Raw genomic sequence first — 72,089 nt, forward strand, 5'->3', positions numbered from 1 at the left:
CCAATGGCATCGGGTCTCGTCATCCTGTTCGTGACGCCAAAATTGGGTCGCCCTCACACACCCAGGGCAGCGGGGTACTCGGTACCGGGCCGGTGCCAGGCGGGAATGTGTCACAGCAGCGGTGACCCGGTCCGTGGCCCTGGGAGCCCAATATCAATGACGGTGATGTAGTTAATGGTAGAATAGTTTGTGACGCCACCCGTGGTGTTTGGCAAGTTAGGTGTTGAGCCAACGCTGCATGCAGATCCGCTGGGACTGATGGTGTGGTGCAGCAGAGATGGTATAGCTCCCCACAGGTGGAGCTGTAGTCCCAGGGCAGTGTAGGTGCAATGGATGAGGAGAGGTGTGGCGCCCCTGAGGCTTCAGTAGCCACAGAGGTACTTCACCTTCTCCTAAGGTGTAGTGCCCCACCATCCAGGTAAGGTGGGAACTCCTGACCATGCTCCACACCTGCATTCCATACACAGGATAGTTCAGTGGGGCCACCTAACAGCTTCAGGCTGGGGGTTAGCAGAGCACCCCTCGTGGAACCCTGCTTCGTAACACGAGATGTGCTGGGAGGTGGGTGGAGTGAGATGATACAAAAGAGAGGGAAGGTGTAGGATTTTGGGTCAGTCAGACGAGGGTCTGGGAGAGAGAGAGAGCAAGCTGACAGCAGGTCAGCCTGAGAGGAGCTCAAGGCAGAGGAAGGCAGTCAGTCAGGAGAGGCTGAGGAATGGTCTTAGTGGAACGAGCTCCCTAAGGAAGAGAAGGAGAAAGAGACGTAGACTGAAGACTACAGATTCCATAAGAGAGATAGAACAGAGCGGAACGAAGGAGAATAGAAGGACGGTGGGAAGCTGGTTGAAGAAAGATAGAGAACCCTTCCAGTCCAGAGAGCGCAAAGGCCGGGGCCCGGTCCCCAAGGTTGATTGGATCTTTAAGTCCGGCAACATACACCGGACGAGTAGTGAGCCGCTAACGCCTTGCTCCCATCATAGACCTGGGACACAACAGCAACTTAATAGAGAGCCGGGATGCAGAGTGGAGTCCCCGTAGCAGTCTACAGCTGTCTGTCATACAAGTAAAGACTAGAAACACCTAGAGAGAGGCATTCCAGGGTAACTAAGTAATGGAGTGCTTCGCACCTAAAGGCGCATTGGAGGAGTCGTTCAGTAAGGTACATGTTGGCGGAGTGTGGAAGGGAGACTACTATCCTGCCTGGAGGTTGGCTGGAGCCCTGACCTGAAGAACACAGTACGGAGGCAGGCGGTTGAGTGAACTGCAAACAGTGAGTAAAGCTTTGAAACCGCATACTCTGGTGTCCTCCAGTTATTCCCGCACCGCTACACCTGGGTAACAACATCTATACCATTCTGCGCCTCTCCTCATCCATTGCACCTACACTGCCCTGGGACTACAGCTCCACCTGTGGGGAGCTACACCATCTTTGCTGCACCACACCATCAGTCCCAGCGGATCTGCATTCAGCGTTGGCTCAACACCTTACTTGCCAAACACCACAGGTGGCGTCACGAACTATTCTAATAAACTTTAACACCATTAACAACATCACCGCCACTGATATTGGGCTCCCAGGGCCACGGACCGGGTCACCGCTGCTGTGACACATGCCCGCCTGACACCGGCCCGGTACCGAGTACCCCGCTGCCCTGGGTGTGCAAGGGCGACCCACCAGCATTGCCCCTCCTAGTTAGCAGTGTCTTGGCAGCGGCTCTGTCTTTGCCGCGCTGCAGTTGCAGCTCTTCGTGCGTTCGCAGTTGAGACGCTCTACACCCGATCCTTGTCGGTAGGTCTGGACGGAGTAAGTACCGCCATCTAGTGCTACTCCTGTGACCAGATACCGCAGGTGCAGCTCTGTAGTTCTGTGTCCATTACAGACTCTATACACTCACTGGCCACTTTATTAGGTACACCATGCTAGTAAGGGGTTGGACCCCCTTTTGCCTTCAGAACTGCCTCAATTCTTCGTGGCAGAGATTCAACAAGGTGCTGGAAGCATTCCTCAGAGATTTTGGACCATATTGACATGATGGCATCACACAGTTGGCGCAGATTTGTCGGCTGCACATCCCTGATGCGAATCTCCCGTTCCACCTCATCCCAAAGATGCTCTATTGGATTGAGATCTGGTGACTGAGGAGGCCATTTGAGTACAGTGAACTCATTGTCATGTTCAAGAAACCAATCTGAGATGATTCGAGCTTTATGACATGGCGCATTATCCTGCTGAAAGTAGCCATCAGATGTTGGGTACATTGTGGTCATAAAGGGATGGACATGGTCAGCAACAATACTCAGGTAGGCTGTGGCGTTGCAACGATGCTCAATTGGTACCAAGGGGCCCAAAGAGTGCCAAGAAAAAATTCCCCACACCATGACACCACCACCACCAGCCTGAACCGTTGATACAAGGCAGGATGGATCCATGCTTTCATGTTGTTTACGCCAAATTCTGACCCTACCATCCGAATGTCGCAGCAGAAATCGAGACTCATCAGACCAGGCAACGTTTTTCCAATCTTCTACTGTCCAATTTCGATGAGCTTGTGCAAATTGTAGCCTCAGTTTCCTGTTCTTAGCTGAGAGGAGTGGTACCCAGTGTGGTCTTCTGCTGCTGTAGCCCATCTGCCTCAAAGTTCGACGCACTGTGCGTTCAGAGATGCTCTTCTGCCTACCTTGGTTGTAACGGGTGGCAATTTGAGTCACTGTTGCCTTTCTATCAGCTCAAACCAGTCTGCCCATTCTCCTCTGACCTCTGGCATCAACATGGCATTTCCGGCCACAGAACTGCCGCTCACTGGTTTTTTTTTCTTTTTCGGACCATTCTCTGTAAACCCTAGAGATGGTTGTGCGTGAAAATCCCAGTAGATCAGCAGTTTCTGAAATACTCAGACCAGCCCTTCTGGCACCAACAATCATGCCACGTTCAAAGGCACTCAAATCACCTTTCTTCCCCATACTGATGCTCGGTTTGAACTGCAGGAGATTGTCTTGACCATGTCTACATGCCTAAATGCACTGAGTTGCCGCCATGTGATTGGCTGATTAGAAATTAAGTCTTAACACACAGTTGGACAGGTGTACCTAATAAAGTGGCCAGTGAGTGTATATGTATATGGGTGGGCACCACGGAAAATATGACATTAATATGATAACTGGGTGCAACACTGTGCCAAGTAGATCAAATGAAAAAAAGGGAGAAAAGAGACACAGGATAACATGCACGCAACAGCAGAATGTCCATGCGAAAAAAGGCTTTTATTGACATAAAATAGCCAGAGAGATCCAAGTGTACAATACAAACAATTAAAAACCACAAATGAAACAAAAGTGGGCAGGTGGAGAACACATGCAGTATACAAAGGAAGAAATGTTTATATAAATAAGTGTTTCAAAAAAATGCATTCACAACAATGCCCTCTATCACCATATAATATGCATAAATTGTTTAGTATAAACATATGGACAATTTGCAGCAATAAAGTCCGATCAGTCTAATAGTCACTTGTAGGTATGTAAACAATCCAAATGATTACCATGCAAGTCCATAGATGAGGGAAGGCAATTGCTGGATCACATGAAAATTACCTAAGCATACTCACACTGCCCACAGAACCCAACGCGTGTCGCTGCTAACCTGCAGCTTCGTCATGCTGCTGTACAGGCTCTAACTGATGCGGTAGGCCGTATGTCCGTATCCACCCTCGCACCGACAGTCACCCGCCTCCCATTACCCCATAAGTTTTCCGGGGATGGCGCTTCCTGTAGGGGTTTCATCAGCCAGTGCTCAATACACCTGGAGTTGCTGGCCGCGCAATTCCCTACGGAACGGGCCAAGGTGGCATTTGTTATTTCCCTACTGTCGGGCAAGGCCTTGGAATGGGCTACACCTTTGTGGGAGCGCGGTGATCCTGATATTCGGACCGCAGGTCACCTGTTAATGGACATCAAGCAGGTTTACCTCGGTCCACGGGTCACGCATGATACGTCTCTGCAGTTACTTGCACTTACTCAGGGGTCACTCGCGGTTAGCCAGTATGCTGTCCGTTTTCGGACACTGGCGTCCGAGCTGGAATGATCTGATAAGGCCCTTATCAGCGTTTTTTGGCGAGGGTTAGCGGAGCACGTCAAGGATGCTCTCTCTACTAGAGAGATCCCAACTAACCAGGAGGAGCTAATTTCTGTCTCCACATGTATTGACCTCCATTTTTCGGAGCGCGGTATGGAGCGTGCTCACTCCAAGCGGAGAGACAGTTCGGCTCCCAAAGTTTTTGAGCCTCTTGAGCTGCCTGAGCCAGAGGTTCTACCCCCAGAGCCCATGGAGGTGTCTTGCACCAGTTTTGATACAGCTCAGGCTCAAGTGTCCATTTGCGGTTGTCATCATGTGTGTGCTGCTTCTCAGGAAATCAGCTCCCCGCAATGGTCGGACTCTGAGCCGGTTGACGAGACCTTTGTCCCTCCTCATCTTAGGGCTCAGGTACTCGCCTGGGCACACGCATACAATGCGCACAACCATCGGGGCTATATGCAAACCACGAAGCTATTGGCCGGAGCGTATTGGTGGCCCCACAGGGCTCGGGACATCAAAAAATGTATTCAGGCCTGCACCTCATGTGCTCAGGGTAGCCTTCCTAGTCGGAGAGTGGTGACGACCGCCGACTCACGGCGGCGCTCTGTAGCTTCAGCCGCTCCCGCTGTCTCCCAGGTGTCCCTTCTGAAACCTGGCGACCTGGCCTCCACTGACGCCTTCCATGTGTCCCGGTTTACTGTATCACCTACCAGGACACCAAGCTCGCCTTTGGGCTAGTTTGAGCCCTATGCCACTGTAGGGCACGGGCTGATGGTCCGGAAGGCTCAGTGAGGAGGGGCCCTATGAGGGGGGGTAATGTTAGGAGTCAGATTTCTGCCTCTTCTATGCTGAAATCTAGATCCTCACATTCTGCAGTCTTCTGCTCTTCAGCTGCTGCTGAGGAGATTGCAGAGGAGATTGCCCTGCGGCAACTTTCCCCAGAGGCTAAGTCCTTTATTCCTGCATCTGAGCATGCTCATGGGACGAGTCAGGTGTGCAGGTCCTCAGTCGGATCCCATTGGCTCCTCTTGGAGACCTGGAGATTTCCGGAAGGTCCCGTTTGCTATAAAAAGCGCGCTTGGCTATTCCGCCATGCGCTAGTATAGTCATACTTGCTGCTGTATGTTTGTTGATGGATGCATGGACTGGTGAATGACTCATTTGGAACCCCCATTCCTTGGATATTACGTCTGTGTGAGTGTTTGAGTTATTGCCAGTATCAGCGCCAGCGCTATTGCTCCATTGCCTCAACAGCTAACGCCAGCATTGCGCCTGCTAGTTAGCAGTGTCTTTGCAGCGGCTCTGTCTTTGCCGCGTTGCAGTTTCAGCTCTTCGTGCGTTCGCGGTTGCGATGCTCTACACCCGATCCTTGTCGGTAGGTCTAGACGGAGTAAGTACCGCCATCTAGTGCTACTCCTGTGACCAGATACCGCGGGTGCAGCGCTGTAGTTTTGTGTCCATAACAGACTCAGCGTTTTTGTGTTTATTATTGTTTCTAGGACTCTGTGAGTTTAACAGAGTCTGTGCAGTGCACATCGGGTGCAGTTAACCCTGTGTACACTACCGCCAGATTGCTCTGCCGTCACCTAGCAGCAGTTATTACATCCTCTGCACGGTGGACCCCGAGTGGCGAAGGCACTTTATTTATATTTTTATTTAGTGCCCTCCGCCACTCCTAACAGTGAGACCGGCACGTGAAAAGATAGCGGCAGTACAGGCCTGGCCTACCCAGAAGACAGCAGTGAAGTAAGTTTAAGTCTTTCTGGGACTGACTGGGTACTACCGGAGGTTTGTGAAGAATTTCACCCCTATCGCTAACCCACTGCTGGAGCTACTAAACAGAGTGCCCGACACTACTGAAACATGCACACCCACGTTCCTTGGTTGTGATGAGGAAGAACCACTTGGATCCCTCCCAGATTTAGAAAGACCGCCACCCGCCAGTCCAGGGAAGTGCGTAGGTCTGAAACTCCAGAATCGTCCGATCCAGTGAACTCAGACGTGCTTCCATCTTCTACTACTCAACCTGACTCCACCACTCAACCTGCCTCTACCACTCAACCTGAACTACGACGTACTGAACGGACAACAGCTGGAGTACCTCACACTCAATATAATCAATACCAGTTTATTTGGCAGCGTATTGTTTGAGAAATGGAAGAGTGTGAAAGCTTGATGAAGGAACTCTCACCCATGGAATGACGAGTTAAAGGAGGGAGGAGTGTAAGGAGAAAGACTGGGCTGTGGGTACCTGCGCTGAGCCGGGTCCAGAACTGTCAGGGCTGCGTCCTATGTTTCCCAGCGGAAAAAAAAGGGGACTGGACAAATCCCATGACCTGGGGAGAGGGGGCGTGTGCACAGGAAACTCAGAGCAGAAGGAGTAGTTAGTTGCTGGCCGCCAGAGAGAGCGCAGCAGGATGAACAGCGCTCTCCGCACCCAGCGCAGCAGTGCCGAGCCGGGCAGCGTCGTTATAGCTGGTCTGGGACTAAGGAGAGCGCCATGCACCCAGATAAACTTCGGGCAGTATTCATACTGAGGAGTGTGTGTCAGCTGCAGGACTCTGGGGCGCGCCTTCCCCAGCGGACCAGTGTGCATCAGCTCACGTGCGCTACTGAGACTGCTACTTCTTTGTCCGTCACTGAGCAGGCTCATGGACTAGGGGTTCAGTGGGTAAAATCGAAGACCACCCACTGCCGCCAGAAAACGGATTGCTATTCTTTAACCCCATCAGAGGACTCTACAGCGGCCGTTGCCGGCACTACTTCCCCCATCGGACTGTGGCTTAAGGAGCATCAGCAGGAGCCACGATAAGTGTTATTTGAATACAGGACTGTTGCTTCAATTCTACCTGTTCCTTTAACTCTTATTCATTGTTTATTAACTCCCTGCGAGATCAACCCTTAATTTGACTGTTACATTAAATAATTTTGTTATACCGTACTGCTCTGCAATCCCTGCGTATTGCATCTCAGCATGTGCTTACACATACAACACACGAACAGCACAGCACATGTACAGCAGGCTCACACAGCATATGTACTGCACGTGTACCTGCACACTCACAGTATACGCACAGCATACATACAGCACATGTAGAGCACACGCACAGCATACGTACAGCACACTCACAGCATACGTACAGCACACTCACAGCATATGTACAGCACACATACCTGCACACTCACAGCATACATACAGCACATGTAAAGCACACGTACAGAACAGGTACAGCACATTCACAGCAGACGTACAGCACATTCATAGTACACGTACAGCACTCTCACGGCACACGTACAGCGCACGGATGGCATACGTACAGCATACGTAAAGTACAACACACGTACGGCACACGGATAGCACATATACAGGATACAGATGGCACACTATAAAGCATACCTAAAATGGGTATACTGACGGGGTTGGTGTCCTGGGTAATATACCTGTTGGCCATGATTTGTGTATTATTTTTTCCACATGCTACTATATTTTCTTTTTTAGGTGCACAGTAATGGTGCTATGAATTGAGGTGGTTGTTTTGTCCCCACTATTTAGCACTGAGCACTTTAATAATAAGATAGCTTCAGCATCCTCCTCGCTTGTATTCAGCATTGAACTGGTTAATTCCAACACCATTCAGCACTACTTTATTCCAGCACACCATTCCGGGACGTTTGATACCTGCTGCCTTGTGGCGCACTCTAAATGTTGTTAGTTTAATGTTACCTCCTATTGATCACACTCTCATCAGTTTTTCTATTTGTTGTCCTCTGTAATGACATCTAATTTTTTAATGATTTTACTGTAACTATTTGATCCTGTGGCATAACCAGAGTCTGGTGGGCCCCAGTGCAAAATTTGGACCAGAGCCCCAGCTGCTTGTTGGTCAGATGCATGGGCCCTTGTAGCTTTCTAGATCCTATAAAAACATATGTGGTCGTCCCTCACCTCCATGTAATAATGTGAAGTTACTGTAATAATGTGACCCATCATGGCCCACTTCCTGGTAAAATGTCCCACATCCTGGCCCCTTCCTGTATTAATGTACTCCTTCCTAGGCCCCGCACTGGTATAAAGCGCCCCCATGCTGGCCTCTTCCAGTAATAATGCCCCCCTTCCTATGCCCCACCATAGTATAATATCTCCCATCCTGGGCCCCTTCCTGGTAAAATGTCGCACTTCTCGGCCCCTTTTAGTAATAATGCCCCCTTTCCTAGGCCCCACCCTGGTATAATGTCCTTCATTCTGTGCTCCTTCCTGGTAAAATGCCCCACATCCTGGTCCCTTTCAGTAATAATGTCTCCGTTCCTAGGTCCCGCCCTGTCATAATGTCCCCCATCCTGTGCTCCTTCTTGGTAAAATGTCCCATATCCCGGCCCCTTCCAGTAATAATATAAGTTGCTATTTGTTTACGAGCATTTTGGCCGACCTGAAGAGCCCCTTTAAAAATAAAGTCGACCAACTTCTACAACAAAACTTCTTATACTCCTCTCCCACACCTGAGCTGTTTAGGCAATGTTGGCGCCGGGTCTCCCATGAGATTATTATGCCATGTGAACCCTGCAACCGATCAACGTCCACTGCTGCGCTCTCACTTTTTCTGCTAGCGGAAACTGCTTGTCATGGGTTTACCGCGATGAAGAACAACCAGAAGTCCGCAGTGTCTGATTTCTCCTACTTCTGCACTGATTAGAGGCACTTCACCTTCTTATTAAACAGTGTAAAAAAAAATTTGGGCAGTGCAGGGGTTAATCTGTTCTGGTGAGAGCTCCTGGAGTGTAAAGGCTCTCAACAGTGCACTGTTAGCGGCTCCCATCTTCTATACAATCTGTGTCTTAGCTAGCACTCATTGTCAGAGCAAGCTTATGCTGCATGGTTAGGGGGTTGTTGTTGGTTATTACTGGAGAAGGCATTTGGTGGATTTATCTGTGACTGTTGCTAGGTTTCGAGTGTGTGATAATTCCCTTCCTTCTCCTACTTTAGTTTTACCCCTCCTCCACTCCCAGGTGTATACCTCTGTTGATTGTGTGAGTATATTTGTATGATTGGTATTTTCCTTTATCCCTGTTCGTATTACCTTGTTAGTCTGGTTGGTGTACTACGGTACACTACTACTCCCCTCTTCCCTGGGTAGAGGAAGAGTACAGACAGGTCAGATTCAGGTGCTAAGGCAAGGTACGTGGCCCCAGCGTCTTCACCATCAGAAGTAATCCAGGTAACAGAGTGAGCGCCCCTAGTGTTAAGGACAGGGAAGGAGCCCCTGGTCCCGAGACTCCTGACAACTGAGTTGTGACACCGCTGATCGGCTGCAGGGCTCACATGGTATAACAATGTCACGTGCAATCTGGCGCCAGTGCAGGAGGTGAGCATCCTTCATTGTTATCTTACAAGTGGGACTACATCATTTAAAAGAGGGGTTGTCCAGGTAGTGAAAAAGCCCTTTAACCATAATTGATGTTGAAACTATCCCTTTAATAAGTAATGTTGAGACTCTTGTGCCATTTTCATTCCTTCTGATAGATTTTCCCTAAGGCTACTTTCACACATCAGTTTTTTGCCGTCAGGCAGGATCCGGCTATTTTTAGAAAAAACGGATCTGGCATAAATTTTGGAGAACTGTAGAAACGGATCCGTTTTTTTGCTGGATCCGTCTAGCAGGTTATATCTGTTCCTGGGGGCTGACCAATTGGATCTGAGCATGCGCAGACTTAAAAAACCGGATCCGGTGGCTGGATCCGTCTTTTTCTGGATCCGGCGCATTCCGGCGCCCATAGACTTTCATTGTAGCAAAAAGCTGGAAGCGCCGGATCCGGCGCTTCCGGCTTTTTCGCCGGAGACAAAAAACGTTACAGTAGCCGTTTTTTCCAGACGCCGGAATGAGACAAGTAGCCGGATCCGGCAAAAAACGGATGAAACGCAATGCCATCCGGCACGATCCGGCGCTAATGCAAGTCAATGGGGAAAAACTGGATCCGGCATTGCATTTTGCCGGATCCGGTTTTACAAAAAAAAGCCGGATCGCGCCTGAAGGCAAAAAACTGATGTGTGAAAGAGGCCTTATACAGACCGGATTTCGCAAGGTTCTTATAGAAGGATAAAAATACCTATCCAATAGCTTTGTATACACAGCGCCACCGTGTGGCCACCTGACTCCATGACGCTATAGCTTTCTCTAAACGCTCTAGCGCCACCTAGCGTAAGCAACTGTTTATTGCAAGTAACCCGACACTAAAGTGACTTCGAACACAAAACCCACTAGGACAGCCTTGTAATAAATAATACGGAGAAGACAAAAAGGTATAAATAAGAGACTACATAAAGGCCTAAACGGGGGCACGGGTCCTCCTTGTAAACAAAACAAATAAAGTTTTCGAGGTTCAAAATGAAGAAAAAAAAATGAAATGATAATTCAGTTGTCACGGCGACGGTCAGCTGATCCGCGCCTCACGTGACTGGAGTGTTTGCTGCTTGAGGGAATGATGAGGAGCTGACAGAGCGGAGGAGCAGGAAGCGCGTGAGGAGGACGCTGCGGGTGTCACTGCCGAGACCGCGGCCCCTGAGCATGTAAGTACTGGGGAGCGTGGTGTCAGCAGCCGGTACGGCGGCCGGAGAGGGTCAGTGTGGTGTTACTAGGGTAATATGGGCAGTACGGCGGCCGGAGAGGGTCAGTGTGGTGTTACTAGGGTAATATGGGCAGTACGGCGGCCGGAGAGGGTCAGTGTGGTGTTACTAGGGTAATATGGGCAGTACGGCGGCCGGAGAGGGTCAGTGTGGTGTTACTAGGGTAATATGGGCAGTACGGCGGCCGGAGAGGGTCAGTGTGGTGTTACTAGGGTAATATGGGCAGTACGGCGGCCGGAGAGGGTCAGTGTGGTGTTACTAGGGTAATATGGGCAGTAAGACGGCCGGAGAGGGTCAGTGTGGTGTTACTAGGGTAATATGGGCAGTACGGCGGCCGGAGAGGGTCAGTGTGGTGTTACTAGGGTAATATGGGCAGTACGGCGGCCGGAGAGGGTCAGTGTGGTGTTACTAGGGTAATATGGGCAGTACGGCGGCCGGAGAGGGTCAGTGTGGTGTTACTAGGGTAATATGGGCAGTACGGCGGCCGGAGAGGGTCAGTGTGGTGTTACTAGGGTAATATGGGCAGTACGGCGGCCGGAGAGGGTCAGTGTGGTGTTACTAGGGTAATATGGGCAGTACGGCGGCCGGAGAGGGTCAGTGTGGTGTTACTAGGGTAATATGGTCAGTACGGCGGCCGGAGAGGGTCAGTGTGGTGTTACTAGGGTAATATGGGCAGTACGGCGGCCGGAGAGGGTCAGTGTGGTGTTACTAGGGTAATATGGGCAGTACGGCGGCCGGAGAGGGTCAGTGTGGTGTTACTAGGGTAATATGGTCAGTACGGCGGCCGGAGAGGGTCAGTGTGGTGTTACTAGGGTAATATGGGCAGTACGGCGGCCGGAGAGGGTCAGTGTGGTGTTACTAGGGTACTATGAGCAGTACGGCGGCCGTAGAGGGTCAGTGTGGTGTTACTAGGGTAATATGGGCAGTACGGCGGCCGGAGAGGGTCAGTGTGGTGTTACTAGGGTAATACGGGCAGTACGGCGGCCGGAGAGGGTCAGTGTGGTGTTACTAGGGTAATATGGGCAGTACAGCGGCCGGAGAGGGTCAGTGTGGTGTTACTATGGTAATATGGGGAGTACGATGGCCGGAGAGGGTCAGTGTGGTGTTACTAGGGTAATATGGGCAGTACGGCGGCCGGAGAGGGTCAGTGTGGTGTTACTAGGGTAATATGGGCAGTACGGCGGCCGGAGAGGGTCAGTGTGGTGTTACTAGGGTAATATGGGCAGTACGGCGGCCGGAGAGGGTCAGTGTGGTGTTACTAGGGTACTATGGGCAGTACGGCGGCCGGAGAGGGTCAGTGTGGTGTTACTAGGGTAATATGGGCAGTACGGCGGCCGGAGAGGGTCAGTGTGGTGTTACTAGGGTACTATGAGCAGTACGGCGGCCGTAGAGGGTCAGTGTGGTGTTACTAGGGTAATATGGGCAGTACGGCGGCCGGAGAGGGTCAGTGTGGTGTTGCTAGGGTAATACGGGCAGTACGGCGGCCGGAGAGGGTCAGTGTGGTGTTACTAGGGTAATATGGGCAGTACAGCGGCCGGAGAGGGTCAGTGTGGTGTTACTATGGTAATATGGGGAGTACGACGGCCGGAGAGGGTCAGTGTGGTGTTACTAGGGCAATACGGTCAGTACGGCGGCCGGAGAGGGTCAGTGTGGTGTTACTAGGGTAATACGGGCAGTACGGCGGCCGGAAAGGGTCAATGTGGTGTTACTAGGGTAATATGGGCAGTACGACGGCCGGAGAGGGTCAGTGTGGTGTTACTAGGGTAATATGGGCAGTACGGCGGCCGGAGCGGGTCAGTGTGGTGTTACTAGGGTAATATGGGCAGTAAGACGGCCGGAGAGGGTCAGTGTGGTGTTACTAGGGTAATATGGGCAGTACGGCGTCCGGAGCGGGTCAGTGTGGTGTTACTAGGGCAATATGGGCAGTAAGACGGCCGGAGAGGGTCAGTGTGGTGTTACTAGGGTAATATGGGCAGTAAGACGGCCGGAGAGGGTCAGTGTGGTGTTACTAGGGTAATATGGGCAGTACGGCGGCCGGAGAGGGTCAGTGTGATGTTACTAGGGTAATATGGGCAGTACGGCGGCCGGAGAGGGTCAGTGTGGTGTTACTAGGGTAATATGGGCAGTAAGACGGCCGGAGAGGGTCAGTGTGGTGTTACTAGGGTAATATGGGCAGTAAGACGGCCGGAGAGGGTCAGTGTGGTGTTACTAGGGTGATATGGTCAGTACAGCGGCCGGAGAGGGTCAGTGTGGTGTTACTAGGGTAATATGGGCAGTACGGCGTCCGGAGAGGGTCAGTGTGGTGTTACTGGGGTAATACGGTCAGTACGGCGGCCGGAGAGGGTCAGTGTGGTATTGGCAGGGCAGTACGGAGTCCGGAGAGGGTCAGTGTGGTGTTACTAGGGTAATGCGGTCAGTACGGCAGCCGCAGCGGGTCAGTGTGGTATTGGCAGGGCAGTACAGAGTCCGGAGAGGGTCAGTGTGGTGTTTGCAGGGCAGTACGGCAGCCGGAGAGGGTCTCTATTGTGTTTTATGTCAGGGAAGGTGCAGCTTCTGTGAGGAGGATTCCTGGGGGTCTTCCTGTCTTCCAAGGGGCACTTGGTGCATTCAGCAGGTCTCAGGACCCACCCTACAGTGTCATGTAATAATATAGCATTTAATTATATTTTCTCCTTATTTTCCAGGGCGCCTACTATTTTCCTGTCGCCAGCTTTGAAATTCCAAGTCTTTCTATCCCGTCCTGGTTCAGCCACGGCAATTACCACACAAAAATTGTGGTCGGCCACAGAGACCAGGAGATCGGCTGGGCCCAGCTCACTTTTTCTCTGGCCGGTTCTTATCTCTGATGGATTTTGGGGACAGTTTATCTCGAAGTGATTACGTGACACCTTTTCTGGCACCTTATACATGCAGCAATGGGATGTGCCGAGCCATACAAACCGCGTTTTTCTACTGCTAGATGTTTTTAACGTCTCTTAAGACTTTTAGGTAAAAAATGATCGTGATGTTTTATCACTTTAAGAGTTTTTAATATGCAACAAGTGAGGATCTGGATCCTTCTGTGGGAAAAAATCTGTTAAAAAGGGGATTAAACACAGCAATAAATAGACTAATACAGAGGAGAGGTAAGAATAAATCACAAATCCTGTCGTTTTTAGATTATACAGGTAATGGTGCACTCTAGGGATTCTGGCCAGCTTCAAAACAGCACTTACAAGCTCAATGGAAAAGAGCTTGTAAGCACTGCACAAGTTCTGCTGTCTAGCTGTGGTTGGTCGGTCTTGAAGGCAACAAGCTGTAAACAAAATAAAAGCAGTAATATCTCACAAATGGCGGAAAATTTGAATGAATTGTCAACTGCAGAATTGCTTGTTTTTGCAAGCAGTATCTCGCAAATATCTGTTTATGAAGATGGGGAATTAACCCTTTAAGGAACCTCTTTAATTAGTCTTTAAAGGGTTTGTCCATTTTGGGGGACTATTTTTTTTTCTCAAATGCATGCATTTTGAGCTCAAAAAACATTTTTTACAAGTGGTGTAATTAAAATGTTTGCGTCGTTTGGCTTTTACAGGCTCTTTGTGTCCATCACAGTGAACTTTGGTGTGATCCGTAGACCGAAATCAGCTGAGAAAAAGACAGAAAAGAGTTGCAAACAAACGCTTGTAACTTATCAGAGTGAGCTCACTGACAGATTCTCAGTGAACTCATTCTGCAGTCAGTAATAGACAGTGCTATAGGAGGCAAAAGGTGTAAACATTTTTTATGAAATCTATCTGTAAGAATGATCTTTAGCTTCAATTACACTTATTTAATGGGTATCTGTCACTGGGTTTTTTCAAATTTATCTGAAAGCCACATGATGTAGGGGCAGAGACCCTGATTCAAGCTATGTAGCACTTACTAAGCTGTTTGGTGCAGTTCTGATTAAAAGTTGTTTTCTATGCTGCAGATCTAGCAGTTCTCTGAATGCTGAGCTCTGTATAACCCCGCCCAGATTGGCAGATTTGTGTGTACACTGGGCGTAGGCAGAAAGCTGCCAATTAGTGGTGGGGGCGGGGTTGGACTACCTAGCAGCAGGTTTACTAGTCCTCTAGTGATGATAATCTCCTGCTGCTAAAACAGTAATTTTATCGAAGCTACAGCAAGCAGCCCAGTAAGTGACACATCACTGGAATCAGGGTCTCTATGTCTGTGTCTTTTATTATTTCATGCTCCCCGCCACCCCGAGCAATCTTTTTAAGACAACTTGTAAGAAACTTGGAATTGTTTGACGCCTCACTGGACCTTGACCAATTTGGCCGCGTAAAAAGTGGCAGAGTGACTGTGTGTGTCCTGCTTAACGTCTGCAGCTGATTTCCTGCTCTGAAGCATTGTCTCTAGAAGACTTACATGTGCCTTGGCTGCATAAGATGTAAATAGATTTTTGATTTTAGGAATACTAATAACTAATGATGTCACATGATAATGAAAAACTTTAATAACATTTCCTGACGTGACTCATGAAGCCTAAACCCAAATGTCTCACATCGTTCTGTGATATATTAGGGCAAAACTTCAGTTTTTAAAAAGCTTTTTCATGCCCTTAAAGGGGTTTTCAGGTTTTGGAAAAAAAGGAACTGAGCTTTACTCACCCATCCCAGGTCCAGCGCTGAGCCTCTGGTGTCTGTTTTTGTTTGCAGCTCTGCAGTTATTAGCCACAGGGAGTATAGTCGGAGGCTCCATGCTGCACCCAGGGAGGTTGAGAAGAGAACAGGTTCTTTTTTTTTTTTAACAAACTGAAGTTGAGGAAGAGGGGTTTCTAACTCTGGAGACCCCTTTTATTAGTGGTGATATTTTCTTAGAATAGGTCATGACGAGTATAAGCTCTGTGTCTCCAGCAGGGGTGTGTATAGAAATCATGGCAGAATCCTAATTGGGCACCTCTCCCATCACCCCCCCAAAAAAAGTTAAATATTCAGCAGGATCACAGAAGAGCATAGCTCACAACTCTGCACCCATTACAAAGTAATAGTTCTCCTTTTGAAGCCCCTTATATACCACTTTCACCCCTATGCAGCCCTCTATACAGTATAATGCCTCTTGATACAGTATAATAGCCCCCACACAGCCCTCCATACAGTATGATTACCCTTATAATGCAATTGTGGGCCCCCACACTGTATCAAGCCCCATCACGCAGTATACTTGCCCCAACACAACCCTCCAGTTTAATGGCCCCATATAGCCCTCCAAACAGTGCAATGACCCCCCCACATAATATGATCATCCCAATGTACTCACTGATTAAAAAAACACAGCCTTACTACCTATGGAGATGGCAGTGACAGCTTATTACTGCACTGCTACGCAGTCAGGAGGCTGCATTTTCCTTGTAACTGAGGCTAATATACCAGTCCCAGTTATAAGGGAAATAAGATGCAAATAAAAAAACCCGAAATATTGAAATGCCTCTGTGAGGAGACAGCCTGGGCAAGGGCAAAAATGTAAGGATACATTATGGGGGGTATATGTGGAAATAGTATGGGGGATGTGTGAGGAGACAGTGTGGATAAGGGGTTGATGAATATGTGGGGACATAGTATGGGCATGTGAATGGTGAATGTTTGAGGAGACAGTATGGCAGGGCGGAATGTGTGAAGAGACAGTATGGGGAGGGGGAAATGTATGAGGACAAAGGTTTGGGAGGGGCAATGTTTTAGAAGAGAATGGGTAATGCGGGAGAGAAATGTGTGGAGACAGTATGAGCAGTGGAGGAATGTATGAAGAGACAGTATGGATGAAGAGGATGTGCAAAGAAACAGTATGGGCAAGGGATGGCAACTTTGTGAGGAGACAATATGGGCAGGCATGGTGAATGTGTGAGAACACAGTATGGGGAGGGGGAAAGTGTGTGAGGAGACAGTATGAGGATGTGTGAGGAGATAGTATGGGAGGATTGTTGGGAAAAAACAGTATGGGGAGGAATGGAATGTGTGTGAAGACAGTATGGGCAGATGGGGTGGGTATGTGTGAGGAGACAGTATGGCGAGGGGAATGTGTAAGGTGTTAATAGGGGGAATGTGAGAAGAGAGTATGGGGAGAGAAAAGGGGACAAAATACAGAGACTAGGTAGTGTGGGGGCAGTATTGAGATGATACAGCATGAAAGACAGTGAGAGTGCACAGGATAGAGGTGTCAATATGCAGATGGGGAGTGTGAGGAGGCAAATGAGTAGGGCAGATATTTTTATGCAGGAGCATTATAATTCTTATCTTTAAAGGCACCATGTCAGAATGTGCTGAAGTACACCGGAGAAGATTGGAGTCTGCAGAGATGAGCTGTAGTTGTGAAAAGTCATCGTGGCATTTGGAAAAGATGAAGAAGAAAAGAAAGAGAACTACTTCAATCAGAAACATGTCACCTATTGTAAAGCCAATTCCGTTGCCTCTTCCCGTCCTTCCAGTAGGGACGCCAACATATTCATCGCCCCGGCTGCTCGGTAGTGGCTGCTTTCCCTGCTGTGGCTTCCTGCTTCACTGGGCCTGCGCACGTCATGCAGGTCTCCCGGCGGTGTGCCTAGTACACACTCGCTCCGTTTCTTAAAGGAGCAGCGCTTTGGAAATGTCCCCAACCAATAATTGGGAGGTATCCGGTATTTAAGGCACCCTCCCCAGTAGGGAGGTGACTGAGCAACCCCTGTAGTTTCCCTATTTAGTGTGTGTGCAGCTAGTATGTTGCCAGGTCACTGCCCTTCAGTTCTATATTGTATGAACCTGAATCCCGTGTTGTCTGAACCAGATCATGTTCCTGAAACCTGTGTTGTCTGAACAAGCACTAGTGTTCATCCCGGCTAGTGTTCCAGATTCCGTACCGTCTGTACCAGCTCAGATACCTGTATCCGAATCCTGTCAGTGACTCCATGTCCATGACTGCTATTCAGACCCTTGGGGTCATCAGCTGCAGTAGCGGGGACCGCCCAAGAGTGGTACCTGGCAGAGCAAGCCTAACATCACCGTAAGGAGCTCTATCAAAAAACAGGTAGCTGCTTTACCACTCCCCTCCTGGGTAAGCCCGGCTTGTGGCAAAGTGTCTCCACGATCAATGTGTGTGAGTTTGCTCAGGACCCTGCTGATCCCAATGCCTCCTCACACTCAGAATTGTATTAAAAGATGTCCCGCCAACGAGATCAGCAGGATAAAATTCTGTCCTATTCGCGGACAGTCAATACCCGTTTGGAAGCCCTGACGTCTGCTGTATCATCCACTCCAGATCAAGTTGCAGCAACTGCGGCCATGACTACTCAGCCAGCAACTCGTCTATCTGCTCCGCCACATTACGGCGGGGATCCTAAGCAGTGCCGTCGGTTCCTAAATCTGTGCACGCTGCACTATGAACTATTGGACCATCAGTTTCCCTCGGATTGGGCTAAAGTGGGAATCTTAATGTCCCACCTTGAAGGAGAGGCCCTAACGTGTCTCAACCCCTTGACGGGGAGAGGGGATTGTGTGACCTTGGGTCTGCAAGCCTTTCTGATGGTCTCCCATAAGGTTTTCGATGAGTTGGGTTGTATGTCTTCTGCTGCATTTTGACTTCTCAGACTACATCATGGAAGTCTGTCTAAACCAGTATGGCGTCCGGTTCCGCACCGTCTTCCAAACTTTGCGGAAACAATGAAGCTTTGGCAGAGGATTTGTCCGGAAGGATTACGCACGAGTTGGCTGGTTGAGACATCCCTGCTACTCTAGATGACCTAATTTCCATGGCAATTTGATCTAAAGCCATTAGACTGACCTGGATGAAAGTGAATTTTGCCTGAGACCACGGCAGAAAGGTGATAACCTGATATTTGGATTGAGATGAACACTTTATTAGACATTTAATGTAGCGGATACGATACAGTACCTTCAGAATGTGTTTATTATGAGACTGTAGAACCAGTCATTGAAAAATATTCAAACTATAAGGATAAATTTTATTTTATGTATAAATCTGTTGATCACAAAGAACTAATGACGTCACCGAACCTCCATACACATTGAGACCTAGACGTCTCATCCTTGGTTTCTTACTCGGGTTGTAGTTGTTGGTGGGAGGACAGTAACCCTTGTGGTTACGGACGTGCCCCCCTGTAAATTTTGAGCTGTACAGGTATAAGTGCCATCATCCACAGAACGAGATTCATCAATATACAAAATACTTTGAAACTCCTGCATTAACGTTCCTCCACGTCTTGTCTGTGACGTGTTCTCCCGGACATAAGGAGGTCGGCCAATCTGTAGAAAGAGAGAGCCGTGAACCTGTGATGGTCATTTTATGACTATGGCTTTAAAGATCTAATCATGATTACATTACTACAGTTTCCAACATGTCCAGGTCACTTATCTCAGGGTTCCCCAACTCCAGTCCTCAAGGCCCACCAACAGATCATGTTTTCAGGATTTCCTTAGTATTTCTCAGGTGATAATTGCTTCACCTGTGCAATACAAAGGAAATCCTGAAAACATGATCTGTTGGTGGGCCTGGAGGACTGGAGTTGGGGAACCCTGACTTATCTTTTACCTTTTGCCCAGGATATTCCCAGGTGAACTCCACACTGATTTCCGGTTCGCCTAAAACGGTACAGGTGACAATAAAATTCTCTCCTGCTCGTACTGACTTCACTGATGCTTCAATGGTGGGTTTGGGTGGGGCTGATGGGTCTGCAAAAAAATACATAACGTTTTGAAGTTGAAATCATATATTTCGAGTGACAGTTTTTACTTCATAACCCAACAACCAGCTTTCTTGGTGCAACTGAGGATTATTGAACACATTAGAAGATGACATTTAGGCTCTATTGTAACCAACCCCAAACCTCCTTACTGGCTCTCAAAGTTCCTGTGGTTGTGGTCACTTGTCCCGCAGTGACGGTCTTCGGTCAGTAAATGTGGCCTCAAACTGTCCTGGGACCCTGACTATCCATGTCCTGAGGGTACTCTTTAAGGTAGAGAAGCCTGAGTCTCCGACCTTACTGTTCTCCTGTTAACCCTGATCTATTCCGTCCCCAACCCATGAGGCCTAGGACAGAAATGTAAGGAAACAAGAAGCAAATACAAAACAGGGATAATATAAAGCAACAAATATACAAACACTAAAAGCTAAAGCGGAATATAGGGAAGGATATGAATGTACCAACCAAATGGGAACAGGACAATGAGGACAGCATATACCCAAAAACAGCACGCAACATTCTCCAGTAGCAACAATGGTCTCCTATTCAGCAAAGTGTCTCCAAGGAGCTAGGAAGCAAAGCTTTCACTGGCAAGGCAGGGAGGGTCAGACCAGGTTTTATAGGGAGAGATAATGTCCAGATCAGAAGCAGCTGAAAATTTAGCTGCAAGTTTCTGACCAGCATAGAAAGGGTTGTTAAACTCTTCAACACCAAAGGAAACCAAATCTATTTAATATGGGACACAAACACACGCGGTTCTCTAAGCACTTTGGGGCTGGAACTATTGGGACTGTTACCACTGTTGCTGGGGGACAATTTATCTGAGTGGGGAGGACCTTTGCACTGGACGGTAGGGGGCGTGGGGTAGATAAAAAGGACGGAGCGCAGGAACAGGATAGATTTGGCGGGAAGGCAGCACGAGTACAAGGAGAAGGTTGACTCCCTCCCCATTGCTTCAACTGCGAATGCCTCCTACGCTATTTTCCTCCAGACTGACTTACCATCGGTGCCCGTCCTGACTGAGCTACCCCTAGACGTTCTCATACCGGTCCGGTCCTTATCGATCGCAGTGAAAGATAATTTACTCGCTCTGATCATAGCGAGCCTGCTAGAGGTTCGCATGCTGCCGTGGCCTGCGAGCCTGTATGCTGCTCGTGTTCTACGACATCCCAGAAGAACCAGCAAAAGAGATGTCTGGGCAAAACAGTCACTGAAAAAGACCTGGGTGTATGGGTGGACGACAAACTCACATTTAGTGGCCAGAGTCAAGCAGCTGCTGCAAAGGCAAATAAAATAATGGGATGCATTAAAAGAGGCATAGATGCTCATGAGGAGAACATCATTTTACCTCTATATAAGTCACTAGTGCGACCACACTTAGAATACTGTGTACAGTTCTGGTCTCCGGTGTATAAGAAAGACAGCTGAACTGGAGCGGGTGCAGAGAAGAGCGACCAAGGTTATTAGGGAACTAGGGGGTCTGCAATACCAAGACAGGTTATTACACTTGGGGTTATTTAGTTTGGAGAATCGAAGGCTTAGGGGTGATCTTATTACAATGTATAAATATATGTGGGGACAATACAAAGACCTTTCTAATGATCTTTTTACTCTTAGACCTGTGACGGGGACAAGGGGGCATCCTCTACGTCTGGAGGAAAGAAGGTTTAAGCATACTCACAGACGCGGATTCTTTACTGTAAGAGCAGTGAGACTATGGAACTCTCTGCCATATGATGTTGTAATGAGTGATTCACTACTAAAATTTAAGAAGGGACTGGATGCCTTTCTTGAAAAGTATAATATTACAGGGTATATACACTAGTCTCCTTAATATTGCGTTGATCCAGGGAGCTAGTCTGATTGCCGTATGTGGAGTCGGGAAGGAATTTTTTTCCCCAATGTGAAGCTTACTGTTGCCACATGGGTTTTTTTTGCCTTCCTCTGGATCAACATGTTAGGGCAAGTTAGGATAGGATATGGGTTGAACTAGATGGACTTAAAGTCTCCCTTCAACCTTAATTACTATGTTACTATGTCTCTACCTACCAACGCACCCAAGCCAAGCAAGCCCGGATACATCGGCACGGTCGGGAGACAGTGGATTTCATTCCTTCACAACAGAGCCAGATACATTGTCCATGATCTACGACACCGGCGGGAGATATTCCAGCATCACCCCAACAAGAACTTGAAGCGATAAGTTACCTCTTTTGTATATTCCCTCTTCCCCCCAAATATTTTGTTTTTGTGCAAATTCTGTTGTTGCGCTCAGTGTTTCATTGTTGATTTCATCTCCCTGTGCGGAGTATCCCTTGTACCTTAATAACCTGTTCAAAGTAAACTTTGTTAACCCCTTCTCTGCATCCTGCTCTTCACTGCATCCAACGAACTTCACTTCCGGTACCTTTATAACATCACTGTAGGCATTCCTTATGGCACCTTTTTAATGTAATATTCTCCGTGAAAATGGAGATATAGCATTGAATTCAGATGCATACATAATAAATCCTCAAAGCAAGTTGTGTGCATGATGCTTAGTTTTGGGACTGTATGAACATTTTTGTAGAGAAAACAAAAGCTGTACTGTTCTTATCCAAATTAATAAGTCTGTGAAAAATGGACTGCAAACGGATACCATCCATGTGTCATCAAAGTGCTGAAGTTTAGAATTAATTTTTTTCTTGCATATGAGACAAACGGGTGTCATAATAAATGGACACACAGATGAAAAATGGCTGAAAATCTGATCCAGCACACAATTGAAAACGGTCCATTTTTTACCATGTGCACAAAAAAAAACCCCTTGACATCTTAATAAGGCCTTAGAGGGGCTGTACACAATGGTAGAAACATGGCTCATATGCCCTACCAAACACAACCGGTGGGCATTTTTTGGGAAGGAAGCAGCCATCTCTTCCTAATCCTGTGTGGCACAACAACCAGTTTTTGGTAAAGTGTGGTACATAAAAGCAAAAGTAAATGTCACTCTTACGGAAAAATATTTATGATCCATAACATTGTTGGATGCCTCTTGGAATCGTTAAAGATCATGTCTGGTTCAATCTAAACTTTATGAAGAAGAATTTCTAGAACTTCCTTGAAGATGTTGCATGGTGGTAGAATATCATATATGCTGATATACGGGAAGATTTGGGCATTTTGTTATTACATTCCCACTCATTCAGATGTCCGTGATTTCTCTCATACTCAAAAACAGGTTTGAGTTTCATCAATGTTTCTTATGAGATTGTCACCAGAGTTTGGTCAGTGCCAGGTTTTACCATCATAGTTTGGTGAGAATTTCATAAGTTCATTGCTTTATACTACTAGTGATGAGCGTAGGTGCTGGGATAAGGTGCTATCCAAGTGTGCTAACAATCTTCGGCGTGCTCAAATAGTATGTTCGAGTCCCCGCAGTTGCATGCCTCGTAGCTGTTCGACAGCAGCAACACATGTAGGGATTGTCTGTTTGTTAGGTAATCCCTACATGTGTTGCGGCTGTCGAACAGCTACGAGACATGCAACTGTGGGGACTCGAACATATTTTTCGAGCACGCTGAAGACACTCGGTTAGCACATCACTATTTATTACATGTGGTGAACTATTTTTTATTGACGGTAAGGCACGTTTGCGAGTCATGTATGTGTTCTAGCTATGTTTTCAGTGGTCTACAAAAAATGACCGGCTCGGGAAAATTACGGACAGCACACAGATGGCATCAGTGTGAAATCCGTCTGCCGTCAATGATTAACAGTGCACTGAATCGGAGACACTTTGTAATTTATCTATAAAACACTGATGATAATTGAATAAAAAACACTGATGACTCTCGGAATTTTTGTCTGAGACTGATTGAGGCCTAAAGGACAATGAATTGTTGTGGGGCTGTTAGATTTGATCTTTCTATGTAAGTGGAGTATGGTAACGGCACTTACAGTGCACATATATCAGCATGTACTTGGTCGACATCTGTCGAAGGTTTCCAAGCTCAGCAATGCAGAACAGAGATCCCGCCAAAGATGGTTGTGGCTGGTATATGACAATTCCCTTCTTCTGGTCATAAGCAATCTTCACCCCATCTACGGGGATCTGCTCTGGTGGAAACTCCCTATGGAGAGTCACTTTGGCAAGTGGGTTGGTAACTTGGCATGGAAGTAATGCTGGCTGTCGTGTTCGAAGCTGGACAACCACATAATAGTCTTCTGTTGGCACAAAAAGTTCCTGAGGATCTGCAGGATAAGGTTTAGAGAAAATGAGGTAAGTCTAAGGGTTAATCTATGAGTGAGCATCTAAAAGCAGACAACGAACCATCAGTTATCTATAGGTGAGTTATGGTCTGCGTTTTTACACCAGTGCTCGTGTATAACAGCGCACCTGCCACAAACACAAAGGTCTTGCCGGTTTTCTCTTCTCCATCATGGCAGCCATGTCCACTGCACTGGTAACCACCACAGCCGAATTCCCCTGTATCGGCTGATGAGGCATTAATCAGGATGAGCTGGCTGTAACGTCCAAAGTGTTTTATCCTAGGATGAAATAGACAAAATGATCTGTTTGATTAAAAAATAAATATCTCTATATGGGGAAGCAAGTGACCTGCACATAGGTGACTTTCTTTGATTGATAGCTCGACAAAACAGTAGAACTTTGCAGCCCATGTATATGATTAATAAGCATATTAAGATGATAAACTGCAGCAAAAAAAACATTGGGGGTTACTCAGACTTTCCATTCATACACATCTGCAAGGTCTCCCTAGTTTGGCCCTTGACCAGCCAATGTCTAGGCACATCCAAAATTTGGTGGCACTCCTTGCAGTGGTTTTGAGCCTTGGATTAGGACCAAGCCTTGGATTAGGGATGTTTGCCCATTCTAAATAAATTAGTAGCAATGGGTTCTCATCAATTTATTTTGCGTGCTGGACTAAGCCAAAAATCCATTTTAATGGGGAAGATTGTTCTTTAGTGAGCAATATGAAATTATGGCCGAACTAGGACAGACATACCATTGACGTGATCTGCACCGAAAAAGGGGCCCATCTTCCATCTCCAAAGCTGTAAGCAGCCTCTGTTACAGAGTCATAGACGGGTGCATTGTGATGAGTTATTGGACTACAAAGACCCCATACACAGGGCACAGGCGCCCTCTTTTCACAGTGTTTGCCCCTAGTCCAAACAGTCCCCTATACTTCCTACTGTAATCTGACTACTACGAAAGTGCAGCACACAGGAGAGGTTGAAATAAGACTGAGACAAAATAGGTAAGCCTCTGGACATGGACTAATCCCTATGTACTCTATACCACTGGAGATATTGCTATAACCTCCTTCACCACCCTTGACATCGGGGTGCATTACCATTAACCCGTTTGCTATCCTTGATCACCAGGAATGTTTTTATTAAAGGGAGTCTGTCTCCTCCAAAATAGATATTAAACAAGCTATCCTATAAAACCCCTTTAAAAATTATACCAGCATTGTACTTGATACTGATTCAGTTCCTGAGAAAAAAACCTTTAATTTGTAAGCAAATGAGGGTGGCTTCAGTGCACCCTTGGCGTGACCCAAAGCTTGATGCACCATTACGTCTTCTCATTTTGCATGTTGGGAGCTTCCCCAACTTTTGATTAACGTGCTCACTCCACAGAGCAAGTGCTACCTAAAGTCAGCCAGAGTGGGCACACATTTGTAAGGGGTCACAGAAACTGTTTAAGGCCTAAACACGTTCCGGTTCTGAATGTCTTACTTTGTAAATAATGTTATGTACTTAATACTGCTATATGTATATCATTGTTCAGTGAAAGCGTAATAATTTAGTTAGCCCACTAGAGGGGGGCATTTTAGCACATCTAGATTAGGATAGGTAACAGTTAACTTAGGAGGGGCCAACTGTGGGTAAGCCAGCAAGTTCCTGGCATTTTAGTCAGTAGGGCCAGGGACCCCAGACAGTCCAGTAGAGCTTTAGGGCCCAGACAACACAGTGGACCACATAACGTTCAAGCTAGTAGCCCTGTCGTCTAGGGCTTGGGAACCGAAGGACACAGCAGCAGAGGAATGCAGCAGCACCAAGATGTGGCAGCTTACTACGTGGGCAGATGCCCTTATGTCTGGGGCAAAATGGACAGGGGAACTCCTGAAGGAAGTTAAGCTGCACAGAAGGAACGCTGCGGTACTGGACGAGTCGGTACGACCTGGGAGCATTCTAGAAGAAGTGGGGAAAAGCACAGGAATAGACAAGAATGTGTACTGTGATGTTCCCTGTGATGTTACTATAACTGAGCTGGACGTACAGCGAATGGATTCAAGTAAAATTGTTTATTACAAGTTGAAACTGGACTCTGTCACTCTTTGTATGGAACCGACAGGAGTGAACCCACAGCAGATCAGAGAGGACCCTGATGGTTCAAAAGGTGTTAAAGAAGGTACGCTGCAAAGGTTACATTGTATGCATGTGGCGAGAGATCAAGGTGTGATTGAGCAATCTACGTCAGCCATGACTACGGCCCAGGCTCCTCTCACACATGCACACTAACAATGCTTGTGCCCTGCCATGCAAGCATACATCGGCGGGCACTTTCTCTTCCCTGGCTCCTCTGATGACCCAGTTCAAAACACCTGGAAGAGTAGTGACTTTGTCTTGGAAGCAGCGATTTGTCTTGGAACGAATCACTGTTAACCAGAAGTGAGGAGTAACCCCCAACATTCAAATCAAGGGGTGTAATGGCGCATCAAGCTCTTGGCCACACCAAAGGTGCATCGAATCCCTCACATTTGCATGCAAATTAAATGTTACTTTCTCAGGCACTGAACCAAGTGCAGAATGATTTCTATAGGGACTAAATCCCCTATATCCCTGTATAGCTCATTTGAAATCCATTTTGGGCATGACATGCTCTTTTTAAAGGAGTTGTCTCCAATAAGCAGCCACCAGGGCAATCAGTTGATGACTCTATGTTCCACTACTGGCACCCTTGGCAAATAACTGATTTTTCGAGGACAATTAATGACATCCCGTATATAGTATTTCATGGAAGTTGTTAGGAAACCAAATCTTACACTTCAAGGATGGCTTTGGCTCTCCAAAACGGCAGATCTCCGATCCTACTTATAAAGGAAGTCCTCAAGGAGGACCTTCAGCATCACATCCATATATTTCCTATTTGAACGTATGGACTGAGGCTGTCTTCAAGAGACAATAACCACCTTACGGATCCGTACTGCAATTCCTAATGCTTTTATCTGAAAAGTATGGTCGTAAAGGCCACTGTCAAGCAAAACTTGCCAAGAGCCAATGACTGACATGTCATGCCACCGCTCCTTGTTAATCTATGACTTGTGTAACCTTCACTACTTACTTTAATCTTCCTTCATCATCCTCCTGCAAGTAATGAGGATAGTTCCAGCGGACAGAAGTGCCCTTACAGCGGAGATCCAAGTTCTGACCGGCTTTTATTGTCACTGTGTCACTAATTGGTTGAAACTTTCCTTTCTCCACAACTTGAGACAGAATGGACCCTGCTGTTTGGCCCTGGGAAGACGAGGAAGCAGGTTTAGTCTTGGGCAGACGTTTGATGAGGTCCTGCTTGGGCTTCTTTGTCGTAGATTTGGTTGATGCCCCAAGGGCCGCTTTCTTCGTCATTTTGTGGCTTGCAACCTTCTCCTGTTTTTGCTTGACATCACATTCAGCTAGGAAGAAATGCATGATTAAATTCGATAGCTAATGGTACATAATACAAAGTGTGTATGGTCTTAAGGGTGTTTCTGGGTTTTTGGGTGTGATCTTAGGCAGACTGGTGGAAGGTTTTGTACTTTTCTGTCTCATATTGTATCCAAAGCAGTAAAAATATATAAAGAAATTTTTGTGTCCCCGGAGATGATCCATTTTCCTCTTTCTCCCCTTCAGGCAGGAGTCCTCCCCTGATCTAATGTGCTTGGAAGCTTCCCAACTCTCCTCCCAACATATGATAAGAAAAAAGTTCTCATATTGGAAAAGCAACTGCTTTGGGCTTACTTCCCAATCACCATTCAAAACAGGTGCGCACAGGGGCTGGCTGGCAATTTTCTGCCTTGGGGGCAATCACAAGGCAGTGTCCCTCGAATTGTGGTGGCCCATCTCTGCCCTGCTTGTCTCTGACCGCTGCAGTATAGCAGCAGAGATAACAAGCTTAAGGCCAGAGCAACACTTGCGAGTGCAATGCGAGAAACTTGCATCAATACCCTGCACTGCCACTGGCACTCGAGACCGGAGTGCGCTGCTGCATGTATTTCTATGCAGCTGAACACTCCGGTCCAAGTGCCGGCGGCAGTGACACGTATTGAGGCGAGAGACTTGCGTGAGTTTCTCGCATTGCACTTGCAAGTGTGACCCTACATAGTATGGGAACAGAACAGAGCTTGCTGCATAGCTATGGTAGCAGAACCAAGCTTACTGCCTACATAGATACTGTAACAGAAGCAAGCTGACCACATAGACACAAGAACGGAACCAAGACTACTACGTAGATAAGGGAACTGAAAGGAACTTGCTACGGTGATAAGGGAGCAGAACTGAGCTTACTACAGAGATAAGGGAGCAGAACTGAGCTTACTACAGAGATAAGGGAGCAGAACCGAGCTTACTACAGACATATGGGAGCAGAACCGAGCTTACTACAGAGATAAGGGAACAGAACCGAGCTTACTACAGAGATATGGGAGCAGAACCGAGCTTACTACAGAGCTATGGGAGCAGTACCGAACTTACTACAGACATATGGGAGCAGAACCGAGCTTACTACAGAGATAAGGGAGCAGAACCGAGCTTACTACAGAGATATGGGAGCAGAACTGAGCTTACTACAGAGATATGGGAGCAGAACCGAGCTTACTACAGAGATATGGGAGCAGAACTGAGCTTACTACAGAGATAAGGAAGCAGAACAGAGTTTACTACAGAGATATGGTAGCAGAACCGAGCTTACTCCAGAGATATGGGAGCTCAACCGAGCTTACTACAGAGATAAGGGAGCAGAACAGAGCTTACTACAGAGATAAGGGAGCAGAACTGAGCTTACTACAGAGATAAGGGAGCAGAACTGAGCTTACTACAGAGATAAGGGAGCAGAAGAGAGCTTACTACAGAGATAAAGGAGCAGAACTGAGCTTACTACAGAGATAAGGGAGCAGAACTGAGCTTACTACAGAGATAAGGGAGCAGAAGAGAGCTTACTACAGAGATAAGGGAGCAGAACTGAGCTTACTACAGAGATAAGGGAGCAGAAGAGAGCTTACTACAGAGATAAGGGAGCAGAACTGAGCTTACTACAGAGATAAGGGAGCAGAACTGAGCTTACTACAGAGATAAGGGAGCAGAAGAGAGCTTACTACAGAGATAAGGGAGCAGAACTGAGCTTACTACAGAGATAAGGGAGCAGAACTGAGCTTACTACAGAGATAAGGGAGCAGAACAGAACTTACTAAGTTTACTACATAGATACGGGAACAATACCAAGCTTACAGCATACATTACATATGGTATCAGAATCTAGATCACTACATTGATACAGTACCAGAATCAAGCCTACTGCTTAGATATGGTACTATAACAGAGCTTACCTACAAACATACAACTCCAGAAACACAGACATGTAAACACACACTACGGCAGGGGCCTTGCTAGGGTCCTATAAGATCATGGGTCCAAGCCCCAAAGTGCATGTTTCCCCATATGACCCCCCTATAGCCATTTAAAATAGCATCTGTACATATTTAATTACAGTATACCACTGATGCTAGCCAACAACACACAATGCAAAGACCAATCTTATCAAAATGACTACTATAAAAGACCAAAATACGGCTGCACAATGTCCACCACCATCACCACTACACAGCGAATACATAATAATATGACCATTACCTCTACATAACAAGACACTCTATACAAAGACCAGCGATACCACCATACACCTTCTACTACATAATGACTGAAACACATTAAGCTGTTACTAAATAAAAAAATAAAAACACTACTAAAAAGAGCAATATTACCACCTTACAGTAACCGTATATTGGTAGATACCAGTCCCGCAGAACATACACGTGATTACAGTACAGTTATATATAGTAACTTACACATGACGTTCTTTCTGATTCAGGTCGTTCACTTTTCCAGTCTTTTCCATCTGGCCCAGACCTCCATTACCACTTCTCCAGCCACAGATTGTCAGCACAGATTACAAAAAAAACACATTTCCAGCGACGTCACCATCTGTTTCCAACCTACAAAAACTCCCCAGTCTGCGTGCACTTGCGGTGTGGAACACTGACCCCAATATTTAAAAAATGGTGCCATTATTAGGATTACTCTCTCCCCAAAAAATGAAAGTGTCCCATAGAAAGTATTAGCGCCCCTACTGTGCAAAGGTCTGTATTCTATATAATATCCCAAGTGCCTCCCTCCAACAACAAATACCCTTGAGTGTCCACTTAAAGTTAATAATGCCCCCCCAACAAAAATAAATAAATAATGGAAACTGTGTGCCCCTATCAAAACTAATATTGTCCCCATTTATAACAAAAAATGTCCTCTGAGAGCCCACCCAGCTCTGTATATACAGAATGATGGTTCTACAGCCCCCAATACACAATATGATGGTCCCCAAAGCCCTTTATTAGGCTGGTTTCACATTAGCGTTTTTTGGCGCAGCGCATCGTGCGCGTCCATACGCATGCGTCATGCGCACCTATGTTTAACAAGGCGTGTGCATGGTCTACCATTTGCACGCATTCGTATGCGTTTTCGTGCTCATGCACCTAGGCGCACCAGACGCAACCTGTTGCATTTTTGGGTCCGTCCAACGGCATAAAAAAAAACACTTGCGCACGGAATGCGACAAAAATAACGCATTACAGTCTATGGGAAAGCAGGCGTGCAAAAACACGCCTGAGTTACAAAGCGCATGCATTTTAAGAGTTAACATGGCTAGAAACTGGTTAAAACGCATGCGCCTAAAAACCGCAAACGCATGCAAAACGCATGATGCGTTTTTTTGCATGCGTTTCTATTGCGCATGAAGTTCTGCGCTAAAAAAAAAGCTAATGTGAAAGTAACCTTATACATTGAGGACCCCAGAGCTCCCTATACAGTGGGTACGGAAAGTATTCAGACCCTTTTAAATTTTTCACTCTTTGTTTCATTGCAGCCATTTGGTACATTTAAAAAAGTTCATTTTTTTTCATTAATGTACACTCTGCACCCCATCTTGACTGAAAAAAAACAGAAATGTTGAAATTTTTGCAAATTTATTAAAAAAGAAAAACTGAAATATCACATGGTCATAACTATTCAGACCCTTTGCTCAGACACACATTTAAGTCACATGCTGTCCATTTCCTTGTGATCCTCCTTGAGGTGGTTCTACTCCTTCATTGGAGTCCTGCTGTGTTTAATTAAACTGATAGGACTTGATTTGTAAAGGCGCACACTTGTCTATATAAGACCTCACAGTGCATGTCACACCAAATGAGAATCATGAGATCAAAGGGACTTGCCAAGGAGCTCAGAGACAGAATTGTGGCAAGGCACAGATCTGGACAAGGTTACAAAAGAATTTCTGCAGTGCTCAAGGTTCCTAACAGCACAGTGGCCTCCATAATCCTTAAATGGAAGAAGATTGGGACCACCAGAAATCTTCCTAGACCTGGTCATCCAGCCAAACTGAGCAATCGTGGGAGAAGAGCCTTGGTTGGAGAGGTAAAGAAGAACCCCAAGATCCCTGTGGCTGAGCTCCAGAGATGCAGTAAGGTTAGATGGGAGAAAGTCTAAGCACACAGCTAGAATAACACAGGAGTGGCTTCAGAACAACTCTGTGACTATTCTTGACTGGCCCAGCCAGAGCCCTGACCTAAACCCAATTGAGCATCCCTGGAGAGACCTGTAAATGGCTGTCCACCAACGTTCACCATCCAACCTGACGGAACTGGAGAGGATCTGCAAGGAAGAATGGCAGAAGATCCCCAAATCCAGGTGTGAAAACCTTGTTGCATCATTCCCAAGAAGACTCATGGCTGTACTAGCTCAAAAGGTGCTTCTACTCAATACTGAGCAAAGGGTCTGAATACTTATGACCATGTGATATACTGTATCAGTTTTTCTTTTTTAATAAATTTGCAAAAATTTCTACATTTCTGTTTTTTTTTTCAGTCAAGATGGGGTGCATAGTGTATATTATAATGAGAAAAAAATGTACTTTTTTGAATTTACCAAATGGCTGCAATGAAACAAAGAGTGAAAAATGTAAAGGTCTGAATACTTTCCGTACCCACTGTATATTTAGTAAAATTTCTACATAGCCCCTATATACAATATGATGTCCCCACTTCCTCCTATATATAGTATGATAGTCATCACTGCCCCCTATATATAGTATAATGGTCCCCACTGTCCCCTATATATATATACTGTATATACTGTATACTTTATACTCAAGTATAAGCCGATCTGAGTATAAGCCGAGGAACCTAATTCTGCCACGAAAAACTGGGTAAGCTTATTGACTCAAGTATAAGCCAGGTACGCATTATCCCCTCATCCCTGTCCTGGTATGTGTGGCTCCCCCGTCCCTCTCCTGGTATGCATGGCTCCCCCCTCCCTGTCATTGTATGCATGGCTCCCTCGTCCGGACCCTGTATGCATGGCTCCTTATCTCCTATCTCTGTTTGCATGCTTATTATTAAAAAGAAACTCAAACATCCTACTTACCATCCAGCGAGCCCTGGCAGCATCTCATTCCGGCACCAGCAGCTCTTCCTGCCGAGCGATCACATGGCCCCGCTCATTAGGGTAATGAATATGTACTCCACGCGTATGGGAGTGGAGAGCAGTGCATATTCATTACCCTAATGAGTGGGGCCACGTGGTTGCTCGGCAGGAAGAGCTGCTGGTGCCAGCACCCAGGGCGCGCAGGTAGGTGAGTATGATGTGTGCTGGAAGCTGGCGGCTGAGGCTGGTGCTGTGCGCCATTACAGCAGCGGCACAGGCTTTAGCCACAGCCGCCGGCTCCTACCCCAGTGACCCGTCACTCCCCCTCCCCTGCCGGCTTTCTGGGACAATTGACTCGTGTATAAGCCGAGGAGGGCATTTTCAGCACAAAAAAAAGTGCTGAAAAACTCGGCCTCTACACGATTATATATGGTGTGTGTATATGATATATTATGATGGCCACACTTCCCCATATATATAGTATGATGGTAATCAACAAGTTCTCCAAATACCAAATGGCATTTCCCAAAAATGCATACAAACTAAGAGAGCAGTAATTAATCTACTGACTAAATGAAGTGAACCATGAATATATTAAAATTTAACATTTATTAGTAAAATTTTTAAAAATTTTTTTGAAAAGTTACATTTCCAAACTACATAAAAACATACCCCAACAGAGGGGGATACTAAGAATTTACAGAGCAAGAAATAGAGAATCAGTATAGGAAATGTAGCACAACCTCAAGGAAAAAAGGAAATAATATATAACTATATAAATATGCATACACCTATTACAGCAAGCCATAAATAATAATAAACATCCAGAATACGGGGTAAAATGCCAAAAAGGTTAAAGTGCTCAAAGTATCAGTATTGACGGCCTCCCCATCAATGAGTGTCCATAAACATGGCCTAATATGGCCGCGGTGGGTCACATATAGGATAAAGAGATAGTGTTACTTTCTCCCAAATCCCTTGCGGAGTAGTGCGGGTGGTCTAACAGGTGTCCCCCGGCCCCACAGTCAGTTCATATAAAAAATAATGAGGTTTATACTGACCTCATCCAGATTCCCGACACCGCAGGGCAGCGACTAGGGAATGATGTCACCTGAAGGGGCGGAGCCTTCTTAGCCCAGCCGGCTAGATCGGAGTGGCTAAAATGAGAATCACAAAAAAATCAACTCCGGCCCTGCACAGCTGCTGGGGGAGCGGCCAGTGGGCATTTCCCTCCCTGCCACCCGGCCCAGCCCGCCCCTGCCTGTCCATATATTGTGCAGTATTCAGGGATGGCGTCAGCACCCGGCGCACCCAGGGAAGTGCCATCAGGGACACTGGCGTGCTATGTGGTCCAGTCCCAGCGCCTGTGAGCGGGCCGCTCTGCTTGCTCAGGACTCCGGTACTTGCAATACTTACCTTGTGTAATACTGATGGTAATATCGATAGAAGTTGGAAAATATATTACTAAGGAAAGGATTATAGGATTGAAAAAAGAAAGGTACAGAATTAATCTGACTTGGGAATAAGAAAAACAAGGTGACAGATTCACATAAAAAAGTCTGGTTAATGCTGATTAAGCTAACAGGTCTAACATTAACCTTCACGGATGCATGTGGTGGATCACTGAGGCCGTCACATCATCAGACTACCCCTCACCTCCAATATATTACTGTACCTATACTGTATATATAGTCCCTAACATGAGAAACTTTTACCTTAGGGAGATTTTTCTACTCATCACAAGAGAATGGACCGGTCCCTGCTGAACGTCACTTACAGAGGACACGGAAGACAAAGCGACGCGCAGCGATGGACCTGGGACAGGTGAATATCGCTTATACTTACCCCCTCCTGGCGCCGTCTCTGCAGCCCCTGCTTCTCCGGCAGCTCTTCCTTCCTTCAGCAGTCACGTGGTACAGCTCATTAAAGTTATGAATATGCGCATATTCATGACTTTAATGAGCGGTACCACATGACCGCTGAAGGAAGGCGGGAGAGAAGCAGGGGGGCTGCAGAGACGCGCCGGGGGGGTAAATATGATCTGACGGCGGCAGTGGGTGTCCCGCTGGTGATACTGCGCAATGGCCTGTTACAATCAGCGGGTGCCATATTGGAATACCCATCACTTGGGTATTCCAATATGGTGGTCAACGTATTTCCTGTGCGACGCTGTGGATTGTGGGATAGCGGCACAATTGCCGGAAGCTGTGACAGCCGATTGCCAATTATATTTTAGATGGACGTGCTCTGCTCTAGGAAATGCCCCAGACATTATCCAGCAGGGGCTGGTATAATGCCTCCTTCAGGGTCTGTCTCCCAACACCAAGCAGTGATGGATATCTGCTCTGTCCTAAGAGAAAGGGGTCATCTAATAACTGATGCCAATGAGAGCAGAGCGACTCCATTGATTCCTTTCTGCAGGATGTGATTTTCCTCCTCAGAGCGGTGTACGGACACATACACTTACTATTGAGCCCTTACACATCTCTATGCACACGGCTTATGCCGGAGCTGCGCACTTCACAGTGGTCTTCTGACCGATAGGTGTTGGAATCAGGACCTGTGTCCCACTGATTGGAAGCAGATACTGCCCCTATAATAATAAAAATGTCTGTAAATGATTGGCTCCTTGTAAATATTATTACTTTTTAGAGTGGAGAGGATAGATATCTGTATAGTCTCTATCAACAGCTATGGCACCAACACCGAGACCTAAGGAAAATGATGATTTTATTTCACAGCCCATAGGGGATCTGAAGATTCAGTCTCCTAATCACTTAGGTCAGGACTTTTCAGCCATTGGGGATCACTTTTTCTTACAGGAACTTTTATGTTTTCTCTCTAAACCTTCCCCTCTTGGGCTTATCAGGAATTCGCACTTCTAGGTGGGGTTAAAATAAAAGCCACCGCACTTTTTGCCTAGCGGGTTCCATAACATGCTCATTGAGGGGTGTGGGGTGGCATTTCTGCTTTGTACTTACATTAATTAAATAATTCTCTGGTCTTCATAGGAATAGAACCCACGACCTCTATCATTGCAGGAGACAAAGCGATGAGCAACAGCCTCTGCTGACAACACTAGGAGGATGGTTAATATTTGAAGCTGCATTGCAGACTCTGAACCCTCAGACAAATACTACTTATACCTAGAGAAACATCTGTACATAGCAGTGTATTTATATGTCCCTGGATTCTAGAAAGAAAAAAAAAATTCCTATATAATTACTAGAAAATAATGAAAAACAATTACAATCATGTCATTTTCACGTCGCTTCTTTTAAATATAAACCTCACAAATCAGCAAGTAACATGGACATACGTATTTGTGTCCCTGTAACAATCCGCACAACACAGCGATCACACTATTTATGGAGATCGATAAGCGGCGTCAAAAATGGCGTAATTGATTTTTTTCTCTGTTAAAAAAAATGATTAAAATGTAATGCTGAGGCTGTGCTCACACACAGTGTAAATGCTGGGTTATTAGCATTGCTTTTTTCTATATGATTTTTGCAGGTTTCTGCACAATAAGACGCAATAACCATCTTTTCTGAATATTGCATGTTTGCTGAGTTTCTTTTATATCTTCTTACTCATATTTGATGCATTTTTGTTGCAGATCTGAAGTCGCGTTTTTAAAGCTTTTTTAATGTTACGGAAAAGCTTTGATTCTGTAATTATAATTAAAATTAAAAATGCAACTGCCCTTTTTTTTTTTTTACATGCGTTTTTTTCAGCTCCACATAGAAGCCTTTAGAGAAAAAAAGCACAAAAACCGCACCGTTCAGCAGCATCTGTAGATGCACTGAGGGTGGAGTTTTCATGAAATCACATTCACTTTGCTTGAACATTTCGGCCTCGTTCACATGTAGCGTAAATGCTTCAGATTTTCTCTGCTGCTTCTTTTGCACAGAAATTCTGCTTTGTTTAATTGTCCAAGCAAAGTGGATGTGATTTCATGAAAATTCCGCCGTCAGTGCATCTGTTCTGTCTCCGACATAATCAATGACTCGTAACTGCCTGTTCTGATAACATATAATCATTGCTGTATGTTTAGAATGCTCAGTTTTCCATACAGGAAAGATGTATATCTTTGTACCGTGTTAGCCAGTAGATAGAAAAATATTCAGGATTGAGAGTATCAATGGTTGATACCTTTTAATGGCTAACTTAAAAGATGGTAACACATTGCAAGCTTTCGAGACTACTCAGGTCTCTTCATCAGGCTAGACTAATACAAAATCTGAAGTGTCACATATTTATGCACAATACAGCACAGTTTTCCATACAGTTTAATGTTTATTGTTCTCTTAGCTCCATCTAGTGGCCAAAAGATATAACTGCAGTGTTATCTTAGTTTCATTTTCGTTCCTGTATTTTCCCTCCAATCCACAATGTATTCTGGGTAAATTTGCAAGGGATTATGGTCTAGTCCAGCCCCATTTCCCTGTCTAGTCCTCCATTTCCAATCTGTTTGCGTACTGGAAACACCTCATCCATCTTCTCGCCCAGTGTTAGCATCGCTGGTAAGTGACACGCTCCCTTTATAAATTCCTGTCTCTCTTACTGGCCAGCTTAGATAGTTTCCTTGTTCAGCTGTTAGTTCAGTCATGTACATTATGTATATATGTATTTTCTATGTACCCGACACTGATTGTCTTCATGTATTTCTGTTCCTAGTTTCAACTCATCTATATACCTACGTTCAATAAACCACACAGATTCAACTACAGTCTCCCTTATTGGACCTGGTATACCGGTTTAGCTGCTTGCTAAGCTATTTGAATCCTGTTCATTTAGTGAGAGCATGACAGTGAAACAGCGGCTTTCCAGCTAGTGGGAATACAGAGAGGAGCTTTCTATCTTGCAGGACGCTAATGAAACGACGGCTCTCCAGCTAGTAGAATACAGAGAGAAGAGCCCCATCCAGTTTTCAGGAACTAGTGATGCTGCAGAAATTCATCTAGGGAGATTCAAGTCACCGGCTACACAGAGACTAACACAGCTACAGCAATCTCTACACAGCCAGACAACCCTCTAAGACACCATGTCCCACAAATCACACAGGACAAAATCTGCTACATCCGTCTCCTCAAAGACTGTATCTATCAGCAGCGCAGTCGCCATTGCCCGCGCAAATGCTGAGGCCGCCAAAATACGAGCAAGGTATGCTGACATAGAGATGCAACTTAAACTAGAGAAAGCACGCATAGATAATGAGAGAGCTGATCAAGAGAGAAAGGCGCAGTTAGAGAAGGCACGAGTGGATGCTGCCTTAGAGAGCCTAGCTGCAAAAAAGGAAGCGGCTGCAGCACTCGCAGAAGCACTGGAAGCCGCACACAACCCTGAACTGCGTAGTCGCAGCAGTACGTCAAGTCTGAAGTTGCTGCTGCAAGATTTACCAAAACGCACATCTCAATATGTTAATGAACTTCCTGATCCAAACTATAACCAGGAGCACGACACATCCAGTGAAACGAGTGAGTTATCATGAGGCTCAGTTCCAGGAAAACGTGAAACAAAGCAACTCTCCTGTCTTCCTTGCCCCTCACCAGGTAACCAACGTGAATCACCTTGCTGACACACCATATGTCAGACCGAAGCAATATGACACCGGCTGGCGCCACCCTGAGGATACAGGTATGAACGCACCTCACATCACTATCAGGGTGACCCATCACCAGTATACTCTGCTGACAACCGGTTCACATCAGAACTTGCTAGGATCTTCACACGACGTGATCTAGTTGCCAGGGGACTCATGAAATTCACTGACCACGCTGAAGGTTACAGAGCTTGGAAAGCTTCCTTCCAAAATGTTACCAGAGACTTGGGGCTAAAAAACAGGGAAGAGATAGACCTCTTAGTCAAATACCTGGGAGAAGAGTCAGTCAAACACGCAGTAAAGATCAGAGACATTAATATAAACTACCCTCAAATAGGCCTTAAAGAGATCTGGAAGAGGCTAGATGAGTGTTACGGCTCTGCAGAGGTAATAGAGAGAGCCTTGTTCTAAAGAATCGATGACTTTCCTAAAATATCTAACAAAGGTCTCCCAAAACTTAGAGAGCTAGGTGACCTACTACAAGAGGTCCTGGTTGCCAAATGTGAAGGTGACCTACCAGGACTCGCATACCTCGATACAGCCAAAGGTGTTAACCCTAAAGTCCAAAAGTTGCCCTACAATCTACAGGAGAGGTGGCTCCACGTACAAATACAAACACGGTGTTTCATTCCCTCCCTTCTCCGTTTTTGTAGACTTTATACACGAACAAGTGGCAATCAGAAATGATCCCAGCTTTGACTTTACAATGTCATATGCCGCACCACCACCAGCTGCAAACCCACGCAGAACATCTGTGGCAGTGCACAAAACTAATGTTTCTTCTCCAATTTCCAATTACAGGTCTGCTGGCTGCTCTCAATCAGAGACAAAGGTACGAGAACCTGACAAGCAGTGCCCACTCCATAAGAAGCCTCATCCTCTCCTGAAATGCAGAGCCTTCAGAGGAAAATCTATGCTGGATCGCAGAAGCTTCCTGAAAGAGAACGGTATCTGCTAGAAATGCTGCTCATCTGGGTCACCCTCCCAGGGCTGCGGGGTACTCGGTACCGGGCCGGTGTCAGGGAGATGTGTCACAGCAGTGGTGACCCGGACCGTGGCCCTGGGCACCAAGTCAATGGCGGAATGTAGTTGTAGTTAATGGAATGGAATAGTTTGTGACGCCACCTGTGGTGCTCGGCAAGGGAGGTGTTAAGCCGACGCTGCAGACAGATCCTCTGGGACAGATGGTAGGATGCAGCAGTGATGGTATAGCCCTCCACAGGCAGGGCTGGTATCCCAAGGCTGTGTAGTTGTAATGGTTGTGGAAAGGCGCAGGCAGCGTAAAGAATGGTACCCAGATGTAGTGGTGCTAAGCGGGTTGGTGCAAGAATGAATGGAGGACACCAAGGCCTGCAGTTCCAAAGCTTTACTCACAGTCTGCGATACACAAGGGTGCCTGCCTCTGGGCCGTGTCCTCCGGGTCAGAGACTCAGCCAACCTCCAGGCCAGATAGGAAGCTCCTCTCCAACACTCCGCCAACATGTACCTTTCCTGAACGACTCCTCTATTGCGCCTTAAGGTGTGAAGATCTCCAGTAACGTGGTACCCTGGAGTTCCCCGGCCTTGCGCTGAGAACCTATAGGCAGGGTTCCTCTTCCAACCCACGTCTCCACTCTGTTCTTCTACTCCTTCATTCCGAACTGATCCTTCTCTCTCTTATGGAAGCTTAGGTTGCAGTTCTACGTCTTTCTCCCTCTGGTCCTTTCCCATGCTAGCTGGCTCAGACCACTGAGGCAACTTCAGCACTCCTTCCTCCATCCCTTCTTCCAGGGATTCCCACTCCTCCCGAGTGGCTTCCTTCCTCACTGACCTCCCGTCAGACTGAACCCTTAATCCTACACTTTCCCACTCTTTTATATATCTCAACTCCACCCACCTCCCAGCACATCCAGTGTTCCAAGCAGGGAACCACCAGAGGTGCTCTGCTACTCTCTAAGCACTGAGCCGCAATGTGGTTGTGCAGAACTACCCTGTTGTGTGGGGTGCGAGTGTTGGAGTGTGGAAAGGAGTTCCCCCGTTACCTGGATGGTGGGGCACTACACCTTAGGAGAAGGTGCAGTACCTCTGTGGCGACTGAGCCTCAGGGGCGCCACATACCCCCCCGTTAAACACAGCACATCCACGGGCTGCAAGACAACAAAGTTGACAGTACAGGAACATACAAAATTTTATAATGCTGTGTAAACAATTCTTATACTAATCTTCCTAGTATAGGAGGCATTATTTCTTGAACGTTACAAACAATCTAAAATTCTAAGTTAAACAGTGCAAATTTTCCTTAATTCAAAAGTCCTGTACTCTGTAACACATTTCTTTATCATTTTTCTCTCTCCGCAAGTACCTGGTCTGTCACCTGTCACGTTCAATTCTTTATTCTTAATTCTCTATCAAAACATTTCTCACTCTATCTAAAAGCTATTTCTCAATTACTAATACTCTTATAAAACACATTATCAAATACTTTGCATTAAAACTTTAAACAATTATTCTTATAAGTGCTGGACACCGCTCCCAGCCGGGATCTCTTGCAGTGTCCTTTGAGGTAGACATCATCTTCGCAAAGTGTCCTTATGTAAAATCTTGACATCATCTTCGCAAAGTGTCTTTATGTAAAACCAAGAAAGAGCACCTAAAGAGGCGCAAACTATTTACAAAAGAGTTTGTGATGCACTCCAATTTCATGATCACTGTTGTTCAAATGGGAGGACACTGCCAATCAAAAACTAGGCAACAACTGGAAAAACATGATAAACAAAAATAAGGCACAACGGTGCTAAACAAACCCTCCTGGGTCACGAGAGTTACTGTAATTCACTAATGTTGGTCCCCTTCTGGGGTTCTGGAAACTTGGGTACTGCTACCAGATGAAAGGTACTCATTGGCAATCTTCAGGTATTCTTCTTCCCACGGTGTCCAGTTGGTGACCTTTGGCTTAGGCTGCCGGCCTGGGCTGATGCAAGGGCAGCCGGTTTCCTAGGAGCAGGTACCTGAACAGTCTGGGTGACAACCGGGGGTGGAGGTGCAGCAGGTTGCTTCAGCTTGTATCGCTCAAGAAGCTTCTCTGGGATATGGCGTATATTCAGGGCGTACCACCCCCAGAGCCTCTCATGCCAGGTGAAAGTCACGTACTCCCCAGGCCGCAGGTCTCTATCAGGATGTCCCCTCCTCAGATGGGACTTCACGTCCCGCCGACTGAAGAAGAGGTCACTTATTCTTTTCGGGTCTGCAATGAACCGAAACCCTTCTCCTGGTTCACATTCAAAACTTGTCCCCAGCCAAGTGCATCCCAGGGCCCGTAATGACCAGCACGGGCCTTCTCCTTTCGGTCTAAATCTGGGCCTAGTATTGCTAGCCGGCGCTGTTCCCTCTCCCGGTATTCAGTTGACAGTTGCTGGATGTTAGCCTGGCATTTGGCCCAGTTCTCCTCTTCCTCCCACTCTTCCCGGGACCGCTCCAAGCTGGTCTTACCCCGCGGCGCCACCGTCAGGGGTTCAGGTGTTTCCCCCTGGGGACAGTCATCCCGGTCCCAGACCAGATCTAACACGACCTGGCCAGCCGCTGCAACCGTGGTACACCCCAGGGCCTTCCCAGGTGGGGGGACATCTGATGTACCTGGGGCCTCCTGGCGGTGCGGTTTCTGCTCCGGTGCAGGCTTGAGACGGTGGGCCGCCGCAGGGATATCCACCGGAATGGCGGGTCCAGGTGCTGGCAGTGGCAGAACTGATGATGGCTTCGGTCCACAGGGGCCGCCGGTGGGACCTGCACAGCCGCGTCAGGTCCGGGCGGGAGCTCGGCCTCGGCTCCCGGGGTCTCCGGTGACTCTTCCGGGCAGGCCAAAACCAGCTGTATGGACAGCGTGGAGGTATAAATCAGCGCTGCCTGAGGACAGTCCGGTGCAGCGGTGACAGGTGCCAGTGGCAAAGGTACCAAGTTCAGGGGTGCCGGTGGTGTAGGCCCCTCCGGGGCGTGCGGCCTGCTCAACCTCCATAAGGCCTCCTGCCTCAGTCACAGATGGCACGTCAGCTCGGCGATTTCGTCCTCTAGCTGCTGGCGGTTCATTTCCGAGATCAGGTCGGAGCCTTCAGCCATGGCGCCGGGGAGATCCGACTCAACCTCCGCGCGCTCTCCAGGCCTCCTTCCCTCACTCTCCAAAATGGCGTTCTTCGTCCTGCCTCGGCCCCTTTCCCGCCACTGGCTTCTGCCCCTCCTTCCGGAGGCGGGGTCTTCTTCCAGCGCCTCCATACCAAGCCAGTATACGAACCACTCGGGGGGTGGGCCATGTTGCTGTCACATAGCAATTCAGGCAGGGGAGGCCCAAGACTCTTCGCGGTCTTTTCCTAGGACCTCCCATCTCTTCACGCCCTTCTTCTCCGCGCCAGCGGCCATTTCTAATGTCCATTTTACAGTCTATCAAATCAGGTCTTCTGCACATTTTCAAAAGTATAAAGTCCAACAAATCTCAGGCACACAGAACCCGATGGCATCGGGTCTCATCATCCTGTTCGTGACGCCAAAATGGGTCGCCCTCCCAGGGCTGCGGGGTACTCGATACCGGGTCGGTGTCAGGGGGATGTGTCACAGCAGCGGTGACCCGGACCGTGGCCCTGGACACTCAAGTCAATGGCGGAATGTAGTTGTAGTTAATGGAATGGAATAGTTCGTGATGCCACCTGTGGTGCTCGGCAAGGGAGGTGTTAAGCCGATGCTGCAGACAGATCCTCTGGGACAGATGGTAGGATGCAGCAGTGATGGTATAGCCCTCCACAGGCAGGGCTGGTGTCCCAGGGCAGTGTAGTTATAATGGTTGTGGAAAGGCGCAGGCAGTGTAAAGAATGGTACCCAGATGTAGTGGTACTGAGCGGGTTGGCGCAAGAATGAATGGAGGACACCAAGGCCTGCAGTTCCAAAGCTTTACTCACAGTCTGCGGTACACAAGGGTGCCTGCCTCCAGGCCGTGTCCTCCGGGTCAGAGACTCAGCCAACCTCCAGGCCAGATAGGAAGCTCCTCTCCAACACTCCGCCAACATGTACCTTTCCTGAACGACTCCTCTATTGCGCCTTAAGGTGTGAAGATCTCCAGTACCGTGGTACCCTGGAGTTCCTCTTTACAGATGTTCCCCAGAACTCTACTTGTATGGCAGACAGCTGTAGCCTGTTCGGAGACCCCCTTCTCCTGAGTCCCGGCTCTCTAATCGGTTGCTGTTGTGCCCCAAGTCTTAGATGGGAGTAATGCATTTACAGCCAACTACTCCACCGGTGTCTGCTGCAGAACCATAAGTGTCCATACAACCTCGGGGACCGGGCCCCGGCCTTGCGCTGAGAACCTATAGGCAGGGTTCCTCTTCCAACCCACGTCTCCTCTCTGTTCTCCTACTCCTTCGTTCCGTACTGATCCTTCTCTCTCTTATGGAAGCTTAGGTTGCAGTTCTACGTCTTTCTCCCTCTGTTCCTTTCCCGTGCCAGCTGGCTCAGATCACTGAGGCAGCTGCAGCACTCCTTCCTCCATCCCTTCTTCCAGGGATCCCCACTCCTCCCGAGTGGCTTCCTTCCTCACTGACCTCCCGTCAGACTGAAACTTTAATCCTACACTTTCCCACTCTTTTATATATCTCAACTCCACCCACCTCCCAGCCCATCCAGTGTTCCAAGCAGGGAACCACCAGAGGTGCTCTGCTACTCTCTAAGCACTGAGCCGCAATGTGATTGTGCAGAACTACCCTGTTGTGTGGGGTGCGAGTGATGGAGCGTGGAAAGGAGTTCCCCCGTTACCCGGATGATGGGGCACTACACTTTAGGAGAAGGTGCAGTACCTCTGTGGCGACTGAGCCTCAGGGGCGCCACACATCCACCACTCATCTCGCCAAGGATTGTAAGGTCAGTGTAAAATGCACAGAATGTGGAACCACAGATCATAACACTGCCCTACACCCTGGCCCAGCTCCATGGAGTGCACAAAATACGCCAGCTGACAGTGAGCATGGCGGGGAGGAAAAGAGCACCGATTCAGCTACGCCAGAGATCACTTCACAATGTACTGAAGTCTATAAAGGGACAATAGACAGTAGGTCTTGTTCAAAAATATGCCTCGTCAGTGTGTACCCAAAGGGCCATAGAGACAAAGCTGTGTGAGACTGTATGCTATCTTGGATGATCAAAGTAATCGATCACTGGCTAGATCAACATTCTTTGACCTATTCAACATTAAAGGACCAAACACTCCTTACTCATAAAAGACATGTGTAGGTACTGTGACAACAGCGGGCAGGAAAGCCACTGATTACCAAATTGAGTCCTTAGACGGACAATTCTGCCTGCCACTACCTACAATCATCGAGTGTAATCAGATCCCAGACAACAGGTCTGAAATCCCTACACCAGATGTGGCAATCCATCATGCTCACTTAAAACGTATAGCAAACCTCATACCGGAACTCGACCCTCAAGCACAGATAATACTGCTGTTGGGAAGAGACATCCTACAGGTTCATAAAGTGAGAAGTCATATCAATGGACTCAACAATGCTCCTTATGCACAATAGCTAGACCAAGGATGGGTCACAATATGAAACGTATGCTTGGGACACATGCACGCCCCATCTTCTGTGACAAGCATGCTAACAAATACACTGGAGAAAGGGCACCCATCTCTGTTTCAACCTTGCAACAACGAGTTCCATGTCAAGGAACTACCACACAGCATCCAACTACCCAATCACTTAATAGACTTTACTCATGACAGCAGTATGGTGTCAGGAAGCTATGAGGATCAGCTGGGGTGCACAGTCTTCCAGAGAACTAAGCAAGACAACCAAGTAGCAATGTCGGTAGAGGATAAGCTGTTCTTAGAGGTAATGGACAAAGGGCTCATAAAAGATGAGACCAACAGCTGGGTCGCACCTCTTCAATTCAGAACCCACAGATCACGTCTACCAAACAGAGATCATGCATTCAAACGTTTCTCCTCTCTCAAACACAATCTGCAAAAGAAGCCAGAGATGAGAGGTCACTTCTTCTCCTTCATGTCAAAGATATTTGAGAACTGCCATGCAGAACTAGCTCCCACTCTCAAAGACTCTGAAGAATGCTGGTTCCTACCCATGTTTCGAGTATACCACCCTAAGAAACCAGGCCAGATTAGAGTGGTGTTCGACTCCAGTGCTAAGTTTGATGATGTCTCCCTGAATGATGTTCTACTGACAGGACCAGATCTCAATAACAAACTACTGGGAGTACTTATGCGCTTCCGTAAGGATTCCGTTGCCTTCATCGCTGACATCCAGCAAACGTTCCATTGTTTCCTTGTGAGAGAGAGAGAGACAGGAACATCCTAAGATTCTTCTGCTACAGAGACAATGATCCTACTAAAGAAGTCACAGAGTACCGCATGAGAGTGCACATCTTTGGCAATAGCCCTTCTCCTGCAGTCACCATCTATGGACTCAAAAGGTCAGCTCTAGAAGGAGAAACAGAATACGGGTCAGATGTCAAACAATTCATAGAGAAAGACTTTTATGTTGATGAGTGTCTGAAAGCCATGCCTTCAAATGAAACTGCCATTAGTCTCCTCAGGAGAGCCCAAGAGATGCTTGCTTGGTCTAACCTCAGGCTTCACAAAATAGCTTCAAACAGCCAAGAACTCATGAAAGCATTCCCTTCACAAGACTTGTGTAACGGTCTCAGAGACCTGGGGTCAGACCCCACACCAATGCAACGCAGCCTCGGGCTTCTCTGGAATCTACAGTCAGACAGTTTTATCTTTCAGGTCAGCCATGAAGAAAAGCCTTTCACACGCAGAGGTGTGTCTACCATCAACAGCCTATATGATCTCTTAGGTTTTGCAGCTCCTGTTACTATCCAAGGCAAAGCCATACAAAGAAACTTAACCAAGGAGTCTTCTGACTGGGATGCACCTCTACCACCTGATAAGATAACCCAGTGGGAAGCATGGAAGAACTCTTTAGCAGCTCTCTCCAACCTGAATGTGCCAAGGCCATACACCCCTGTGCCGTCTACAGAGATACAGAGCCAAAGACTATATGTATTTGCAGATGCTTCTGTCAAAGCAATTGCTGCTGTTGCTTATCTTAAAACTGTGGACTCCAAATGTCAAAGCCACATTGGATTCGTCATGGGGAAAACAAAGCTTGCTCCACAACCAGAGCACACCATACCAAGGTTAGAACTTTGTGCTGCAGTCTTAGCCGTAGAGTTAGCAGAGTTCATCACATCCGAGATGGATATCGACCTGTCACAAGCCAAGTTCTACTCAGACAGCAAGGTAGTCCTGGGATACATCCACAATGAAACCAGGCGATCCTATGTTTGTCAACAACGAGTGCTACGAATTAGGAGATCAGTTCATCCAAAGCAGTGGCATTACGTTCCCACGGACCAAAACCCTGCAGATCATGCAACTAGAGCAGTTGACGCAAGTCAACTAGAGAGCACAACATGGTTCTCAGGACCAAAACTATTGTACACTGAGGAGCGTTGTCCAGACACCTTTGAACTGATAGGAGAGGACTCAGATGCTGAAATCCGCACTCAGGTGTCCACACTTCATACAATGGCTTCAGATATTCAGCTTGGATCCCACAGATTTGACAAATTTTCAAGTTGGAAGTTACTTACTTGAGCCATTACCTGCCTGACTCATATAGCTCACTCATTCAAGACCACCAGAGTTTGTGACACAGAAAAATGTAAAGGTTGGCATCTCTGTAAAAGCACCTATGTTACCTCCGACTTGGAATCTTCCAGAAAACACATCTCTACAGTTCAGAGAGAAACCTACTCTGTGGAAATCCAATGTCTCATTAACAAACCTCCAATACCAGCGAGCAGCTCATTGAGAAAACTCGACCCATTCATCGACAACAACGGCCTGCTGAGAGTAGGTCGCCTCAAAGAAGCTAAAATGGAGTTTGAAGAGAAATTCCCTCTTATCATACCTGTAAAATGTCATGTTGCTTACCTAAGAGTGCAACACTACCACAATCTGGTCAAACACCAAGGAAGACTATTTACAGAAGGCGCCATCAGTACTGCCGGCCTGTGGATCGTCGGTGCAAAGAAACTCATCTGTAGTGTCATCTACAAATGTATTACCTGCCGTAAGCTTCGTGGTTCCACTCAAACCCAAAAGATGGCTGACCTACCAGCAGATAGACTCAGCCCAGACCCTCCTTTTACCAACATTGGTCTCGATGTGTTTGGACCTTGGTCAGTTGTTACTCGTCACACGAGAGGCGGACAAGCCAATAGTAAACGTTTGGGCCGTCATGTTTACCTGTCTGTCAATCAGAGCCATCCACATAGAGCTCATTGAGTCACTTGACACCTCAAGCTTCATCAACGCTTTGAGACGTTTCAGTGCCATCCGTGGTCCTATCAAGCATATACGTTCAGACAGAGGTACCAACTTCATTGGTGCAGCAAAGGAATTGGGCATACCTTCAAATTTAAGACTCTCGAGAAGCTCCTCAGTGACCAAAGTTGCACCTGGTCATTCAACCCACCTCACTCCTCACACATGGGTGGATCTTGGGAACGAATGATTGATCTAGTACGAAGAATTCTTGACTCTACTCTTCTTCAGGAAGGAGCAGCGAGACTTACCCACGAAAGTCTAACCACCTTCATGGCAGAAGACGCAGCTATAATCAACGCAAGGCCCTTGTTCCAGTTCCTAATGACCCTGAGGAGCCCTTGTTATTGACACCAGCTACTCTTCTAACCCAGAAAACAGGACTATCCAGTGCCCCTCTGGGAGGATTCGACGCTAAGGATCTCTACAAGCGCCAATGGAGGCAGGTACAAGGTCTTGCCAATACATTCTGGGACAGGTGGTGCAAACAATATTTGTCTACCTTGCAGCCACGGACAAAGTGGCAATCTACCAGGCCTAATCTTCGGATTGGTGACCTCGTCCTTGTTAAACACTGCCAGGCCCATCGGAACCAGTGGCCACTTGGACTAGTTACTGCTACGTTTCCGAGTAAAGATGGCCTGTCCGCAAAGTCGAACTCAGGATGGCTAAAGGAGATGGACCTAAGACATTCTCCAGACCAGTGACTGAGCTGGTCCTATTGTTGTCTTCAGAGGATAGTAATGTGGCATCCGTTCAATGCCAGACGGGGAGTGTTCTATCTCCGACATAATCAATGACTCGTAACTGCCTGTTCTGATAACATATAATCATTGATGTATGTTTAGAATGCTCAGTTTTCCATACAGTTTAATGTTTATTGTTCTCTTAGCTACATCTAGTGGCCCAAAAGATATAACTGCAGTGTTATCTTAGTTTCATTTTCGTTCCTGTATTTTCCCTCCAATCCACAATGTATTCTGGGTAAATTTGCAAGGGATTATTGTCTAGTCCAACCCCATTTCCTTGTCCAGTCCTCCATATTCAATCTGCTTGTGTACTGGAAACACCTCATCAATCTTCTTGCCCAGTGTTAGCATCGCTGGTAAGTGACACGCTCCCTTTATAAATCCCTGTCTCTCTTACTGGCCAGCTTAGATAGTTTCCTTGTTCAGCTGATAGTGCAGTCATGTACGTTATGTATATATGTATTTTCTATGTACCCAACACTGGTTGTCTTCATGTATTTCTGTTCCTAGTTTCACCTCATCTATATACCTACGTTCAATAAAACACAGATTCAACTACAGTCTCTCTTATTGGACCCGGTATACCGGTTTAGCTGCTTGCTAAGCTATATGAATCCCGTTAATTTAGTGAGAGCATGACAGCATCTAAATCCTCTGCTGACGTGCAGTTTTGGTGCATGTTTTTTCATGTCAAACTCTGGCCCATGGATCAAATCTGGCCGGCGGGGTGATGATATTTGGCCCCAATGTCAGTGCAGTCTCCCCATTATCTCCTCATTATACTGCATATAGGACTATGTGGTTCCATTATGCTCAGGGCTGCCATAAGGGCATTACTGCCCTTACTGCTGTATGAGGCCTGGTGAGCAGCAGTACAGAGGGGGGCCCGGACCTCCCCTCTTGTGCTCCTACTCACTGGGCTACATTGTGCAATGAACTTCTGTGTGCGGTGGGGAGTTTTCTCGGAGCTCCACAACCGCCTAACCTGAACGCAGCTCCAGCTCCCTCTGCCCTATGGACTTCCGGGCAGGTGATGGTGCATACACGATAATGTCATCACGTACGCACCGGCATGTACAAGGACATCAGAAGCAGAGCTGCACCTGCAGGCAATCGTCAATGAGGTAAGTATGAAAACTTTTTTTTCTTTTATTTATAAAATGAATTAAATGAGGGGAGAGGTGGAGGGGGGACTGCAAATGATTAATCGAAGGTGGGGGGTAGGGAGAGCAAATGATGAATTGATGGTGGGAGGTGCGAAAAGCAAATGAATTTTAGGTGGGGGAGGGGAGAGCAAATGATGAATTGAAGGTGGGAGGAGTAAATGATGATGTATTGAGACCAGGGGATGGGGGACTAAATGATGAATTGAAGGTGGGGACAGCAAATGATAATGAATTGGGGTGTGGCAGCAAATATTGATAAATTGTGGGTGGGGAGAGTAAATGATGTATTGAATGTTTGGGAGAGAAGTTGATAATGAATAGAGGGTGGGAGTGGGAGAGAAAGAAGACAGGACATAATGAATTGGGGCAGAAGGAGGCATGTAAATATAATAAATTGGGGGAGCAGCAGGTACATAGTGGGGGCGGCGGTAAGGATGCAGTGCCAGTGACTGGTAATGAATTGGGGAAAAAGTATAGTGGCTAATTAAATTATATATTAGGTGGGGAAAGTGGCTATTTATAGTTGGTGGGGGCACAGTGGTGGATAATTTATATCTGGAATAATGGGTTCTAGCTGGAAAAAGTGATGGCGGTCTTCTACTAAATATGTTACTGGTAAGTCAATGTATAACCTGTACACTGACACTATGTAAAGAGCTCCTGTGTAAAATGTCACTTGTGAACACTGTATTCCCTGTACACTGTGATTTTAATATGTGATCTGGTCATGGTGTGATGGTATTTGTCCCTTGTATGTAGCATTATTAGTCATTTTAAAAAATGTATGTGACTCATTCCCTTAAAGAAAAATAAAGAAAACTATACCTAAAAAGTGTATTGGATATTTTAAGAAATGTTTAATAGGATAAAGGAGGGCGTTGCCAAAAAGTCTACCTTGTTGTGGTGGCAGCTTGAAAAATCTTTTGGCCAAAACAAAAGCTGCTGGCTATGTATGTGATATAGTTTATGATAGGAACTATTAATGTGTAATTGTGGTGAGGAGGACGTGGTGCAGAAGTGTAGTTTTTCCAAAAGTGGGTGCTGGGATTGAGTAAGTGTCAAGGTGTGGAGGTGGAGCTGGGGTGGAGTCTGGGCGGAGTCTAAAGGTGGCCAAAATATGTTGCCAGTATACGGCCCTGAAATTCCTAGTGGCAGATCTGATTATGCTGTATGAAGGACTATGTGGGGGTCATTATACAGCATAGAGGACTATGTGGGGCCCATTATTCTGTATGGAAGATTCTGTGGGGCCATTATATTGTATGTAAGACTATGTGGGTCCCAAAATACTGTGTCGAGGACTATGTTGGGCCCATTCCATTATACTGTAGAGAAGACTTTGTGGCTCCGCAGCCCAGTCCTGGATGCCATGCGCGGCCTCTGCACCATCCATTGTCTATGGGTCTGCACTTGGCTACAACCAATTAGGTTCTACAGATGTTATCAGGCTTTCTCAAGTATGTTCAAAACATTTTTTGGGTCCTAATAAATTAAGAGATGAGCGAATTTGTTCGGATTCGGTTCCGAATACGATCGGACACGAATATTGTTTTTGCAAACACAGCTGAACGTCATTAGAGTCAATGGGAGTAAACATTACCAAATATGTTCGGAACCGATCATAAGACATACTTTCAGCACGAATAGTGTTCGACTATGGCTCAAATATGTCAAAATGAGATTCGGGCCAAAATCCAAACAAATTCACTCATCTCTACTAATAATAACATTGTTCCATGTTGTGCCCCCTAAATTCCAAGGATGGCCGGTGAAGTATTTAAAATACTAATGGGCATTACAAGAGAACCAACATGCCAGGGCCAGACTGGCCATCATTGCGTGGCCTGCGCCACAGACTGCAGTGAGGAGGAGACCACCGCTCCTCATGGGCGAGCGGGGAGGGGAGGGAAAGCTTGTTTATAGGTGCGGATAGGTAACTGTTATATGGGTACAATACAGAGGACACAATTACACTGTGGTGGCGGTGCGCGCCCCCAATGCAAAAACAACATGTAGCTTTAAACCTTGCTTCACACTTATCTGCAGTGCCCCCACAGGTAAAGATGAGCATTACACAATTCTCCTTAAAATCAATGCAATGTCTGTTGGTCCTCCAAATCAAGAAATACTCTTTGAGCTTGCTCTACAAAGTAACAATGGCTATCCATGACAAAGTTTAGTAGCTGCCTCCTCCCTCTATTTGACAATCAAATTCATCAAATAATTGAGTTTTAATTTGGTTTTCCCAGAATTGAATGTGGTCCCTTAGTGCCCAGTCAGACAGTCGTATAAATTGGGCCGAGATCAGAATCCAATGCTCGGACTGGCCGGTCGGTCTCCGAGGGTGACAGCTTCATATATTTTTTGCAGCTGTCACGCTCGGGTTGAGAGAGCCACTAGCCAGTCTTATATCCATCCGATTTATACGACTGTCTGACTTCTCGCCCTTATTCACACTGATCATTTGGGTTATGACCAATGGGACCCAAAGTGATCCCAAGAATGGAATCTGGATGCCAAGAGTGGATCGCAAATGGTGTGGAGATGCGTGTGCTCCACCTCCACTCTATTCATTGCCTACGGGACAGCCGTAGAAATCCCAGAACATCTCTTAGCTATTTACACCGGTCCTACATAGAACGCTACGACAAAAATGTCAATTCTGGGGATATCACTTCAAGGTTGTGATCAAAGCAAAATTATTGCACAGCATCCCCACAGATAGATGTTTCAAGCTCTTTAGATACAGGAAAGATGAATATCTTTGTACCGTGTTAGCCAGTAGATAGAAAAATATTCAGAATTCAGAGTCCTCAACCACTGACGACTCTCAATTCTGAATATTTTTCAACCTCCTTAGAGAAGAGTAAACCTGAATTGAACAAGTATCTGAAGATATATAGTATAGTTCAATACTGTATATGTATATAGTCATATTTCAAAACAGTGATACTTTTATGTTCATTGCAACCTATGGATAACTAATTAAGTGTATTAGTCACGGAATTTCATTATTGAACGTACGCTGCAACATCGAGTGAGGCCGAAGATGTACAAAGAACGTACTATGACTTTCACAGTTTACGAGAAAATCTAGTTGTGAATTTGTGCCCCCTCGCACAGTACAATAATCCCTCTGTGCATTGATGTACATTAGTTGTGCGTGCAAAGCTAAGGGAAAGGCGAGCTATGATATCAGAAATGGGAGAGAACTTACCTAGAAGTAAAAGGCCGGGTAGTAGGATCAGCAGCAGTGTGTAATCCATGACTAGTCCTGCAAATTCCCCTCCAGAGTGAGACGTTGTGTGTACAGGAGGACAGCTATGGAGGGTCACAGGAATCCACACTGCTGACTTTACAGAAGGAGGGGAGGTGCATTCAGGGGACATTTTAAGGAGGTGGTGAGCAGGAATGAAGAGGTAGGATTGTACGAAAGCATGAATTCAGGAACTTGGAGAAAGAAAAACCTATGTGTAGGCTAAGTGAGTCTGTAAAACTGTTTTGGCTGAGTACTATAACATTTTGGAGATCTTAAAGGGCATCTGTTACAAGGATCAACCCACCTAAGCCGTGTATATGAGGATGCAGGTCATAGAGAGATGAATAAAATGATACCTTGATAGCTGTGATCTGATGAAGCGTTCTTGAGAAATCCATGTTATTCTTATAGGCAAATGAGCTGAAAAGATTTCTGTGGCAGAGATCTCTTCAGCTGATTTACATATTAAGAAAAACGTGGATTTCTCAGAAACCATTCATCGGATCGCCAATATCAAAGTGTCATTTAATTCAACTTTTTATGGCCTGCATGTCCACATAGACAACTTAGGAGGGTTGATAATTCTGACAGATGCCCTTTAAGGATGATGTGTAGACAGATCCAGTACGGTTAGACATAGAGACCAAGATTCATAGAAGCTTTTACGGCAGAAAACTGGGGTAAAACATTTTGAAAAGTCACAAATTACAGTCAATGAATCACAGGTTTTCTTTGCAGCGTGAGATGGTTCATTGTCATGCATGAAGATGACTTTGCTATGGATGACATGGTACTTCTTTTTGTACCATGGAAGAAAGTGGTCAGTCAGAATGTCTACATACTTTGCCAAAGTCATTTCACACCTTCAGGGACCCCAAACATGACTCCATCACCTCCTTGCAGATGTTGTAGCCGTTGCAGCCTTGTTGGGACATGGTTGAAATCCACCAACCATCCACTTGGACCATCCAGGGTTACTCTTAGTATGCATATGTACACACCTGTTTTCTGTTTGAAAGTGATGGTCAGTCTTTTGTTATTTGTATACATAGGCTCTCTGACCGATCACTCCACCCATCAGCCTCTGGTGGTTTTAATTACAGCAGGAGCCTATCCTAAGGTTCCCAGCAGAGAGAATCTCCTTATCGTGGCTGCTGGGTACATATGAATTGGGCGGGATTATTTCATATTTACATGTGTATGTAAATGTGAAATTAATATTCACCCCTTCCCCCGCCCATAATCCCGCCCACCCCTCTGCTTAGGCGTAATTGATTGGGTGGAATCAGACTGACGTATTGCTGCCATATTACTCGCCCAAGGATCACATTGCAATCCTCAGACGAGCAACACAACGGGCAACGTACAACAATAAAAGTTACACATCCTGAAATGACCGCTCAAGCCTCATATCAGGATACTATTAGTAGGGTAGGCAAAAATTACCTTCAAGTAGTTTTCCACACCTGGCAAACAAATTATCACAGGAGTGAGAGATTGATTTCAGTGATCCAAAGAACCTGAGACACATTACCATTCATGAATTTATTTGAAAAACAAAAAAATTACATCTTCATGGTCTTCATTCTAATTTGCAAAATAATTTGGAACAGAGTGTACTGTATGATAACCTTCACAGCCCCCTATATACAGTATGATGACCTTCACAGCCTCATAGATACAGTATGATGACCCCCACAGCCCCCTATATACAGTATGATGACCCCCACAGCCCCCTATATACAGTATGATGACCCCCACAGCCCCCTATATACAGTATGATGACCCCCCACAGCCCCTATATACAGTATGATGACCCTCCACAGCCCCTATATACAGTCTGATGACCCCCACAGCCCCTATATACAGTATGATGACCTTCACAGCCCCCTATATACAGTATGATGACCCTCATAGATACAGTATGATGACCCCCACAGCCCCCTACAGTATGATGACCCCCCACAGCCCCCTATATACAGTATGATGACCCCCACAGCCCCTATATACAGTATGATGACCCCCACAGCCCCCTATATACAGTATGATGACCCCCACAGCCCCCTATATACAGTATGATGACCCCCACAGCCCCCTATATACAGTATGATGACCCCCCACAGCCCCTATATACAGTATGATGACCCTCCACAGCCCCTATATACAGTCTGATGACCCCCACAGCCCCTATATACAGTATGATGACCTTCACAGCCCCCTATATACAGTATGATGACCCTCATAGATACAGTATGATGACCCCCACAGCCCCCTACAGTATGATGACCCCCCACAGCCCCCTATATACAGTATGATGACCCCCACAGCCCCTATATACAGTATGATGACCCCCACAGCCCCCTATATACAGTATGATGACTTCTATAGCCCCCTATATACAGTATGATGACTTCCCACAGCCCCTATATACAGTATAATGACCCCCACAGCCCCCTATATACAGTATGATGACCTTCACAGCCCCCTATATACAGTATGACCTTCACAGCCTCATACAGTATGATGACCCCCACAGCCCCCTATATACAGTATGATGACCCCCCACAGCCCCTATTACAGTATGACGACCCCCACAGCCCCCTATATACAGTATGATGACCTTCAGCCCCCTATATACAGTATGACCTTCACAGCCTCATACAGTATGATGACCCCCACAGCCCCCTATATACAGTATGATGACCCCCCACAGCCCCTATTACAGTATGACGACCCCCACAGCCCCCTATATACAGTATGATGACTTCTACAGCCCCCTATATACAGTATGATGACCTTCACAGCCCCTATATACGGTATGATGACCTTCACAGCCTCATAGATACAGTATGACGACCCCCACAGCCCCCTATATACAGTATGACTTCTACAGCCCCGTATATACAGTATGATGACCCCCACAGCCCCTATATATAGTATGATGACCCCCACAACCCCCTATATACAGTATGATGACCCCAGAGCCCTCTATATACAGTATGATGACCTCCACAGCCCCCTATACACAATATGATGACCTCCACAGCCCCCTATGTACAGTATGACCCTGTGACTTGTTTGTGTGGAGAGAAGAAAAAGAACCACTGCAAATAGCGCACACTGAACCAGTACACTTCCCCTGATGAAGCCGCATGGGTTGCGGCGATACGCGTGGGGTATGATTGGCCATATTGCTGTTAGCTTATTATGGCCTGTGTGCCCTAACCAGTGAATATTTAGGGACACATGCATGGAATTATTTCATGCAGTGATTGTGCAATATTAGGGCCCTTGGTCTCCATGAGCAGGTTTATGGGGTGGTTGTTGTGGTTAATTGCAGTGAGGTTGGACCACATGGTTGATATACAGGTTATTACAGCATAATCTATAATTGTGATATGCCATACTTCACTGTTATATATTGTGGGATGCTTCATATGTTTTTATTATGTTTTTAATTGTATTGCTGCATCAATAAAACATTGTTTTTGTACTGGCTCAGTGTGCGCTATTTGCAGTGGTTCTTTTTCTTCTCTTCTCATGTTTATTATTCCACTGTTGCTGCACCTAAACCTTCATTTATATATTTGTGATTGGTACAGTTGGTGCGCCCCATTTTTGTTATATATTGTTTGTGTGGAGATACAGCAAGGACTAGCCACAGGTTCTGAACGACCTGAGACCATGTCCGAGGATATGATGCCACGCGTCTGACCAGAACTGGGCTACCACCTAGATACCTGCCGTTTCACCAATAGAAATCACTTTGAACATTTGTAGTGTACAGATAAGACTCAGATCGACAGTTGTGTCTCGTTAGTAAATTTGTGATGTTGTCTCTAAATATGGACGCTTTAATTTTGCCCCATACTTTTCGAATGAACCTTTTATATATACACTTGTAATTCAAATTGTTCAGCCCCGTTTTGCAAATTAGACAAAAAAAATTCACTAACGTCCGGCTGTTTGCAAGAAACTAAGCAAAGAAGAATTTATATGGCTCATCACAACTAACAAGTGGTTCTTCCAAATTCACCACACAATATCCCTTTCCCTTGTTACTGCAGTCTGTATTATTCAGTAGCATCTTCAGTACTTAGCAGAGCCCCTCTGGCTGTTGTAACCTGCTACTACTGTGATCCATATCCCAGCTTCTCGGAGCATTCCTGGAGAACTGTAGCACATTTCTCATGGGCAATGATATCCAGGTCACTAATATTCTTGGACTGTCAAGATAGCGGTCCCAAAAGTTAAAAGATCCTTACGGTTCCTAGAGATAGTTGGAAGCAGAATTCACAATTTCAAAGTTGCAGGAACACTCGTTACATCACCTGAAAATGGCAGAAAGAGGCAGTTGTTATCTGCGTCCATCAGATTCCTCAAAAGGCAGGTGGTCAAAAACCCACGAAAACATAGTATACATGCATATTAAATTAATAGTGTGCCCTCAAAGTCCAAAATAGCTAAAGTGCAAGTGGCAGTGTGCAAAAAGGAATAAAGGGTATTGCTATCAAAGGGTTACTGCCTAGGCTATTTAAATAAAGACTGTACCTATAGTATAGGTGACTGCTGGGCTCATGCTGCTGCTGTTAAGACGTCCCTCCTGCCCGACGTACGTTTCGGAAATCCTTCTTCAGGGGGTCATACCTGGTGGGGGGACGCCTGACATTAAATACTACCGCTGCCCAATCATCATCTACTCTACCGGATCACATGCGTGCAGAGTAACCGGTAGGGGCGTGTATTTCATCCGAGTTGGCGCGCGCACAGCGTCATGTGCTTCCCCCGGTCACATGAGTCATGAAACTTCTGGTCGGTGGCCCGCAAGCCGGCCGTGCAGTCATGAAATTTGACGGCAGTGCGTGCCAGCAGGGTCTGAGTGCCGGAGGCGGTCAGAGTCAGGGGTGGTGCCCGGTGACGTGAGCGCACTGTGGATTGAAATTGTGTGGGATTTATTGTAAGTGTAGTGGTTACACAAAACGGCACAAGATCATAAAACGGAATGTTAGGAATGGTTATATATTATAAAAGGATAAGAGATTGACTCCAAGGCGCAATTATGACACAGATATTGCCAAGGGTGTTATGAATGAGTCACCGTAGGAGGCAAAAACAGAAATACTAGCTAAGTCCAGAAAACCAGAGAGGTTGGCAGCTATCGGATTGCAGACCCCTGAACCTATCAACAACAACTAGCAGTAGCCTTGGGGGGTTCCTACGGTGCCCTAGACCCCTCGATCACAGCCAGAGAACTACAAAGCCTAAAGACAGAAAGGGAAATCTAAACTGCCCCAGAGCAGACCCCAAAGCAATAGGCAGCGCCCAACATATAATGACGGTGAAGCAAGATGAAAATACTAACACAGATAGAAAGATAGGCTGAGCAAAGCCGGGGCCCAAGCTAACTAAATAGGACAGGATAGGAAAGCTGCTGTCTGCCATCTGCCAAAACCCTCTCAAAAACATGAGCCAACAGCTGATAGGGAAAAAAGCCCTGAAGACACTAGGCTTCAAAAAGACTATATCAGTACTCAGGTATTTTCTGAAGACAAAGTAAGGAATTCAGCTCACCCCAGCAGGGAATGGCAGAAATCCAGAAAAACAAAACCAAAACACAAATGCAAAAAGCAGAGCAGAAAACTTAGCTTTTGAGGAGCAGGAATCAGACTGGTCTCCTAGAATCCCTCAGAGAGATCACCAGCAAGGCAGAAGGGTGCGTCAGCTGCCTTATATCCAGTCAGCAATTCCCGTCACCCAGTCATTATCATCCTGCCCAGATGCTTGGTAATCAGCCTCACTACCTTCCTTCACCAGAAGAGGGAGTTCATCAGACCTCAATGGTGAAGTGGAAAATGAACTCACAACACAAGGAGATTTAAAAGTAAAAAATAAGTGATCTCCCGTATGGCAACAGTTAGATATTGCGCTTTCGCGAGTGACACTTCCAATGACCAAGATGGTGCTGCAATCGCCGAGGCGCAGTTGCACACACGCAAACTTTCACTTTGTTTCAAACAGTGTCTTCACTTTATGACATGCGCAGCCGATCTCTAGAGACGCCGATAGTAATGGGATATGCTTCTGACATGCGTAATTGATCCTTTGGGATGCTGGTATCAGCGCTATTAAAAATGGGGTGAGACATGTGGCATTCTGGTCGTGTACAGCTGATCACATTGCAATCAATTAAGATGCCTATGAACTGTCTGTATAGCACTGCACTGTATGCACTTTTGAATTTTACTGTATAATGTTATGAATACCTTTTTGCGCTTTATGTATAAACGCTGGCTTCAGATTCCACCAATCACAGTGCAGCCCCGCCCAGATTTTACACCAATCAGAAAGCAGATCCACCTTGGAGAATCCAGTAGAACTGTACGAGTCATGGCCTCTGTGAGCTCATAACAGTGATGAGGTTCCACCAATCACAGTGCAGCCCCGCCCAGATATACCGCCAGAGAGCCGCACTGGGCATAAATAGCCGCCGCCTGCTCTGCTTACCCTTGGTTATTGTCTTATGCAGTAGCTATTTGTTTCTTGTGAACATGTCAGATAGAGAAAGTCGCAGAGAGATGAGAAGGAGCCGGTCAGCCATGGCTGGCCTGATTTTTCCAGTTGGCCGCATACACCGGTTTCTGAGAAGACGTAATAATGGCCGACCTGTCCGTGCTGATGCTGCAGTGTTCCTGGCTGCCGTGCTGGAAGATGTAGCTTGGCAGATCGTGGGCTTTGCTGGGTTAAGAGCCCAGGCAAGTGGCCGCATTATACTCCGTCATATACTGCTTGGTATACGTGGTCATGATGAGTTGGACGGACGGCTAAGAAATATCATCATCGCAGAAGCGGGCTTCATGACAAGATACCCGTTGTTCGATCCCGCCCTTCTCGTCAATGTTGAAGTTATGCCTCCTCCAGATCCGTGATTAGGGGGAAACATAGGAGCGCTCCATGGTGAGGTCGCAGTGAGGAGCACATTCCATCCCGGTTTCTTACCCGGTTTCTTACCTAGACTGCTGCTCCACTCGTTCAAGCCAACAGAACGAAGAAATCCGATCCATTTTTGAATGTGATGCTGTGTTAATAATAATGAAATTTGTGTGCTGATTGGCTCATGACACAGAGGTGTAGAATATTCTTTAATCCCTTCCCACCCTGCTCCATATACATCAGTATCAGACTAGTGGTGCTCCGACACTCAGCACCCCAACTAATTAGCCGTTTGCGGTGCCGACATAGGTGGGATGTAAACAGTGTGTGGGAGTCGGACATGTCACACTGTGTAGTGTCTGCCGCCGGGTACTGCAGATCAGCTCCTATTACATGAGTAGTGGCTGATCTCCAGTATCTGGCAGCAGCTACTACACATCTGACGGAACGGTGATGTGCTCTGTCACTCTATTAACATCCGGATGCTACAAACAGCTAAGCGGTGGCTGTGCAAAGTGTCCAACCACCACCCTAGCCCCATCAACGCTTCTGCAACCCAATTTGTTTTTTTAGCAGGGGACAAACAAGGTTTCCTGCCATCATCTACTATTAGGCCGAGCCATGCCAGAGCCAGTAGATAAGAGACCACATTGGTGTAGTCTCGATTTGGAGTTAATAGTAGACATGAGAGAATCAATTCACATGACCTCGGCCCAACAGTCAGGTCAGTATTCTGTGGCCGCTGGATGGCAGCCCTGTGAATAGTCTCTTGCCCGATTGCATCCATAGCTCTTCTACTGATCACCCGGGCTGGAACCACGTCATCATATCGGCGTGATGTACAAACAACATTGTGCCAGCCCGGCTAATGAAAAGGGGAGCAGCAGATGCTGGGGGGGGGGGGGGGGTGAGAGGCAGGGCTCCCGTCCAGCGGTTACAGAATATGGACCGGTTGCAGGCTGAGGTCCTGAGCATCAATTCACCGATTTCTGTAATGAATCTTTATAGCGTGCTTATACAGTGCCTTGTAAATAAATTCATACCCCACAAAATTAAATGTATTTTGTTGGGATTCTATGTGATATACCAACACACAGTAGTCAGTATTTGTGAAGTGTAAAGGAAATGATACATGAGATTTCTAATTATTTTAAAAATATAAATCTGAAAATCTGAAGAAAAAAAAAAAATTTGGAATAGTTCACAGGGTACAAATACTTTTTCAGAGCACTGTACTAAATCTGGCGCTGCTAAGAAGTTGTTAACAATTTAGTGCTGAAATCTCTAGAAGGTACAAAGTGGTCTACCGGTTCCCGGGGTTAGTGCCGCCCCATATGGAGGGAGCTCAGGAGCTGCTCTCGCGCCATACAGCACGGGTGCCAGCTGTGTTATACAGCTGCCAACCAAGTCTATTCAAAGTCAGTCAGTCATGACACCAGGTAGAAACTGGCGTAGGAGTCGCTTACGGCTTCTAGCACCTCCCCAACCACATGATCGCCCGATGACATCTAAGACTTACCGAAGACACCCTCGTTCCCTGGCTTCATGGGAGATCAGTAATTTTATAATACTCTGCAATATTACAGTATTACATTGTATTATAAAAGTGATCTTTGGAGTGATTAAAAAAAATAGGAAAAAAGTGAAACCTATCTATAAAATAAATAGATAAAAGAATATAGAAAATTTATTTCAACCCATTTTCTTGGAACCAAGCCTATAAAAAAAAAAAGTGCAAAACATCAACATATTTGGTATCACAGCATTACTGTCCGAACTAATAAAATAATAGTTTATCTCGTTGGGTAAAGGCAGAAATGGAAAGAAGTTACATCACAGGATCTCTTTTTTTTTTTAAGCAGTTTGTCTCCAAAAAAACGGAATAAAAGATAGAACTTTATGATCTATTGATCTATGTACCCCGAAACGGTAAAAAAATGAGAGCACGTACTGCAAAAAACAAGCACTGAAGAAACACTAAAGCAACCGAAAAATGAAAAAAAGGAGGAAAAATTGAAAGCGACGAGGGGCCCAGTGGACTCTGTTGACCAAGTGCCCGCATGGCCTTGGAGTCCGCCCTGCCGGTTGTACAAGGACCATTATTTCGGCATGACAGCGGTGGTCCGAGACCCCGGACTCAGTCGCTCTGATCTTCTCGCTCAGAAAAGCATCTCTAGAAATACCGTAAGAGCACAGATATAGTGAGGTTAATGACTGGTGTTCTTCAGTTTCGGATTAGTGACCGTGTAATAAGATGGATGACAGGGGTAGTAGTGTGGGTGATACACTAGGTCAGTCATGGACTCCAGGGACAAGAACTGGGTTTATTGGGTTTTATAATTAAAAGTAATAAATAAAATGTCGCCTCTGATCCCGTCCGGGAGAGATGACCCTCGGATCGATAGTTCCGTATAAAACGATGCTTGAACAATTATTAGTCCGTTCTTTCCGCTGCTCTTCGGTCTAAGTCACCAAAACAGCCACGTCCTGTGAGGATAAAGACAAGGAGAATGGCCGGGATCCATCTCCGCTGACCGTCCGGTACACGTGCTGCTCCTTATCGTGCTGAAGTCGCTCCCGGAGCTGTACTTCCTTCTCTAGGGCAGCTTTGGTGCTTAACAGCTCCTCTGTCATACACCTGCAACACAATGGAGATGGCGGGATTAATTCCATTATATCAGGGAGTCTGAGAATCCGGCGCACAATTCAATAGAAAGTGGAATTTTATGAGATCAGTAGCAGAAGACTGTGGGAAATCACAGCGGCAAACCACGCCATTACTGTGTGCCCTATGGTCAGGGGCGGATCGGCTGCTGTGTTACTTCTCCGGCTTTTCCTAGAGCTGCCACTAGAGGGAGCACACTGCTTACAGATGTCAAAGCACGCTTCATACTCCTTTATACGCAGTGGGTGCCAGCTGTGAAGCCCCGTCACTGGCACGGCCTAAAAGGAGATTGCTCAAGGGACAATAGTGTATTGTACCAGCGATCAAGTGATGGCAGGTTCAAGACCCCTAAAGGAGACTAACAAAGTGGTAAATTGTATACAAAAAAAAAAAATATGTTAAAATATCCTTAAACAAGCTAAAAAAATGTATATTATTCTTGCGCCTGTAAAAGTTTAGACTTTTAAAATATCACATGAAAACCATAAACAATAAAATTACAAGACCTGCCTCACAAAAAGCAATCAAAAAGCTCTATGGATATCAAAATGGTACGAGTAAAAAGTACAGCTCAACCCCTGAAAAAACACACAGCTTTACTAATGAAAAAAATGACATGGGTCTTCAAATATGTTGGTACAAACAAAAAAATTGTAAAACTATAACTTCGGTATTAGTTTAATCATAGGAAAGTGTTGCAAAAAAAAAAAAAAAAATCATCTTCCTGGACTGATCTTACATTTTCAAAATTCTCAATTCACAGGTAAAATCCGAGTTCAGCGAGTGCAGATCTTCCCACTACTGAGATAGGAGATGACAGTTGGTGCTCATAAAGTTCTATGGAGAAGTGCAAATTGCAGCAGAATGTCTAGCTCCTCCCTCTCCACAGAATCTTATATGCACCAACTGTCATATCCTATCTCAGTAATGGGAATATCTGCTGTCACTGATCCACATTTTGAAAGCTCAATCCAGGAGAGGAAAGAAGAAGATTCCTGTGATCAGATATATTACAAAGTAGCTTACTTTCATATCGATTAATAACTTACGAAATAAATATTAGTTACACTTTAATGTGTCATTTTTAGCACCAAAAAAAATCAAAACAAAATATGAAAAATACAGAGGTTTTTCTGTAACCGCACCCCACAAATATTTTTTTTTTCGCATCAATTTTATGTTAAATTAAAAAAAAAAATACAAAATAGGCCTTCATTGGGCTATGCAGATTAAAAAAAACATAAAAATGTGAGAAGAGGATGAAAAAACTAATAAAAAAAAAAGGAGGTTATGGCAGCACAGGGTAAGTGACTATGTACATGCTACACAAATATTTTTAGGGTGCTAAAATATCTCAAATTAAAAAGAAAAAGGAATTTTGCAACACGACCTGATTAAAAATTTTTGATCATTTTTCACGCATCTCCTATGAAAACCTAATGCATCCCTATGGTAAAAGACAAGAAACATTCCTAGTGTAGCCTGATCCTGCAGTTTCTTGAAGCAGTAACTGACATGTTGCTATTTACCATTTGTTTGCTGTCAGTTACCATGGAAATGCATAAATCTGCACTCAGCTGTGGATGCAAAACGATAGGATTTGTTTTTTAAAGTCGTATTTTATTTTTTTTAAAAGGGAACCTGTCACATAAACAAAAATACACTATTAACCTGCAAATATGGGGTTAATCTTACAGGTTAGTAATGTCCTGATCCCGCTCAGGGCCACACAGAGAGCCCCACTGCCAGGGGGAAATGAGCTTTATTTCTCCCAGCAGCCTCGGCTTTTATTCCTAGGGGTGCGGCTGTGAGTCAGCGGTGGGGCATGGTTACAGCTGCTGCTCACTACATATAGAGTGGTGACTGACGCTGCACTGGCCACACCTCTATAACTGAAAGCTCCCGGCAGTGGGGCTTTCAGTGCATGCGCCGGGCATTTTCAGAACATTATTAACCTGCAGATTAATGTTTTAGTTTTAATGATTAGTGTTTTTTTTGTTGTTTTTTTTACATGACAGGTTTCCTTTAATAAATAAGTGGGAAAAAATAATAAGAAAAAAAGTTTGAGAATTTTCCACATCATAGCTCGGTTACTACAACGTTGTTGGTGCACTGAAGCAGGACAAGGACATTTCAAGTTTATCACGTGCTGACAAATTGGAGAAGTTTGTTTTTTGTCGCTTTGAATATGCAAAATTCCTGGATAAGAATCTAACAATACTGAGCGGTAATAATAATACAGAATCGGATGGCGGCTCACACTGCGATGGTGGAGTGCTTCTGCGTCCGTTCCTGCAGAGCTTCGTTCTCCTGCTGGAGCATCTTCTTCTTCTCCTCCAGTGCGAGGATCCTCTCCATCTGCCGACAACACGCAGAATCAGTAACATTGCCCGGAGCCACAAGAGATGGTCTCCAAAGTCCCATTTAGGTAGGATTCTCTCTTCCTGGACCTTTGGGACTGCTAGGACCCCCCACTGATCTCCAGAATGGGGAAACAACCAAGCACTGTACGTGCAAGCTTAACCACTGCTCCATCCTAACGCTTAATATCCGCAATCTTGTGGAACTGATGTGTACGGGTAGTTGCTGAGGGTACTAGTGAGGAAACCCAAATCCATCTATCATTTATAACCATAATTGCTACCGTCCCTTTAAATCGTAGGTCACCAGATTTAACAACTTAAACTGCATACATTATTAAACAAATCTTAGTCCTTACGTACTTGCTATGAAAATAGGCTGGTGTACTTACTATGAAACTGTATGTCAGAATATTTGTTTAATTCTTTGTGAAAGTTTAAAGAGAACCTGACATCCGATCCAAGGACAGCATGTATCAGGCACCGGCTGTATGATTACAGCCATGTATGTTTCACTCTATAGCGCTGCGGTGTTTCAGAGAATAACGTACCAAATACAATTGAGAAAAAAAAAAAAAGTTTTAAAGGGGATCTGTCCTTCCTCGGGATGTATATGACCTATTAATATGGGCATACAGGTAACAGAAATGTTACACTAGTCCTACCTGTCTGCCTCATATGAATGGTCTTGTTGCTGAGAAATGTTATATTCTGTCTTCATGCTAATGATTTCTTCCAGGCTCCGGGGGGGTGCGGTGCCTGGAAGAAGTTTTTGGACAAATTTCTGAATTTTTTTTTATCACTTAAAAAAAAACAAACAAACAAAAAAAAAAAACACTATACTGTATGGTAAAATCAATGGTGTCATTCAAAAGTACAACTCGTCTAGCAAAAAAAAAAAACGCTATAAGAGAGGTACAGAAGCACTATGATGTAACTCACCATGCCCTGCTGGTTCAGGAGCTTCTTGTCTTTCTCCTTGATCAGGTTATTCTTCATCTCGATGACAAAGTACAAGCTGTGCAGCTCCTGTTCCCAGAACTCTCCGGGGCTCCCATAATCCTTAGTAAATACCATAAAGGTGATATCATGAGAAAACAAAGAAGCAGCATTGGCCTCAATGACCGGAGTACGTGTATGTGGCTCAGAAATAGCACCGCGTTCTGGAAGCTTAAAGACAAGACGACTCTTGTAGAACTCCTGCATGAAATCGCTTGGACTTACTGATATCAGTGTCAGTCGGTCTGAACTTTTCCGGCACAGAAAAGGAACTTCATCCCCAGCGAATGACCAGTGAAGTGCTTTGAGGGGGATGGCCAGCCAGCTCAGTGCTTCGAGGGGGATGGCTAGCGAGCTCAGTGCTTCGAGGGAGCCGGCCAGCCAGCTCAGTGCTTCGAGGGGGCTGGCCATCCAACTCAGTGCTTCGAGGGGGCTGGCCATCCAACTCAGTGCTTCGAGGGGGCTGGCCATCCAACTCAGTGCTTCGAGGGGGATGGCCAGCCAGCTCAGTGCTTCGAGGGGGCCGGCCAGCCAGCTCAGTGCTTCGAGGGGGATGGCCAGCCAGCTCAGTGCTTCGAGGGGGCCGGCCAGCCAGCTCAGTACTTCGAGGGGGATGGCCAGCCAGCTCAGTGCTTCGAGGGGGCCGGCCAGCCAGCTCAGTGCTTCGAGGGGGCCGGCCAGCCAGCTCAGTGCTTCGAGGGGGCCGGCCAGCCAGCTCAGTGCTTCGAGGGGGATGGCCAGCCAGCTCAGTGCTTCGAGGGGGCCGGCCAGCCAGCTCAGTGCTTCGAGGGGGCCGGCCAGCCAGCCCAGTGCTTCAAGGGGTTCCGGCCATCCAGCTCAGTGCTTCGAGGGGGGGAGGGGAATGGCCATCCAGCTCAGTGCTTCGAGGGGGATGGCCATCCAGCTCAGTGCTTCGAGGGGGATGGCCATCGAGCTCAGTGCTTCGAGGGGGATGGCCATCGAGCTCAGTGCTTCGAGGGGGATGGCCATCCAGCTCAGTGCTTCGACACAGCCAGCCTATAGAACTATGCCAGACAGCCAGCCTCCTTCAAGCAAGCCACTGGTCATGTGCAGACACTGAGAAGTGAGGAAAGTTACCCATCTCTGTTACTTATCTTACATTGATTTGCTGGCCTGTCGCAATGTCAGATGTAGCCACGCCGCAACAATGACGTCGAGTCATATGGATTTCATAGAAAAATATTCAGGATTGAGAGTCCTCAGTAGTTGATACCTTTTAATGGCTAACTGAAAAGATGGTAATACATTGCAAGCTTTCGAGACTACTCAGGTCTCTTCATCAGGCTAGACTAATACAAAATCTGAAGTCACATATTTATGCACAATACAGCCTAGAAAAAATGCAATAGATAAGACAAGTGACGTGAAGCAGAACTATCAATATGGGAGAGGGAGAAACATAAATATAAACATTGGACCAGTTCATAGATAAGGAGTCTGGATGTTTTATGGTCCTCTGATTGGGGTCTAGTTCTGTGTTGCCCCGCAAGGTTTTAAAAGGAAATTCCTTAATTGATGTAAAAAGACATAAATCCATGCGACACATTCATTCCAGCACTGAGAGTGTCAAAGTTCGTCATAAATTTGTACTCCCAAACTCGTCTCTCTCTCTGAGATGTGAAGTTACCTTTCAATACCAGTAATTTCATATCCATGCTGCTGTGATCAGGGATACAGAAATGTTTTGCCACAGGTAGATCCATTCTTTTTTCTCTTATAGTGTGACGATGAGCATTCATCCTTGTTCTAAGCTTTTGCCCTGTCTCCCCCACATACAGACCCCCAGTTGGACATTTAGTACAAATAATTAAGTACACCCCATTAGATGTGATGCAGGTGAAAGTACCTGGGATCTTGTAGTCCTGATGTGAGTTGGGGATCTTTATCTTGTCCGTGGTCATTATAAATGGACAGGTTTTACATTTTTTCTGGTTGCAAGGAAAGGTTCCTGCAGCTGTTGGAGAGGACAGGGAGCTTCTGACAATGATGCTTCTTAAATTTGGGGGCTGCCTAAAACACAGTAGTGGGGGGTCTGGAAAAATGGATTTTAATCGGGCATCTTTTTGTAGTAAAGGTTGTAATTTCCGTGCAGCTCCCCTTAGCACCTCCAGATTTGGGTTGTAGGTGACTACTAGAGGCACTCGGTTATTTTCTTCTTTAGCTTTGTAATGTAGCAGGTGATTCCTTGACAATCTGGTGGCTCTTGTAATTTGGTTTTCAATTGTTCTTGGATGGTAACCCTGATTCAAAAAGGTCTTTTTGAGGCGACCAAGGTGTTTGTCTCTTTCCATGGGGTTGGAACATATACGATTGTATCTGATGGCTTGGCTATAGATAATAGAGTTCTTTATGTGTTTTGGATGGAAACTGTCCCATTTAAGGTATGTTGGACTGTCGATGTATCCTTCACCAGTGGTTTAAGAATACCCTCTACCCATCCAGATACCTGCTCAGTGAGGGTGCCCACACATGAAATAATTGGTCTTCCTGGATTTCCAGATTTGTGGATTTTGGGAAGCATGTAGAATGTCCCTATTCTTGGAGTCTCTGGTATCAGGTCATCGCCAGCTCTTATGGACTGGTCAGGCAGACAAGAAACCAACTTGTTTAGTTCCTTGTAATAGTCCTGTGTAGGACTCACTGAGTCCTCACTGAGCAGGTATCTGGATGGGTAGAGGGTATTCTTAAACCACTGGTGAAGGATACATCCAGCTACATTCAGGACACAACTGACCTATTGAATAAACTAGCAGCAATAGGTCCTCTACCAGAAGGAACCATCCTGGCCACCATGGATGTGGAATCTTTGTACTCTAATATCCCACACCAAGATGGTTTACATGCCTGCAAATTCTTCATGGAAAACACAGGGACTGATGCTGATGCTGTGGTGAAACTTATAAAATTCATCCTCACCCACAATTACTTTGAATTTGACAACAGGATCTATCTACAGGAGACTGGCACAGCTATGGGAAGTAAAATGGCTCCACAGTATGCAAATCTTTTCATGGCCAAGCTTGAAAGCGATTTTTTGTCCTCATGCCCCATCAGGCCCCTGGCCTACTACCGCTTCATTGATGATATTTTAATCATCTAGACGGAGTCTGAGCAACAGCTAAAGACGTTCCACGAACAGTTTAATCAATTTCATCCCACCATCAATTTAACACTCAACTACTCCAGTACCGAGATTAATTTTTTGGACACCATCATTAAGCTAAAAAACAATGAAATAGAGACATCCCTGTATCAGAAGCCAATCGACAGTCCAACATACCTTAAATGGGACAGTTTCCATCCAAAACACATAAAGAACTCTATTATCTATAGCCAAGCCATCAGATACAATCGTATATGTTCCAACCCCATGGATAGAGACAAACACCTTGGTCGCCTCAAAAAGACCTTTTTGAATCAGGGTTACCATCCAAGAACAATTGAAAACCAAATTACAAGAGCCACCAGATTGTCAAGGAATCACCTGCTACATTACAAAGCTAAAGAAGAAAATAACCGAGTGCCTCTAGTAGTCACCTACAACCCAAATCTGGAGGTGCTAAGGGGAGCTGCACGGAAATTACAACCTTTACTACAAAAAGATGACCGATTAAAATCCATTTTTCCAGACCCCCCACTACTGTGTTTTAGGCAGCCCCCAAATTTAAGAAGCATCATTGTCAGAAGCTCCCTGTCCTCTCCAACAGCTGCAGGAACCTTTCCTTGCAACCAGAAAAAATGTAAAACCTGTCCATTTATAATGACCACGGACAAGATAAAGATCCCCAACTCACATCGGGACTACAAGATCCCAGGTACTTTCACCTGCATTACATCTAATGTGGTGTACTTAATTATTTGTACTAAATGTCCAACTGGGGGTCTGTATGTGGGGGAGACAGGGCAAAAGCTTAGAACAAGGATGAATGCTCATCGTCACACAATAAGAGAAAAAAGAATGGATCTACCTGTGGCAAAACATTTCTGTATCCCTGACCACAGCAGCATGGATATGAAATTACTGGTATTGAAAGGTAACTTCACATCTCAGAGAGAGAGACGAGTTTGGGAGTACAAATTTATGACGAACTTTGACACTCTCAGTGCTGGAATGAATGTGTCGCATGGATTTATGTCTTTTTACGTCAATTAAGGAATTTCCTTTTAAAACCTTGCGGGGCAACACAGAACTAGACCCCAATCAGAGGACCATAAAACATCCAGACTCCTTATCTATGAACTGGTCCAATGTTTATATTTATGTTTCTCCCTCTCCCATATTGATAGTTCTGCTTCACGTCACTTGTCTTATCTATTGCATTTTTTCTAGGCTGTATTGTGCATAAATATGTGACTTCAGATTTTGTATTAGTCTAGCCTGATGAAGAGACCTGAGTAGTCTCGAAAGCTTGCAATGTATTACCATCTTTTCAGTTAGCCATTAAAAGGTATCAACTACTGAGGACTCTCAATCCTGAATATTTTTCTATCCACTGGCTAACACGGTACAAAGATATACATCTTTCCTGTATGGATTTCATGTGCACCAACTACAAGCTAGTGCTATTATCAAGATAATAACTCCTTTATCTGGTTGGGCAACCCATTTAAAGAGGACCTGTCACCAGGTTAAAAGTGAACACCTTTTGCTCTTATTTTATTTCTTCTCGCAGCTGTATTCCATTTTCTTTTAAATTAATCCACTATAGAGTTCCAGAAATATGGGCCTTTTACTTAGTGAAAATTTTTGTCCTTTACCCAGGAGGCGTAGCTAACAGGGAAAAAATGCAAAGCAGCCTAAAGAAACACCCCAGAGGATCCAGTGAGCCACACCCCCTTTGTAGAGATCATAAAAATTAACACTAAATAAAAGAGATCCATATGTTTGGAATTGTACGGTGGATGTTAAAAGAAGAAAAATAATAATACAGGGGAACAGAGGGAATAAAATGTGAGCAACAAGTGACCACTTTAAAACTGGTGACCGATGCTTTTTAAAACTGTAAGATTCTGACTTCCTACAAAGTATTTTGAATGCATCTCACTAGGAAAAGTAAACCACATAGTATATGATTTTGCTTTAACATTGGCAACATGTACAATGGTTGGAGGGATTTTGCACAGGATGAATTCAACTAAAACAGATTCCAACGTCGACACACAAAATCCTAAAACAAATAAGCGTTAAATGCAAACGATTAAAATGTTCAACTTTTGAACTTTTTCTGATAGAGGGTCCCCTGGCTCAGAAAGTACGAGCCGGTCCTTTATGCCTCTATGTGTATGGCTAGAGGGAGGCTTGGAATGCAAAACACACCCAAGTGTGGAGAGATCATCAAAGGAGCGGGATTACTGCATTGTGCCCCGAAAGAAATAACAATAAGCAACGCGTCGCAAGGGAAGAAACACCACACAAATCTGAGGAATTCAATTTTACCAAGAGGATTAAACTGTGCACGTACACCGTCAATGTAGCGCGGCGTTATGCCAAACGATGCAGGCGCTCAAAAGGTACCTACCTGACTGACACGTGACCCCCGGGAGACACAGTGGCGATATTGATGGAATGGCGCCATTCTGGGAGGTATGTCTTTTTCTTTACAGAGGAGTTATCCTGTAGCGGACACCCCCTTTAACTAAAGGCAGATCCTTTTCATTGGTTTTGTACCTTAATATGCCTCTCGCAGTTTTGTTTCAAGGCAGATTCCTCACTTTGCTGAATTTTTTGTAGAAGGGATTCCAGCTGGCTTTTCAGGTCAGTAGTGGTTTCCTATAAAAGTATATATATATGGCGCAATGTATTAAAGCATTAAACACCTTAAAGGGGTTGTCATTAGCTGTTCCATCCAGATAGGGAATCAATAGAGAGATGGCCGTGAATACGGAGGCATTCACTGTCCAGCAGATTGTGAGGCAGGACAGGGCTTCCGGGGCCTCCATTCTGCAGACCAATTCCGTGGAAAAGCTGTAAATATCTGCGATGGAAATATTCTTTTAAAGGGAATCTGTCATTCTGTAATGCTGTAGATAAGCCTCCGATGTAACCTGAATGAGAAGAAAAACACGTTAGATTATACTCACCGGGGTGGGCGGTCCGGTGGGCGTTGCGGTCCGGTCCGACGCCTCCCTTCTTCATACGATGCCGTCCTCTTCTCCCGTCCTGTAATGGCTGCGGCGCAAGCGCACTGCTCTGTTGAGGGCAGAGCAGAGTCCTGCAGTGCGCAGGCGTCTGGAGAGGTCCGGCGCCTGAGCACTGCAGAATTGTGCTCTGCCCTCAACAGGGCAGAGCAGTGCGCTTGCGCCGCAGCCATTACAGGACGGGAGAAGAGGACGGCATCATATGAAGAAGGGAGGCGTCGGACCGGACCGCAACACCCACTGGACCGGACCGCCCACCCCGGTGAGTATAATCTAACGTGTTTTTCTACTCTTTCAGGTTACATCGGAGGCTTATCTACAGCATTACAGAATGCTGTAGATAAGCCCCTGATGTCTATGCCGGCAGCTGCAAGCCGAATAAAAGGGTGACAGATTCCCTTTAAGTTTGGTTCTTACCATAAGTGTGCTCTTTTCTTGTTCAAAGCTATTTTGCAACTCTGTAGGGAAAAAAAAAGTAAAGTTTCTTTAATCAATGATTGTAAGAACTAAAATATAAAAAAAAAAAAAACAACAACAACAAAACTTATTACTATAATAATATAAAACACCAGGGGAAAAAAGCTACATGATAATACTATGTATGCGCTAATAATATATACAGTCATGCCCAAAAGTGTTGGCACCATTGAAATTGTTCCAGAAAATGAAGTATTTTTCCCAGAAAGTTATTTCTATTACACACATT

At 46.0% G+C, this 72,089-nt stretch overlaps 3 protein-coding genes and 1 long non-coding RNA gene across 4 annotated transcripts in view; 2 read left to right on the plus strand and 2 right to left on the minus strand.

The window, feature by feature from the left end:
* The first annotated feature begins 10,331 nt into the window (after positions 1-10,331).
* LOC141083599 (uncharacterized) lies at positions 10,332-14,250 on the plus strand. The gene is made up of 2 exons (XR_012230763.1): positions 10,332-10,634; positions 13,376-14,250. It is a non-coding gene; the product is annotated as an uncharacterized lncRNA (long non-coding RNA).
* A 4,309-nt stretch (positions 14,251-18,559) lies between these two features.
* Positions 18,560-52,545, minus strand: LOC141083598 (platelet-derived growth factor receptor-like protein). The gene is made up of 6 exons (XM_073567941.1): positions 52,229-52,545; positions 26,738-27,068; positions 23,759-23,910; positions 23,320-23,613; positions 19,230-19,369; positions 18,560-18,943 (listed from the first exon to the last, which is right to left on the minus strand). The coding sequence occupies exons 1-6, from the start codon at positions 52,398-52,400 to the stop codon at positions 18,722-18,724; spliced, it is 1,311 nt and encodes a 436-aa protein (XP_073424042.1). The 5' UTR covers positions 52,401-52,545; the 3' UTR covers positions 18,560-18,721.
* Positions 52,546-60,865: 8,320 nt separating this feature from the next.
* Positions 60,866-72,089, minus strand: part of CCDC69 (coiled-coil domain containing 69) — a 39,924-nt gene continuing 28,700 nt past the window's right edge. The window contains exons 5-9 of the mRNA XM_073567946.1: positions 71,801-71,841; positions 70,914-71,015; positions 65,168-65,287; positions 64,126-64,223; positions 60,866-61,838 (exon numbers count right to left, since the gene is read on the minus strand). Coding sequence (XP_073424047.1) covers positions 61,664-61,838; positions 64,126-64,223; positions 65,168-65,287; positions 70,914-71,015; positions 71,801-71,841 — 536 coding nt within the window. The 3' untranslated portion in view covers positions 60,866-61,663. The remainder of the gene's footprint in view (positions 61,839-64,125; positions 64,224-65,167; positions 65,288-70,913; positions 71,016-71,800; positions 71,842-72,089) is intronic.
* The window catches only part of LOC141083605 (ganglioside GM2 activator-like), a 115,083-nt gene continuing 113,790 nt past the window's right edge, over positions 70,797-72,089 (plus strand). The window contains exon 1 of the mRNA XM_073567951.1: positions 70,797-70,829. Coding sequence (XP_073424052.1) covers positions 70,812-70,829 — 18 coding nt within the window. The 5' untranslated portion in view covers positions 70,797-70,811. The remainder of the gene's footprint in view (positions 70,830-72,089) is intronic.

This window comes from Dendrobates tinctorius, unplaced genomic scaffold (assembly GCF_039654945.1).
Source record: "Dendrobates tinctorius isolate UK_male_01 unplaced genomic scaffold, ASM3965494v1 ptg000020l, whole genome shotgun sequence".
NCBI lineage: Eukaryota > Metazoa > Chordata > Amphibia > Anura > Dendrobatidae > Dendrobates > Dendrobates tinctorius.

Excerpts from the sequence above, each read along its gene's own strand:
- LOC141083598 (XM_073567941.1), bottom strand. The coding sequence starts at position 52,400 with ATGTCCCCTGAATGCACCTCCCCTCCTTCTGTAAAGTCAGCAGTGTGG. Across the intron at positions 23,614-23,758 it reads GACCTTTGTGTTTGTGGCAG|ATCCTCAGGAACTTTTTGTG; the intron begins GTGCGCTGTTAT and ends CTTATCCTGCAG. Across the intron at positions 18,944-19,229 it reads GGGAATATCCTGGGCAAAAG|ATTGGCCGACCTCCTTATGT; the intron begins GTAAAAGATAAG and ends CTCTTTCTACAG.